Here is a 72,089-nt window from a genome sequence, read left to right as displayed (position 1 = left end):
TAACACGTGTGGTCAAAAAATTTTGTCCATATAGTTTACCTTTAAACTGCATCCAGTGTAGGCAATATCCATTCAACCAGTGACAAAATAAAGAAACTACACTTTAGTTGTCCAGGGGGTATATTTACTAAACGGAGGGTTTGAAAAAGTGGAGATGTTGCCTATAGCAACCAATCAGATTCCATCAGCTTCACATCAGAAACATGAGGATAGCATCAGTTGAGATCTCTATTTAAATGATGAATCACCAAATATATTCAGTGTTAATCATTAATCAATTTGGAAAACACATAGTGAAGAACACAAGTAGGTTTATACCTGACATATGTAAAATCATTATTAGACACACATATAAATGTACTATAGTGAAATGAATATAAAATGTAAATAAAAAACTCCACTTTATCAGGGCACATTGTAACTCCATAATGATTAAAATCAAACATACAATTTGTACAAAAAACATGTAACTTTTTGCATAGTTGAATAAGACTGAAAGTACAATAAATTCTATACAGCACTAAGGTTGCCGTCCAACAATTCTTAGATGACAAAAGGTACCTACAGGGGGTGTGGTCAGGCCACAGAGTGGGTGTGCCTAGCGTCTTAAAAGCTCTGGACTGCTGTCCAATCCCCTGGAAATACTGGTGCACATGGCTCTCCCATTGCTCTGTTCCGTGTTGCAGGGCAGCATGAACAGAGACATTATTTTCCAACTCTTTGCAGTCAGGAATGCCCAAAATGACCTATATCCATGCATATATCAATAAATCAGGCACAACTGTGCAAAATTAGACATACAATGTAACTGAGCAGGACGATACAGCTTTTGTGCTGTGCCTCCTTGTTTTTTACTGGTGCATTACTCCAATACTTGCCTACTCTCCTGGAAGAAGAGCTGGTCTCCCTCTTGGAGTGCACTCACTGCATTGTTGAAATGTGTGGGGAGGTAAAGAAACAACACTTTAGTAGTCCAGGGGGTATATTTACATAACTGCGGGTTTGAAGAAGTGGAGATGTTGCTATAGCAACCAATCAGTTTATAGCTGTCATTTTGTAGAATGTACTAACTTAATGATAATTATAATCTGATTTGTTGCTATAGGTAACATCTCCACTTCTTCAAATCCTCAGTCTAGTAAATATACCCCCAGGACAGTTGGGAGGTGCCAGGTACCCCTTCAATAGTGCTTGTACCAGCAGATGTGCGTGCCTTTGAAATAGTGTGTTTAGTGGAGGGAGAGGGGGCAGGCCAGGGCTGTAACTAGGGCTGTGCGATAGGGGCGGCCGCCCCGTTGTGCATTGTTGAAGGGGGCTGCAGTTTATGAAAATTTTAAGTTCATCTGGTTACAATTGAGGGCTAGATAAGTGGCATTTTTGTTTCTCACCCCAAACGCCAGGGCCGGACTGGCCATCTGGCACTTCTGGCAAATGCCAGAAGGGCCGATGTCAGTGTGGACCGGTCCGGCTCCCTGTGATCCCCCTATTAAATGAAATAAATGTTTTGAGCCGTGGTGGAGCTGTCATGACTGCTCTGTGGGCAGGCCCGGCTCCCACGCTTTCATAAAAAATACACTTACCTCAGCAGCCTCCAGGAATCCACTGTGCGCCCTCTACAGCCAGTCCTACGTGGCCGCGCGTGACGACCCGAAAATGTGTACAGGGGGGAGGGAGAGGACCCAAAAATGTGTGCAGGGAGGGAGGGGGAGGATCCGAAAATGTGTGCAGGAGGGGGTGGGGGGAAAGGACCCGAAAATGTATGCAGGGGTGGGGGGGAAGAGAGGACCCGAAAATGTGTGCAGGGGGGGAGAGGGGCTGAAAATGTCTGCAGGGGGGAGAGAAGAGGGACTGAAAATGTCTGCAGGTGGGGGTGAAGAGGGGCTGAAAATGTCTGCAGGTGGGGGTGAAGAGGGGCTGAAAATGTCTGCAGGTGGGGGTGAAGAGGGGCTGAAAATGTCTGCAGGTGGGGGGGAAGAGGGGCTGAAAATGTCTGCAGGGGGGGAAGAGGGGCTGAAAATGTCTGCAGGGGGGTGAGGGGGGGAGAGGGGCTGGGAATGTCTACAGGGTTAATGAAATGTCTTGCGTGGTATTTAAAAAATAGAGCAGCTTTGGGGGCATGATATCTTTTTTGTGTGGCAGTTACATGGCTGCTCTCTGGTCTCAGCTATCACTAGAATACTAAATACCAGTGAGATGGGGCTGGTGTAGAGGTAAATTTTTTATTGACCACAAATGTTCAGATATTACTTATATATGCCTGTACAATGGGGTAGTGTTATCTGTCCATAATGAAGTGGGTTTTTTTTAATTAAAAAGCCTAATCATTCAGGGTTTGTTAACATTTTGCAATATAGTAAACTTTTTGCATTTTCAAAACAGGACCCCAAATTTACAGAAGCCAGCGAGAAGGCAACAAAGCAGCAAGAGAGAAAAGCAAGAACAGGTAAGAGAGAACGGCGCAATCAATCTAAATTTGAATGCTGCAGAATATTTCTGAATATTTATATTTAGGAGTGTTCCTATACATTGGGGGGTGGGGGGGCGGGGGTAGGAAGGCGCTGTTGGTGTATTTGCCTATGGTGACCGAAACCCTTAATCAGGCCCTGGGTTTACTGTAGTCATTTTATGTTTTCGCGCACAGTCGGAACAGTATGCTTTTGTAATTCAAGCAAACTGATTTGCACAAAAAGGGAATTGATCAGGGTGGGCAGAAGACAAAGCGTGATACACAAGTTTGTGCTGCTGCTTAAAATGTTGGACTGCACCAGCAACGCCACTTCAGTGTGCAACAATATTGCGCATGGAGCGCTGTGGGCCTGTGTGTTTTAAAATGCCAGGGCTGATTTTTAGTCCCAGTCCAGCCCTGCCAAACGCTAAAATTTTAAGTTATGGTTCTGCAGGAGGTGCTGGTCGATCACTGCAGAAGCTCTAGACAAGTCCCCAGGGGCACATGACATTCTGCAACATGACTTGTGCGTTCTGTGCAAGGAAATTGTCGCATACTATTGATATCAGAGGAGCGGCATTTTCAGTAGCATTTTATCTGCTGGATTATCTCTCTGTCAGCAGCAACCTGCATATCGGTATAGGAAAATCATTATGTTCTCCAATAATATTGAATGGACAAGAGCATTTAATACTGTTTTTTCCAGTATTTACTACTCAGCACAGGTAGTTGAGATTACTAATGAACACACAGATAGATCCTGGTGTGTAATAAGCATCTTATCTAATTTCCTTGCCTCATTTACTTTAACAATAACTATGATAGAAACCTACATATGGCAGGTTTAGGTCTATCATTTGATGAAGTACTTGAAATACGAGCATGTTGGAGCACCATCTGCTGGACTAAAGTGAAACAGCATACTCTAAGACTGCTTAGCTGGACAAACAGTAATTTTGTGTATTTTGTCATACTTGGCAACTTTGTGTTGTTGGCATCTGGGAGATCCCAAGGAGGGGGGTGTGGTGGGAGGGTGGAAGGGGGCGGTGCAGGGCAAATCACATCATTTTGGGCCCACCCTGCAGCAAAATTGCCATTTTCTCGCAGAGCCAAAAAGAAGCAATTCACCGTGAATCACATAATTTTGGCTCCCGATGGGCAGGATGCTGGAGACTTGCCTGCTCTCCCAGGATACCTACCCAGAATTCGGGAGTCTCCCGGACATTCCGGGAGAGTTGGCAAGTATGATTTAGGTAATTAGCAGGACCAGCAATGGTTCCCCCTTCCCACTCTCAGACACTCCCCTGCCCAACGCTTACCTTTTGTAAAGACAGGGCCTTGCATCTTCAGCTCCTCTAAACAGCTGTGTGGTGCTTGCCTGCGACATCATAGCTCAGCGCCATACTCTCTGTCCATTACCAACATGGAGAGGCAGCACCCGATAGGTAAGAAGATGGCACCAGATTGGGTGCTCTATGGCATAAATAAGACTATTGAATAGGTGACAATATGTGTATTAGTCCATTGATATTTCTGTATTAATAGTTGTATAATTGCCACGCTCTGACATCAGAACAAGCCGATTATAAACTGAAGGCACTTCACTTACCAGTTCTGACATGGAGGATCAGTTGAAGTCCTTTCCCCGTGTTCCATTCTTGGCTGCAACAGCACCCAAGCCCAATGCTGAAACCTGTATAGAAAGAAACAGGAAGTCATAACTTTCTGTAGGCCACATCCTCAGGCTCAGTTATGGCCTTAACTGGAGAACAGAGCATGATGACAGCGGATACAGATTAGCCCCACGCAGAGCTGCAAGAAGGGTAAGAGGAGGTCGTGGGGTAGGCATCTGTCGCTGTGAGTCTGTGTCATTGTGAGTCTGTCTTTCAGTCTATTTTAGAGTGCATCTGTGTGTTAAGAAACAGATTTTTTTTTTTAAAATCAAAATTGTATTATAAGCAATAATGTACCCGTTAAATTTTTACAGATATTAAAAGTAACCTCCAATTTGTGAGACCTGCATAAAAGCATAAGTAGCTTTTTAATACCCATAGGGGGAAATTCAGTTAGCCAGGAGGTGCTATATCGTGTCCACAGAGACACATCACCTTGATTTTTTTACTCAAATCTCCACTCATTTGCTCTTGCATCCCCTAAATGAGCGGAAATTCTGCACCGTATTGGCCTGCAATACTCGCAGCCAGACAATAAGGCAATATCAGGCAGCACCTCGTGCCCAATTGAAACTCCCCCTAGAATTCACAGTTAGGAGTCTACTTAACTTTAAAATTAACAATATTTTAGCTTGTGTGGCTTTAATTGAAAGTTTAATGAAACTGTACATGGATATGGCAAACTTTTACCAAAAACTAGCTGTACTGATATTCCTGATTACTAAATTATTGACAAGAATCCCATAACCCCAACCATTATAAACCAGAAAGGCTTATAAGGTATTTAGAGTTGTGGAGGGCTGTATGGGCATGGTTTTGGATGATCAATAGACTGGGACATGGCTACTTTTGTCCTAATCGTTTTGTCTTGGAATGTTGGAAGCTGGGACAATAAAAGTGGTCGATTGCTATCCCAATATGAATATCTTGCAGCATGCTTATGGACACAAATAAACTTTAAAGGACCGCTGAACCTAAATACAAAGTTGGCTAATGCTTTATAAAAGAGCACCACAATAGCACCTCATTTATTTGCTTAAAATTTTGGCTTCAACCTTGAACTGCCTGTTTTGGGGTTATACTTACCATTTGTATATTGTACAAGGTTATTTTAGCTGATCTTTATAAAATGAAAACAAACATTTAGATTTACCTTGCAAGAAAGCCCTACATGTAATGAAATGTACTAGAAAAACTATGTGTAGCATTTAATGCTGATGTCTGCTGTCCTCATTGCATAACACCCTGTCAGTTTGTACAGCTTGGAAACTAAACACTAAATAAAAGTTTCAGAGAACATATAAGTATTTTTCTTGGGAAGTTATATCTAAGAAATCAGGGCACAGAATTGAATACTTCTTGACGTAGTGCAAGAAAAGAATCTCGTGCAAGCAAATTTCAGGACCTAAAATCTTAACAGACTGATACCGAACTAGTTTATACAAGTACCACCTGCTGTTCAGGATATAAGTGATTGTCAGCATGTATATATTATAATGTCAAACATTTCTTTGTTTTCTTTACATTACAAAGCTTCATCTCATGTCATGATTATTCATTGCTCCAATTTATTTATAATAAATTTAAAACTACTGTAGATGCATTTTAACATGTCACCAACGTGATAATTGGCTTCTGAATACATTTTCTCTGGTGAGTTTTCTGGTGCGTGTTAGTGTGTCTGTTATAGAGCTGTTACATTGTAAATTCTGCTTGGGCAGAGACTTGTACATTTGAATAAAATGTATCAGATTGCATAGCACTGATTATGTCAGCACTATATAAAAAAATAATAATTACAGGCGATAAAAAGAAAGAAAACTCGCAGTGGACACCTATAAGGTAGTAGATTTCATAGGTGAGGTCTTGTAGACGTGTGTTGATGTCACCACAGTAAAGGACTGTATATGATCTTTGAATGAGCAAAGGGAACAATTTACTGTGTAAGTTATGTTGGGGCCAGGTCAGGGATCACAGAGAGAAAGAGTGGAGGAAGATTGCTGATGAACAAAAGCAAACTTAGCTCATTATTGAACAAGATAATTGTTAAAAGGACAAATCCATGTTTGAAAAACATGAGTGAATTGACTTTGTCCTGTCCTAACTAATTTTGATAATCAAGGCACCTGCAGGTCAGATATACCTATTTTCTCCTTCATTAAATAGCTGTCACACTGTAATGAAATCCTACTTCCAGTGGTAATTATACAAAAAAAAGTCACAAAAATAAAATGTTCAGTTCATGTGCATCCGCTGGTCCACCAGGTATAAGAGCATTGAGCTCCGGGCTCATGTCACCTAGCTCAGACAACACTGTTAACTAATGATAATGCCTCTATGAGAAGTGATGTGCCATGTAGACAACGAGAAGAGCAACAGTAAAATTATGAAAACTGTGGATCTCATTTCATGAAGTGCACCTGATGTGCTCCACAAAACTCCATCATTTACATCAGTACACCTAGATGGTCTATCCGGTGCTCATCAAGGCGCATGTTTCCTCTTCCTCTCTGGAGAAATGGAAAATCTTTAGGCGATACATTGTAAATTTCACACCAAAGTCCTGACCCCTTTAGTACCTCTTATTTCAATTAAACAAAGGTATTCAATCTTGGCCTAAAATACATTAGTTTCATCTTATGTATGGCCTAAATAAATCATAACAGTGAGAGGACTTCAGGATATCATTACACTTGTCACTTTAAAGTGTGTGAAGATTATTATTACATTGCTCTAACTTCTCTCTCTTCTGTTCCTTGAATGGGACCTGTTTGGTAGCTTTCACAACCTGGTACTGGATCCTTGTATGGAACCTGTTGAAAAATGTAACTATGCAAAACCGATCAATAAGTGAACACCGTACATAACAGATCACACAGTATATCATATAGCAGTTTATAACATTATTTGATAGAATACATTATAGCAGGGCTGTAACTAGGTCTGTGCGAGAGGGGCGACCGCCCTGGGCACAACGCTGAAGGGGGGCAAAGTTTATTAATATTTTAGGTTTATTCGTTTAATATTGAGGGCTAGTAGGGCGGCAGTCTTCCTTCTCGCCCCATTTTAAGTTCCAACTCTGCTTAAAGTATAACATTACATTACTTTTATCACCCAACCCAAAGTTACATCACTGCCCCCCACCCCCAAGACACATCACGATGCAAGAAAGTCCGACACTGTTATGAGCAACTTGAAGAATCCAAAGCTGACATGTCCGATGAAAGTCTAAGTTTGGTAACCGTGACTATGCGACATCCCGGTGCTAGTGAATTACGTCAGTGGAAAACACGACGCTACTGTTAAGGGGGTATATAACAAAGCAGCGCCTGTACAATGTTCTTTTTTTAACAACTTATACATTGTACGGGCACTGCTTCGTTGTATACATTTTCCACTGACGTAATTCACTAGAAAAGGGATGTCGCATAGTCGCGGTTACCAGATGTCATTTTTTTAAACAATCGCAATTACACGTCATCTTCGGATTCTTCAAGTCGCCCATACCAGTGTCGGACTTTCTTGCATCGTAAAATCGCACCCAAACCATCACGACATCCCCAGCCCATTGTCTGTACTTACCTATGCTGTGCTGGTGCTGCTGACGTCCCTCTTATAAGATTAGGTAATCTCGTGAGATTTACAGCTCCTCGGCTCACTGTGCGGCCAGTAGTTCAGCAAGGCTGTGTTTGACACGTGGTCCGAGGACTGAGTTCAGCTATACATAACGGGCTTGTTTCATTGATTTACGTTCGGCGATAAGTCTGTTTGTGTGCCGTACCTTGTGTGAAATAGCTCTGCACATGCTCAGAAACAGACCAGTGATCGTAAGTGCATGAAATTCATATCAGAGCGCAAAGAACGCTTACAACTGCCTACGACTGAGTTTCTAGTAAGTACACTTGGCTTCAGTCATATCATTTGCATCAGCTACAGGGCAGGTGTAAGTGCCCACTGATAGTGATGACAGTCATGGCATAGTCTTTGTTTGGACAAGTATATGTATGTGTGCCACTAGCTAGCACAGAATATGCGCAAGCAACTAAGATAGACCATAAAAAATGCATTCTAGGTATTAGGAACATCTTGATTTATCGATTTATTTAACTTTTGACCTCCTGAGTCTTTTTCTGTAAAAGGTTATTCACAGAAAAATATGAACTCTTCTAAAAGTTATTTTTAAATTTACACTTAAATCATTCACAGCTTTGATGATAGTGTCCTAGTTAGTTTTGCACTAAGTGCAATAATACCTTGCTCACTTATAAACTTGTTTTAGGGACATTATAACTACATATCTTCACTGCTTACCGCCACAAAATGTAAATGAGCTAAAAGAGAACGCAACCAACCAAGTCAAATAGGATATCTAGGTAAATAAGTTTATTCTTCATTCACCCTCCCTCATCTAGATTACAGTAGACAGAAGTCAGACAGAGGTGTCAGTGATTCACAATGACCTTCTCCTAACCTCCTGTTCTCTTGTTATGTCACAAACGGCACCTCGTAATTATGGTTGTGGAGTAGCTGTGTTGTTTGTGATGCTACTGAATCCAGTAAAACGTTTGAGTAACACTTAACAAGAACAGTACATTACCCCCTGATGACTCATTATAGGCCTGTCCCATTACTGAATTAGTCTGCAAGATGACAACTAAAGAAAACAATATACACACCAATATAGTAATACACAAATTCCAGATTACAGGCCTGCTTCATCCTTTTGGGTAGAATGTTTTTACACTATGTTTATTTTGATCCCAATTATCTACACACCTAGAGGAACAGGATGGTGTCTGCCTTTGATGTTAAAAAATAAGTGTAGGTTGAGGAAAATTTGAAAGCCTTTGCTATGTGTTACAGTGTGGGCAACATAGAAGCTTGGTTTATGTAGCATTCAATGTTAAACGTTCATGAGCCAAGGTAATAAAAGGCACTTTATAATTGGAGACAAACACAGTATTTTATTAGTATTATTATTATTAATTTTTATTTATAGGGCGCCACAAGGTGTCCTCAGCGCCGTACAGGGACAAACGAGTTACAATACAAGGTGAGACAGCACAGTACAGTAAACAGTAAGCACAGTAACTCAGTAATAAACAATACTGGGTAATACAGACAAAGAGGTAAGAAGGACCAGCTCACAAGCAAACAATCTATGGGACCTAGCAGTATTATCTCAAACATGACTGAAAATGTGGTGGTTATGTTGATAATAAATTAATTTCCAAATAAACCTTTGGAACAAAGTGAGGCTGGTCCAATTTCATTGTGAATTGATGCATAAACATGCTGGTAAGTCATGTGATCTTTATGTGCCCACAGAGCATTGAATGGACAATGGAGAGATCAGGACATGTTATAACACCACATGAACAAATTGATGGTGTTACACGCTTATTATTTAGGTGATCAGGGCAGAGAGTGGTGCGGGGGGATAAACTTGGAGGAGTACAAAGCATTTTTGAGGGTCTGCAAAGCTTTTGTTTCAGAACACAAGCAAGTTGGTCTACTCAGAGGAAACACACTCAGAAAATGCAATAATACAAGCTAGAAATTGACACCTATGGCACCCTTTCCTCCATATTAATTATAACATGTAACTAAAATGAGCAGATGCCATAAAGGGACTGGAATACTGGATTGAGATTTGATGCTTGAGGAGCCAATGAATGATGCCAATCTTATGGTCCAAGTCCTAGAAACATTCCAGAGATCCCTAGACTTGTGCTAAAGAGCCTTTTACAGATGTATACTCAGCTGCTATGAAAGGACGCATCTGATTGACAATGATGTTTAGCTATCACTGAACATGCAAACATTGATCTGTTCAGATCAACGGACCAAATGTGTATCACAAAAACACACTCATTACCATCTGGCAACATTCATGTAGGATGGAGACATAGACTCCTTCAAGTTCCCATATAACCTAGTTATTTCATCACTGTGAAACAGAAAGAACTGGTAGTTGGATCAGGTGAGGTTTTTGTCCATTAAAGTTACTTAGCCCATCGCTCCATTGTTTTTCACTAAAATGTATAGAGTAAGGTTAGTTCACTGCCATACAGCATCTTTGTCAGGAGTTGTGTATTCTGATACGCTCCTTTAAGCAACATGGAGGCTGCTATGAGATTATCAATGCCCATTCAATTATTTCAATGCTCTCTTTCTACAGAGCCTAGGTAAATAAATCTTATTTTGCTCTATATTTAATTAGTTGACTCTACTTACGTTTCTTCTTCTTTTACCATATTAGCACACTGGCACAAAAAAAAAAAAAAAAAAGATGACTTGTGAAGGTCATTAATATTATTACTGACAAATCATTTTCTACCGTTTTAGATTTTTTGACTGGCAGCTTTTATAAGAATCTTATTGTGCATGATACTATGTTGTATTATACATTAGAGAAACCTTTAATTATTATTTTTTCTTTATAAGTCACCACAAAGGGTCCGCAGCACCATACATAACACATACAGAGAGCAGAGATCCATAACTCACAAGAATACATGAATACATGAAGAACAAAATACAAAGACCACACATACTGAATGAATAATAATACAGGTAATATGGTAATGCAGGAGAGTGAGCGAGAGTGATGGTAGTAGCCTGCAGGAAGAAAAAGAGAAAAAGAAAACAAGACTGGGGAAGCAGGCCAAGAGGTACAGAGGGTGATGGAATATTAGAAGGAGAACAGAAGGACAGAGGGCTCTGCTTGCGAGAGCTTAGATTTTAAAAGGAAAGGAGAAGACACAACTAGGGTGGCATGGACTGGGGAAGTGGGAGTGAAAGCCAGGACAAGGGAGTTAGAAGGAAGGTTGAGAGGCTTGAATAAAGAAATGAGTCTTAAGGGCACGCTTGACGCCTTTGAGAGTAGAGGCTAAGCTGATGGAGTGTGGGAGATCATTCCACAACTGGGGAGCAGCTCGGGCAAAGTCCTGAAGGCGGGAGTGGGAAGAGGTGATTAGTGAGGAGGCTGTGATTGGCAGAGCGGAGGGGGCGGTGAGCAGTGTAGTTAGAAAGGAGGTTGAAGATATATGGGGGGAGGTTGATTGAGAGCTTTGAAGGTGAGGGTAAAGAGTTTTTAATTTAATTTTGTAGGCCATGGAGAGCTAATGTAGGAATTGCTGGAGGGACACAGCAGAGAGAGCGGTGGGAGAGAAAAATAAGTCAGGCAGCAGCATTGAGGATAGAATTAAGAGGGGCAAGGTGATAGTCAGGTAGGCCAAAGAGAAGGAGGTTACAGTAGTCAAGATGAGAGATTACAAGAGAGTGAATAAGAGTCTTGGTGGTCTCCGTGGTGAGAAAGGGCCACATCTTGAATATATTCCAGAGGTGGAAGTAGCAGGATTTTGAAAGGGACAGAATGTGAGGTTTGGAGGAAAGGAAGAAGTTGAGGATGACCCCAAGGAATCGGACTTGAGGGACAGAAAGGAGGATAGTATTAACGGAAATAGAGGGGGGAATATCGGAGAGCCCTGGAAGGGGGAGGAGATGATTAATTAGTTCAGTCTTGGAAATACTGAGTTTAAGAAAACGTTGGGATATCCAAGATGAGATGGCCAAGAGACAGCAGGAGCCACGAAACATACTGGAAGGGGAGAGGTCAGAGGATGAAAGATAGATTTGGGTATTGTCAGTATAGAGGTGATACTGGAGGCCAAAGGAGCAAATGAGGGCACCAAGGGAGGAGGTGCAGAGGGAGAAGAGCAGGGGGCCAAGAATGGAGCCTTGGGGAACTCCAACAGGTAAGGGAAGAGGGGGGATGTGGAGTCATGTGTAGAGACTGAAAAGGAGAGGTTGGTGAGGTAAGAGGTAAATCATGAGAGGAAAGTGTTACAGAGGCCTATAGATTTGAGAGTTTGCAAAAGTATGTGGTGGTCAATTGTATCAAAGGCAATAGAGAGGTGGAGAAGGATAAGAAGGGAGAAGTGTCCTTTAGATGTAGCGAAGAGAAGGTCATTAGTGACCTTAGTGAGGGCCGTTTCGGTGAAGTGGAGGGTGGCGAAAACCGGATTGTAGAGGGTCAAGGAGTGAGTGATAAAAGAGAAAAGAGATGAGATGGTTGTAGACAACCCATTCGAGAAGTTTGAAGGCATAAGGAAAGAGGTAAATAGGGCGGTTATTAGAGGAATAGGCAAGGTCAAGTGATGTTTTCTTGAGTATGGGGGAGACGAGAGCGTATTTAAAGGAAGAGGAGGGGAAGATTCCAGAGGAGAGGGATATGTTGAGGAGGTGGGCAATGTGGGAGCAGACCTCGAGAGAGATGGAGTGGAGGAGGCGGGAGGGGATGGGGTTCTGTGGACAGGTGGAGAGGTGTGAGGAGGAGAAAAGGGTGCAAACTTCATTTGCAGACACTGGAGTGAAGGAAGAGAAGGAGGGTGGGCTAGCAAGAGGGGAGGAGGGGAAGGAGAAAGCTTCCACAGAGGAGGGTGAAAAGGGGGACAAAATGGGTAGGGAGGGAAAGGTGTGGCAAGAAGGGATAGTTTGGAAATGTCATAATGTATTGACTCAATTTTGGAGATGAAGTGGGTAGCAAAGTCGATAGCAGAGAGAGAGGAGGGGAGTGGGGGAGGGGAGAGGAGGGAGTTGAAGTGCTAAAAAGGCGACAGGGGTTGGAGGACTGGGAGGAAATGAGAGGCTAGAGAGTGATAGGGCTGAACTGTAAGGGACAAGTATGATCTGCAAGTGAAGGAAGTCAAGAGTGCGTGACTTTCTCCAGAGCAGTTCTGCACGGCAGGAACCATTTTGAAGATAGAGGGAAATTTTTGAGTGCCACGGTTGATGTGGGAGCCAAAGAAGCTTGATGGTGTCCTCCAGGGCGACAGAGCAAAGTGCGGTGGTAGGGATTTGATCATAGGAGAAAACCATCGGGGCAAGAAAGAGTGGTGATGGGAAAGCGGAGTGAGACCAGGAATAAGGAGGATGTGGTAGGACCAATGGTGTCGAAATTATGCCTAGTGAGAGTAACCTTAGGGGATGGGGAAGGAGGGATGGGTGGAGAGATGCTAACAGGAGAGGAGATGGTAGTCAGAGAGGAAAAGGTGAACTGATGAGGTCAGAGACAGTACAGAAGAGTGAAAAGACCAGATCAAGGGAGTGACCACTGTGGTGAGGAAGGGGGGGGGTGGCATTGAGAGAGACCAAGGAAGGAGGAGAGGGAGAGAAGTTTGGAAGCAGCAAGGTCTGAGATTGTCTGTAGGGATATTAAAGTCCACCCAAAGATGAGGAAGGGAAGGTCAGAGGAGAGAAAGTGAGGGAGCCAGGGGGCAAAGTGATAAAGGAATTGAGAGACAGGAACAGGAGGATGGTAGATAGTAGCAACGCAGAGGTGGGTGGGCTGGGAGGAAGAGGCGGATGGAATGTACCTCAAAGGAGGAGAAAGAGAGGGAGGATTCAGGGGGAAGAACCTGGATAGAGCATGAGGGGGAGAGAAGTATGCCAATGCCACCACTTGCTGGTGCCCAGGTATGGGTGTGTAGGAGAAGGACAAGCCCCCAAAAGAGAGAGCAGCAAGAAAGGCTGTGTCCTCAGGGGATAGCCTTAATACAGTGATGGCAAGAAGGTTGAAAGATCAGTTTGTTACAGACTGACCTTGTATTCCAGAGACCAGATGAAGAGAGGGAAGAGGAGAGATGTGGATGAGGTTGTTGGGGTTGCTGGACTGCAACAGTGTTTGTGATATTGAGAGGGGACATGACAGGGAGAGAGGATTGTAATTGGATAACAAATATAACTAGGAGGGGACATGTCAACGGGCAGGGGATTTGGGGGGGCAAGAGGTGGGGGAGGAGTGGAGATGGGGCTGATATGGGGAGTTATGAACAAGAGAGGGAGAGACAGGAGAAGAAAGGAGTGATGCGGGGGCATAGATTTCCACCAGTGAAGAAAATGGAGGGGGTATTTAGGAACAGAATGGAACAATGGATTTACAGGTTAAATTAGTGGATTTTACGAAGAGCAAAACCAACTTTGACTGTAAATGCTTGCTAAGGTGCATGGGTTTATGAAACAAGATGGCAGAGGAGGTGATGTTTGCACAGGAAGATGGGGCATTTGGGTCGAGGGTGGGCATTCCTTGCCAGTTACATAACAGGTACACTGGTGCATAAAGAGTTCAAAAACAAGATTTCCTGAGTGAGATTATTGAGAGTATATGAGGAAGGGGCCCCATTCCTACATTTTGCACTCTCTCTAAGAATGCAGGTGTTTGAGTTTCATTCTAAACGGTTTTCTACCTTCGCGTTTCACTTTGATGAAGAAACACATTATCAGGTGCCCTTTGAGCATTAATGATGCTAAAATAAGGAGTTACAATATGTAAATGTTTATTTTTTCTTTGAGAGGAGTGGTACTAAAAAGACATGATGTTGGACTTTCATGTGACATTTATACTTTTATACAGTGTCCCTCTGGAGATTGTTCCACCTCTAAGCACACCTTGATATGAGCAGAGCCATCTATAATGAAGCGGGTAGATAAATTTACAGAGCTGCAGTGGAGAACACCAAGTCAGGTGGCAGCTCAGTGTTTGGAATACTGGGACACATCAGGCCATGCGTATGAATGGCCCAGGCCATGCCCATATTGTGCACACAACCTTTCTGCCCTGGTTGGATACCCACCATAGAGATTGTTGGCAGGTATGGTACTTATTTACTTCTTCACTAATCTCTCTGCTGCTACCAATCTATTGGCCTTAAATTCTGGTAACTGATGGTTGGCAAGTGTGATGTGTGTTTGTGTGGTCACCTCCAAACTGTCCTAACTTAGACAAGACAATGCTGATTCTAATGGACTGTCCCATCAGTTTGGACTTTTGTTATGAGGCATGTCTCCCTTACTGCCACGCTGCACAGCAGAGCAGGGGTAAGTTAGGTTGAAGAGAAAGAGGTCGGGAGCAGCATAGCACTTTAGAAGCCCTAGACACCCTCTTGGGGGAGATGGTGCACCATCCATGCAATGTAACCAGGCCCCCAATGAGGTGTCATGCACCCTTTTTGGAGGGGGTGTAGCTGTGTCCCAATTTGCTTGGGGTACTGATTCATAGACTCCAGGGTGATTAGCATGAGAAGACTTATCCAGTCATCCCACATGATCAGGACTTTTGTTCCAATTCCAGAATAGTTGGGCCCTGCTAATGAGTGCCCCTGCAATGCTGCGCAGTTCAGGGGCAAGTGCATGGCAATGTAAGGGTGTTTTAGGGGAGAGAAAGGGGGCTGGAGATGGCCCTTGGTGATGTAGTATGACCCAATGTGACATGGACACAGCTCCGTGTAGTGTGACAATGCCCCTTCTCACACGCACGTCGTTTAGGGAAATTTTAAGGTTGGGAGGTATGATACAGTATATCTACTGTTTGTAAGGACATTATCTTTTGTTTCCTTTGGAAGCGGAGGTCCAAATATATTATATAACACCAGGTAGACGGAAGAACCATTTAGCATCCCCCTCTACAGAATCCTTTTCAAACTGCTCACCCTCACCTATAAGGCCCTCTCCCACTCCACTGCCCCATATATCTCCAACCTCCTCCCCAATAACATTCCATCCTGTTCCCTACGATCAGCCAATGACCGTCACCTCTCCTCCACTCTGATCACCTCATCCCACTCCAGAATCCAAGATTTCTCCCAGGATGCTTCCCTCCAGTGGAATGACCTCCCACACTCTAGTCATCTGTGCTCCTTCAAACGGACACTTAAAACTCACCTGTTCCTCATAGCCTACCAGCCATCCACCTAACAATCTACATGATTGATCTCCTCACCACTCTCCCTACAGGCACTCCTCTTCCACATGTCCCCCCCGGCCCCCCCCTTAATTTATAAGCTCTTTCAAGCCGGGCCCTCTTCCCTCTTGTCTTTATACCTTTTCTTCTCCTCCAACTTCATTGTACTAGCTATGCTTGGAGCTACTGGAGTAGTTTTACTTGAATGAAACAAAACGTTTATACGATTCCCTCTGAGCGCTATCTATGGATTGCTTTCTCAATATACAACTAAGTGCCACTTCACTATATGATCAACATACAATACTAATTTGTGCATATCTCAGGTGCATACCATATATACTAGATATTAAAAATAGGTTATAGATGTATTTATATATATTTTAAGGGATGTCATTATGAACGATAAATCCGTCCTCTGATTGACTGACAGGTATATAAATGAGGATCAGATGTAACTCTGTTACACCTTGACAAAGACACCCAGAGGTTGGGTCAAAACGCGCTGGTGAAAGAACGGCGCAACCAGCAGAACAATCTGTCCGGGGATAAATTGGATGCCCAACTGTTTTAACCCGGGCATCATTACATCTGAACGCTGATTTCATCACACTGAACTGGTCGGAGGGAACTAGCTGCTGCCTGTTAGAGCATTGCACCTATGTATGACTTTTTGCTGATCCCACCACATTGTTTTGGAAGGAGTGAACTCATTGTTCAATGAGAGGATTGTTAGATAACTGTGACAATGTGTGATATGTGGGATTTATTTGTTTTTAACAATTTTCATTTTGCATGAGAAAAGTAAACCAGTGTTGCCTACAGGTATTATGCCAGATCTCTATGTGCTTTTTTTTTTTTACTATGTATGTGACACACGGAAAAGCAAGAGATCGGAGGAAGTGGTTTGAAAAAGGAGATCATTGCACCAGAAGATTTAAACCTTTTTGGAGGTATATGACTTCATGTGCACAAAGTTCGTGCATTGGAAAGGGAGAAAGAGCCCCAGTTATTAACACTCATTTCTATAGGTGGTGAAATTAGATTGTGTAGATTTTGATCACAATTGAGTAGAGATTCCTTTTGGGAATTAGATCTCATTTGCTATGTGTTGATCTACTAAATTATAATATTACCCATATCTCTATCTCTTGTATGTATTGTCATATCATTTTGGTGACAACCAATGGGGCAATTAACAAAACTGCTGGATACGAAGAAGAGAAGAGACATTGTGAGATTTGTCATTTGAATGTTGGAGTAAAGACTCATATGAGAAAGACTTAAATTATTGTTACTCAAATTCAAGTGATCTTTTCTACACTAAGGGCTAGATTTACTAAGCTGCGGATTTGAAAAAGTGGGGATGTTGCCTATAGCAACCAATCAGATTCTAGCTTTCATTTATTTAGTACCTTCTACAAAATGATAGCTAGAATCTGATTGGTTGCTATAGGCAACATCCCCACTTTTTCAAACCCACAGCTTAGTAAATCTAGCCCTAAATGATACTTATGCTAAAACATATAACCTATATGTATAACCTATATGTAATATCTGTAATATATATGGTATGCGCCTGAGATATACACAAATCAATATTGTATCTTGGTGTTACTTGTTTATTATTCTGTACTGTTTTACCCTGTATGGTCAATTATTTGTATTCTATACAGCGCTGCAGAAGCCTTGTGGCGCCTTATAAATAAAGGATAATAATAATAGCATCACACCATGGCTGCATACAATAACCTTGAGTGCTTTAATTTGATGCTTCAACTATCTGGTTATCTTTTCACTCACTAGAAAATTTACAAGTTAATGCACTATATGGAAGGTATCTGTGAAAGTCTATGGACTATGTGTCAACTGATGTTAAAAAATCATACTGAAAAGGTGATTTAACCAACTCTTTACATGCAAGTTTAAGATTATCATTATTGTTGAGTGCCATCTTGTGGTAAAAGTCTAGAGCTGCTTTTTGTTTCAAACTCGAGGGACTGAACTCTCCCAGCTCCAGTCCCGTGGTAATCATTTTTGCAAATGAATTAATTCCGACAGGAGACTGAGCGACATGAAGATAGCGAATGTTGTAATTACGACGTGCAGCAAATACAGACTTCATAAAAGACCGCCAGGCAACAATCCAGGCCAGTATACATACCGACACTGACATTGATGTCAATTCAAAGGCTAACAGTTACATTGATGCTGTTAAGGATGCGGCTGTATGATGTTGGATATAATTCATTTACAAACTCATACCCCCCACCCCTCCAGTCGTAAGTACAGTCAGGTTTTTGTTTTTTTGCTATAAACTGTATATACTCGTAGTTCTCCATTTGTAGAATATGAACACACACAGGGGTTAAATTCAGATTGCAATAACAGATTTTGTTAACAGCTCAAGAAGATAAGTGGCAGAAAAAACTAAAGAATAAAAATACATAGACAGTAAATTAAATTACAATATATGTTATTTATTGAACAATATTTTGTTATTATAAAACAAGTTCTTACTGTATTAATTTAAATAAGTCTATAGATTGCTTAGCAGTTATCCCACAGTTATCTATAGAAAAATTTCTTAAGCTGTATTTCTAGGTGTTAGATCAATATGGCTCAAGATAAGCTTCACACTTTTGGAATAACTAGTGCTCACGCTGTACATTCACTTGTGTGCAAGAGTTGTATTTGGAGCCCAAGACATGTGATCATCATCAGACTCAAGCAGTGATGCAAGTAGATTGTATTTCTTTTAAGTACTGAATATTGTGGCCAAAGACTTCGACCATACGTATTATGGTAGTTCTTGGTTTGTACAAATAATTCACAGATGACAGGTTTACTCACATCTCTGGATATGTCCAGAGCTTTGTCTTATTTTAACTATACCTTAATTTAAACATACATATACAAAATATACTTCAGACCATCTCATAATTATACCAAATACCAGGATGTATTATGCCTCATTATCTGAACATGTTTGTCATTTGTCAGTGTCATTCAAGAGCTGTTTGATAAATCATTTAACTTTGTGGACCAGATGCTTATGATTTGTACATTTGGTTAACAGACTCCTTTTTATAGGGGGGAAAAAAGAGGAGGGTCTGGAGACAGGAGACCAGCAATGCCAGGTTTTCAGCACTGTTATGGTTCCTGCCAATGCTTCATCTTAAGAGTAATTTCACCGCCATACCTCCCAACTATCCTGATTTACTAGACAGTCCCAAATTGAGGGGATCTTCCCACCCTCTCAAAGGTTGGAAATGTTGGGAAGTATATACGGCTTACTAATGCAAGGATCTTTTTAAAGGAAAAGCAAGTGGTTGGGAGAGGCCTAGCACTTCAGAAGAGCCTGGCATGCCCCATAACCATGCCCTGCAGTAGCTTGTGAGAGATGCCGCATTACATACCTCTCCAAGCAGACAAAATACCAGGTACTCAAATTGCAGTGATGCATATTTAAGCACCGCTGGAATGCATCATGTCGGGGATACTCTGGGAAGTGACCCCTCTGCTGTAATCTCATTTTCCGGCAGCCTAGCGCTGCCGGTGAAAGGAGGAAGTGCTGCGCGCATGCGTTCTCCACTGCTCGCCTTGCTCTTGATAATTGTTAATTGTCTGTTAACCAGCACTTCCACTGTAATGGATTCTGCAAAGCCGGAGAGGCTTCAGCAAGATCCCATAGGAAAAGAAAGGTAACGCCATCCTGAGATGGCGTTATCTATCTGCACAATGCAAAGCTTTTCAATGCTCAATGCATTGCAGAACTTTGCAGTCCCCATATTAATCACAGTCCCCATTTTAGACAAACATAGTAGCAGGAGAAATCAAAGACTTCTCCTGCAGTAAGCCCTTGATGCATACTGCGATGGACATTTAACCGAGAAAACGACTGTTTTCTCCGTTTTAATGGCTCATCTTAGTTTGATGCATAGACCGCTTAGAGTTTTGAGTTAACAGCCTTTTCTTTAAATCGGGTTCATAGACCCTCAGTTCTAACGGTTGTTTTGGGTCCATTTATTGATAAGACATCTGCCTTAATAGACATTAAACAAGTGCTAAGCCTCAAAATAACACAAAAAAGAAGTATCACTGTGCCCACCATATGAAAAAAAACCAAAACAATTTGTTATAGTTATATTGTTAAGATTCCATAGTTCATGTGCTTCACTAGGTGAAAAATAGATATATCGTATATCTCTCCACCTTATATTTTATATATATCTGCTAAACTTTTTGTATCCTTCTACAGAAACTGTTATTCCTACACATTACAGTTTCATGGATATCACTTCAAATAAAAAATTTCATATAGCTGAACTACCGAGCCAATTATATAAAAAACACAACAGTAAAGAGAGTACCCTTTCTAATAATAAAATATACTTTACATGACGTTACAGTGCTCATTTTCAGGTTCAGGTTACGTTAACGACAAAGTCTGTATATCAGACAATGGTTTCTGTTAAGTTTAATCAGGAATTCTCAGTTTGTGTACTTTTCTAAAAAAAAAACAAAAAAAACAAAACAAACAATCACTGTTGACATGAAAGGTTTCTTCAATGTTTCCATGACTTCCTCCATACACTTGTTCTCCAGATACTCCTGATCTCTCTCATTCTGACAGTGAAGACTCCATATCAAAACCCACATTTATCTTAGGTTTTCCTAAATATACAAATGGAAGACATGATAACTAAATAAGAATATCTGTTTGTCACAACTTTCATAACATGTATTTTATAGTAACTTTTTTTTTCACATAATTACTTTAGTAATAAGGAAATCTAAAGCTGGTTTTAGAAGTTTTTGCTTGGATAATAAAAGTATTTGAAGAGGTTTTAGTTCTGTGTACAATTTTACATGAGGTAGTAACCAGTGCACATAGATGTATACAGTTCCCTATTATTTTGTGTTCCATAAGGAAAACATGGAAAGTTGATGTCTGACACAACATGTTCAGGAACTCATAAATAAAAGGGGGAGCTCTGATAATACAACAAAGCAGAATCTTTTGGTAATTTAAAAGAATATTAAACACAACTGCAACTGTTTTTTCCATATATGCCTGCAAGTCATGTAGGGGTAGAATCATCAAACACTCTAAAAAGGAAAAGTGGAGGTGTTACCCATAGCAACTGATCTCAGTCTAAGTAACATTTCCTAGAATGTACTAGATAAATGAAAGCTAGAATCTGATTGGTTGCTATGTGCAGCACTTTAAGTTTTCCTTTTTATATTTGATAAATGTACCCCATTGGTTTTCACCTTCTGAATTTTAACAAATATAACTGCCTGACAAACCTTAGTACATTGGCTATCTAATTATATTCTGTCTAATTTAAAGGCACACACACACTAAATTGTTTGTGAGTAGTACTCTTGAGTTGACATCAATATGGTTTATGTAGCTTTCAATTTAAATAGAAAACATAAGACAATTTCCAAATGCAAATCACCTGTTGTTGGAGGGCTGGTAGTTGTTGAGACACTACAATGGTCTTCATTGTTTGGAAAGAATTCTTGTTCAGTTTTTCTCAACTCCTGGAGTATCTCATCAATGCAGCTGTTTAGGTCAAATACCGGTTCTTGTTCAGGTCTCTGAGAAATGTTAGACTGCTCTCCAATTTCATTACTTTGCAAGGTTACTGTTGGAGACTCTGCTACCATAAGATCCCATACAGTCACTTCTTCTCTACTTTGTCCATTTACTCCACCAACATCAGTATCTTCAGAAGAATATATTGTTTCTACTTCCTTTCCAGCATCACACAATATTACTGTGACTTCAGAGTCTGATGTGTCTGAGCTGCATGAAGTCCCACATTCGTCTGGTACCGATTCTTCATCCTTTATTGCGTCAAGAATAGGCTTCTCTATATCCTCATCCGTGTCGGAATCTGGGGCAGTGTGGCGTCTAATACGTGACACAGCTTCTCTTAGATCTTTGGCGTAGTAATTAGGCCTCCTTGTATACACTTTCACCGGGGGTCTAGGGGATGATATTTGATCTGTTTGAGAATTGAAGCAAAAATCACGCTCTCTTTTCTTGCTTAGTATCAAACATGGCTGATCTGGTTCAACGCATTCAGAAAGATCTGCAGAACTTGGACCATCATTTGCACATTTGGTACTTTTTACTTGCCATTGATTTTCGGAGTATTTTTGTTCATTTGTTCTCATGGGTATTACAAGTTTTCTTTCTTTGTCATTTTCCTTAGCAATACATTGTTTCTCCTTAGCTTCTACTAACATACACTCAAATTGCTCTTGCTTTTCAGGGACATGGAATTCTAATGTTTTGGTTGATGTATTACAGGCTTGTGCTGCAAGCTTAGGCTCCGCTTCCTCCAGTAGCAGCTCATTCATGGATGTTTCAGTTTTTATATAATCAGGAACTCTACTAGGGGATTTAGTTAGATCAAAGCTTTCCTCCGTCAAACATGAGTCCACCTCCACCAGAGAGAAGCTCTGATGATTTAGCAGGGGTTCTTGTACATAATCATCATTTTCCTCAGATACTATCGTTGCTGGATTTTGTACATTGTCTGTCTTGAAGTAAGATGGCTCAGGAATGTTTTTATTCTGTATGTCAGAAATTAGTATATTTTGTTCTGACCTCAATTCATCAGTGTCTACAGTGGCATCATCATACCGTGGCCTTTGGCTGTTCATTTGAACACTAAGATCTTCTGTCTCTGAAGAAATTGCCTCTAAAATGCAAGGCAGTTCTTTACAATTCCTGATCTTAGATTCTTTCCTGTTATTATTTCCATTAAGTTTCTCATTCAGTATATCAAAATCTTGCTCATGGGCTCCAGGCTCTTGATCCGCATTAACAGCTCCTGTCTTAGACCTAATTGTTTTGCATTGATCTCGAGCTTCATTAAGAGAGTCTAATTCTCCCATAGAAAGCCCCAGAATACGAATTGCTCTTTCCCTAAGGCTTGGAGCCAATCTCTCCTTGGACAGCTCATTACGATGTTGAGCTGTGGAATCAGTCTTCTGTGAACAGGATTTTAGTGTTAAATTTGAAAAATGCTGTGGATGAGAAGACAGATGAGGTGTTCTCTCATTTTTAACAAAACCTGTAGAGTTAACGTTATTGGATAGGATATCTCCTTTTGAAGTACCATTATGTAAAAATGTAACTTGCTCCATCACTGGTGGAAAAATATACTCTGCTCTAACAACAACACAAGTTGCATCTATGACAAACAAACCATCACTTTCCTTGGTTGATGAAGGCTGACTAATCTCTGGCGCAACTTCCTTAGGTTGACTCCGTCGCCCTACCTCATTAGTAAGTGTATCAGGAGGCACAGACCTCACTGCTCTAGAAGGCTCAGAATCCATACCTATTTTAAGACCATCTTCATACCTCCACCAATTTTGGTTACGGCCCCTACCTGGTAAAGTGCTGATTTTTTCAGGTTCTCTCCTCTTACGAATGTCTGTATCCTGATTAGATATTATACGGTTTCTAGAATCAACATGAGTCCTTTCTTCCTGCATATATGTTTTCATATAGTCTTTTTTCAAGGGAAGAGTATGACTATGCCAACTGTACTCCCCTTTATTTAAGGAGGTATATGAGGGACCTGTTGTTTTTGATTCTTTACTTGACATAACTCTCAGTGGTCTTCCCCAATCACTCCCTGGTTCATTATTGTCTGATTCCTTGATACTTCTGTCTCCTCCAATCTTTTTATCCATACTTTTCAATTTTCCACTTGTATAGCTAAAACCCAATTCTCTTGGCAATTTTACTCCATGCAATGGAATTGGTGGCCTTGCATCAAAGGGTGGCATTTGTTTACTTTTATTTTTCCTTCTGATTGTTTCATTTTCATTATTGATTCCTTTATTACTTGTCCTTGGCAATGTGTATGGCATTGATGGCTCCCTTTGCAGAGGTATGGAAACTCTCCCATAGATCATTTCACCAGCAGGTAAACCAACATCAGGCCTATCTTTGTGGAAGGTAGGTGTAGAAAGCTGAATGTTCCCACCTTCCACAATTTCATATATGTGATCAATGAAGTCATCAGATTTAGATCCTGTCCATGTGCTATAGGTTTGAGGAAGTTTTCTAGCCTGCATTATGTTCTGATAACTTTGGTCAATTTTTTGCTTCTCCTCTCCTCTATTCCCCACATTTGGGACAGGAGACAAGTTTGCCTTAGAAGCACTAACGCGCTCCACACTGTACCTTGGCATTTTTTCCCTACTCACTTGCCAGTTCTCACTGTCGTTCAGCAATATTATTTGATTAACGGCACTTTGGTTAGAGCCTCTAGTATGAGTAAGTTTTTCTTTATTAATAGAGAAGGTACGATGTGGGTAATCATAAGAAGGTGGTGGGACATAAGGTGGGGGTCTTTTTCTTTTTCTTATTTGGGGACAATTTTCTTTGAAGCCTTCCTGTTTGTGAATTCCATGATTCATTAATGAGCATTGTTCCATATTTATCTTACTTGTTTTTTCCTGTGGGGCCTCCAAAGTGATGTCATTGGCCAATCCTGTTTTAGATTGTTTTACTAGCTTAGACCACCACCTTTTCTTTTCTTGAATGGTTTCAGTTTTTGTGACAGGCGATTTTGCTTTTTCTGACTGAGGCAGTTCCACCTTGATTGTTCGTGACAGTAACTGATTCTGCAAAGCCTTAGGAGGGTGAGTCAAAGGTTCCCACTCATCATGCTTTGCTACTTTCACCTTATTCTCCAATGTATAATGAGGCTCCCATCCTCCATAGAAAGAATCCATTTGTATGAGCTTCCCTCTTTGTCTGTGCTTAGTAGAAGAGGAAGAGTTCACTATTTCTGAATGTGTGTTTCTGGGCAACTTCTGTCTTTTCATTTCATGATCTAAAGCATTATTCCTGGATATATTCTTGTCCCAGTCAGAATGGAATCTGTCTCTTATTCTTGAATCATATTGGAAATTGTCTCTTATTCGTACATCACTTGTATCCGCATTTCTCCCCATTGTGGAACTTCTAGTTTGTGGTTGGAGAAAGGGATCCCAGTTTGTAGAATCTTGCAGAATCACACTCTGCGGCAGTCTGGAAGTAGAACGTAGTCTGTAAGGAGACTGATTCCTGACCGGTTCTCTGCTGAAAAACCTGAGAAATAAAACAATACATACAGTGTATTTTACAACTGTGATGATTTTAAAAACCACAAATATAAAAAAAAACAAAAAAACAAACACAAGGATTTTGCAGCAAAACCTTCAAATAATGAGACTTCTACTTTACCCTCTTTCACCAAATGTAATTTGAATCTGGTTAATATGGTGTATGTGTTTTTTGAGTCTTTTACTTCTATATAAGTCTTATAAACAACAGGACTCATGTTTTAGTTTTAGTCATTATTAGAGTCAAGCAGTACCTGTGATCTACATGGCTACCTATTCTATTTCATTTCCCTTCACAATGGGCCACTGAGATTTGACTGCAGTGCCAACAAAGTACACCAGCACCTCAATCTTTCTGTCAAAATGAAGCATATGTCTATATATGAAATCGTACTACGGTATCTCCCCAGGGGCCTATAGACAGCACATCACACTACAAACCATGGTCACCATACAGAATAATCCAAGGACTCGCTAGGGTCCTAGGCACCATAATGAAAGAAGAGGATGAGAAGTCAAATGCAGGCAAGGAAGGGTAGTCTGCACAGTTAATGAACGCATTAAACCATAAAGCATCATGACCATGCTCAGACCGGATTCTATACAGTGTACTCCTATAGTTAATCCTGTATTGACAGGGGGTACTTTGTAGTTGTGTGACGAGGACAATTTTAACATTTTTGCAATGTGCTGGTTTAACGAGCATATATTTTTTTTTTTCTATTTGTTATGGTGTCTAAGTTAATTTTAAAGAGATGTTTTTCTGACAGATATTGGTAACATTTTAAATAAATTACTATTATTAATAAGTGTCCCATTCATTTAAATATATATGTGTTAAGAGCTAGGAGTGAATCCAGCTAGAAGGTGCAATTTTACAGCTTGGCAAAATGTTGTGCTGCAGGGGACAAATTTGGATTTGGGAGGGGGCACATCCTAGCAAAACTCTAAATTACAGTGTAAAAATAAAGCTTCTAGTATTTGTGTGCTACATGCACAAGCAGCCAATATATTCCCTGCAGCGCAATATGGTTTGGCAAGGTGCACAAATGCTCGTTCTAGCTAAATTTACTCCTAAACTCTGAATAAGACCATAACGTGCAGTTCATAAAAGCTCATAGTGTTTTAGTATAGAAATTCATTGATCAGTATCCAGTTTAGTTTGTTATTGACTGTTAACTGTGACTTCCCAATGAGATTTTACAAGTTTGACCAGAGTTTTACCTGAGTGATGACAGAATCTATCATACAATAAACTGATAAACACCATTATGAACATTCTGCCTTCCTGGTCACAGCCCCAAAAAACATTTAGGAGAGAATAGTACTCCTAAAGGGGACTCAGTCTTTTTCATGGACTTAACCTCTCCTGGGCCCACAACACATATTCCCAGCTTTGAGATATGGTCCAACAATAACCAGGAGTGCAACACCTACAATACCACATAACTCCACTTTGCAGTCAGGTAGGACAGAGCTCTCAAATTGGGACTAAATCGGGGGAAGTTGGGAAGCTTGCATACTTTTATCTACAGTAACTGGTGAATGTCATCCGACAGTCTGATTAAATGAATGAGCAGCCAGAATGTGGATGCTCTTACAAGGGCATTACAGCGCATTATTTTCCTCTAGATCCTGAACACCCTAAGCTTAATTAGGAGTCACATGAGCTGCTATAGCTATAGTTACACCCTTGATAGTTACATTCTGATTCTAGAACCATAGGTTCACAAAAGCACTGTTTTTTTCTCTCTTAAAGAATATGCACCACCTGGACACTTTGGAAGCAGCCATTCTGTAGGCTGAACAATTATGCTAATCATTTCAACTTAATACAGCACCATTACAAAGGCATATTTTGAAACCGCTGGATGCAACGTTCTCTCTAATTATTTCCCAAGAACCCTCATCGGGGGGCAGGAGTGCTTTGGTCGAGGTCCCTTTCCAATTCTAACTCATGCCTGTCCAGAGGAACTAGGATACCATAAACTGAAAAGATTGTTCCTTTCCTTAGTGGGGAGTTGAGACAGAGGCCCTCCAAAGTCCATAATGTCTTGGAGGAGCCCGTCTGATGAGGAGTCCAGGAAATGCCTAAGTTGGACATAATTAAAGAAAGATTGGGGTGTTTGGCTTCGAAATTGAGCCAGGGGCCTTTGACAGTAAAGTCAAATGTAAAGCGGATGCTCGAGATCCTCCAGGGCTGGGAATAAGAGTGAGAAAAACCAAGAGGGTCAAGGTTGTCCCTCAGTGGAAAGATTGGGAGAGTCGATGAACGTGAGGTGACCCAAATCTTACATCTGTCCCAGGTCCTGGCTGAGAAAAGTAGAATGGAGAGCAGCTTGATAGTCAAGCTTTGCGGTTCAGTGAGGCCCCAAACATTAGGCAACGAGCCAAGTCAGAGACAAACGGCCTCCATGTCAAGCCAGAATTGAGTGTGTGCGGGGATGGTAGTAAAGGAGGCAACAATCTGGTGAGCCGATCAATATTAAGGCTTAACATAAGAAAAGCCGCTGCCTCCTCAGGTTGTTGGTTTTTTACGTAAGGCAGCCCGGTTCTCAGGGGCTTATTGTTCCAAAAGAATCTGAAAAAGCATTTCTGACGTGTTGCCAATTCAGAGAAGGTAACTTTAATTGGAAGAGTGAAAAAATTGGGAGAAAATCTTTTGGGGGTCATACATTGGAGTTCCATTGGGGTCTTTATTAGCGAGTACACCCTTGCTTGATGTTTGGAAGCTAGTAGTCTTTCCCCCCTTCTCATAGAAGGTTTTCCACATACAACATAGTGTGTTGACCGCTTAAGCAGACAAGATGAGGTGGAGTCCGGAGAGCTTTGTTAGGATTCCAATGTTTGGAGGGTGTCCATCAGCCGAGTAGTTTTGGACAGTCTCTCTCTCTTCACTCTAGAAGCCATGGAGATCAAATGGCCTCTTAGGACAACTTTATGGGCATCTCATATAGTCATAGGGGGTAGTGTTTTGCTCAAAGTAATCTGAGAGCATGGTTTGCAGTTGGGTGACAATGCAGGAATCCTGGAACAGCGAGTCATTAAGCCTCCAAGAAGACCATGTGCGTCTAAGGGCTAGGTTAGAGATGTCAGCCATTACAGGGGAGAGGTCTATCCAGATCACAGGGAAAATGTGGGTGCCATGCAGTTTCACAGTGAAGTCGTGGCTGAGCAGGATCTTGTCTATCCTGGTATAGGAAACGTGGGGTGGGGAGTAGAAGGTGTAGTCCCTGGAAAGAGTATCAATCACACCAGGAGTCAGAGAAAATGGAGTTTCACAAAGGCCTGGAGAGACAAAAAGCAAACAAATATAACAGTATAAAAGGGATAAGGATTAATTTTGAAATGCGAACAAGATTGAGCTCTATCGAGAAACAGTTTAAAGCAAACATTAGTAAAAATGTAAAATGGCATAATTCACAATAAAAGTTAGGCATCAATAAACTATTAAAACATTAGAACACACAACAGCTAGAAAAAACATTGAAGCAGGGGTGGATCCATGGAGGGGGGGGGTGGATCCATAGAAGGGGGGGTGGATCCATGGAGGGGGGGGGGTGGATCCCCCCCCCCTCCACCAAGCACACTGGTGCCAAAGTGATGCACTGTCCAGCTCCCTCCTCCTTTAGCAGAAAGTGAAGACTGTGCACACCGGAAGTGTTAGTACTCTAGTTCCAGGGTTAATGTAGTCACTCCCATATCAAACACAATATGTAAGGAACTGCCCTATAGCAGCGCATGGGATAAGGGTTCTGATTGGGCCGTGATGTTTAAGAGACTTTTTAGAAGGGATTATATATTGTACAGTATAAACCACGGAGGATGTCTTCAGTTGCTGTGCGTTTCTAGAGTCAGATTTAATCAGCAAGCTGGCATGGCTGTGGGGCATATAGGGAGTTGTAGACCCACATGATACCTTTCTCTGGAGCTAACCTGTAGGCTACTAAGCATACATCATCTTGTAATTTGACAAACAGGTTGCTTATCTGTAGTCTACTTTGCAGCATTGGAAAAAGATGGGTGTGGAATAGGGTTGAAAGATTGTCCTCAGTTTATTGGAGATTTCACTGTTAGGAAGATAACAATTGTATTTTTTTAAACCAGTAGGGATGCGGGGTTTAAAATAATTTTCTCGAAGTTGGTCATTGTGCTCTTGATAAATAATCTGTAAATTATAAGGATTTAAACCCACAATGCTTACCACAAACCTGACCAATTTGTATCCTAAAATACATTAATTTGTGAGACACATTAGTCTACGCATCATTACAATGCGGTGCCACTATATACAAGTTGCAGCGATGCATATTTAAGCACGCTGAAATGCATAATGCCGGTGCTACTCTGGGAGACCCGGCAAAGTGACCCCTGTGCTGCAATCTCATTTTCCTATTTACTCTCAGCCTAGCGCTGCCGGTGAAAGGAGGAAGTGATCTGCGCATATGCACAATACTTCCACTGTAACGGAGAGGCTTCAGCAGAATCCTGTGGGAAAAGAAAGGTAACTCCATCCTGAGATAGCCATTATCTTTCTGCACAATGCAAAGCTTTTCAAAGCCTCATGTATTGCTGAACATCACAGTCCCCATATTAATCTATGGGGACTGTGAAGACAAAGTGGGTTATGGCAGGAGAAATCCTTGATGCATTCTGTGATGGCCATTTAACGGAGAAAACTGCTGTTTTCTCCATTGTAATTGCTCATCGTAGTTTTATGCCTAAACCCCATTAGTGCTGTAGGGCACAGGGTCTGCAGGAGTCAGGACTGGAAAGGGGGGGAGATGGGACTGGAGAGGGAAGGAGTCAGGCCTAATCGATCTACCACCCCCCCCCCCTGCCCTAAAAGAAAAGTATAGATCCACCCTTGCATTAAAGGGCTTGCAATCAAGTCCAAACAATGAATCAGAAGAGGTCGGCCCGGTAACACTGTGCCTTTATCTGCACTGTGCCACTGTGCAGATAAAGTAACAACACAGCAAGTATTCCGACATAGCACCAAGTAAAAGCCTGAAACACTAATAGGCCTGATCATCAGGAGCATCATAACAAAACATATAATGTACAAAACTGCAAGGAGAACAGGACTGCCACCATTAAACAACAATGTAGGTCGGTATTCCGACAGTTAAACTGTGACTTTGCAGTTGAAATCAAGTGTGCATTTCAAGGACATGTAAGCAAGAAACCAATTCAATGCTATCACAGTCTTTCCCAAAAGGGATTCAGGAACATTAAACTAGAATCTAAAAGAAGACAGAGAAAGGAGAGGGGGAGAAGAGGCAGAATACAGCAGTAGCAAACAGTGAATATTCAAACAAGATAATGAGGGTTCCGGAAAAGAAGACCACAGGCCAACGCCTTGAATGGGGGGTAGAGACCTCCTTTGAGGCATGAATCTCATATGGGGAACCAAAGGCAAAATCAGAGATGAACGCATCCAAGGGGGATTCAGCACCTCAGTGAAAAGTCATATAAGGTCTAGGGGTGTCCACAAGGCATGAAACAGGCAAGTGTGGAAAGATGCACATATCATAGAAGGTCAACAGGAGCAATCCTAGTGAGTCAGATCCCAAGAGTACATTGAGTGGAAGACTGAACTGTAGACCAGTTCCGCTTGGGGGGGAAGGGGGCATGTCTGCATCCTAGATGCCATTTGGGCATTGCCCTATGCTTGCGGTGAGATGATAGGAGCAAGAGGAGATAGGCCAGCTGTTGAATCAGAGACTGGGTCTCCATGAGAATTCTGGACAAAAGTTGAAGTTCCTGGTGCCAGACAAGGCGGCGAAATGGGAATCCCCAGCAGTACTGATGTTATGGTCTCTCAGGATGGCAGTAGCAGGTTTGAGGTTCCTTCTCTTAGCCAATGTAGTCAGGGAAAGGTCCTGAACGATGTGTAGGACGTGCCCTTCATATTGAAGACTGAAGTTTTATCACCTCCCGCAATATTGCCTCCTTAGCAGTAAAATAATGGAGCCGAAATATGACATCCCTAGCCATGGCTAGGTCTTGATACTTTATGGGCCCTGTTGAGGAGGTGATCTTCCGAGACCTCTGGTGCCAACTGGGCAAGGAGTTTTGAAGTAGGAAGATGAAAGGGCTCTATAGAGTCAGGAATCTGAAGACTGTTCCTTCTAGCATGGTTGTCCATAGCTTCTTGGTTGTCCTGAATGGCTATCAGATCTTGTTTGACCTGTGCTAGATCAGCCTTTATAGAATTCTGATATGTTACTACCGCCTCAACTTTCCGTTCAATCTAATCAGTGTGATTGCCCAGTGTAGTAACATCAAGTGTTTGAAAGACTGATTGCACATCCAGGGGAACTGACAATATAATTTATTTCATATCTATAATAAGGGACAAGAAGTACTTCCAGGATATGAGAGATAAGCAGTCGTCCGAGTTAGAGTCTCCCAGCCTCTGTGGGGAGCCCAGTCATGTTGACCTGAAACCCACACCTGAGGTCAGGTGTCGATTTCCCTGAGACATAGTGGGGGAAGCCTTTAGAGGGAATCTGCTAGTCTTTCTGCATTGTTGAGGAATGGTGGTTTCGATGGGGAGAAATATAGGTCGAAGGTCACTGGGATAAGGCAAAATAGCAGGCTAAAAGACCAGGCACTGCAGCAGGGCAGCAAAAAGAAGGATAAAAACAAAAATAAAAAGGCGGTAAGGGAAACAGTATACAAGAGTCAAAGACACACTTCCCTTTATATAGACAGGTAACCCTCCACCCCTCGGAGGGGAGGAAATTAGTTAAAGTATAGGTAGATCAATCATTGTATGCTCTGAATTGGCAGGCTAATGAGGCCTCTAGTGGTAGAGATGGAAGATTGCAAGTAGTGGATTTGGGGGGGGAGGTACAGCCTCCAGTTGAAAAACAAAATACAGTAGTTCTACCCGTGTGGAGTCAGGGAGATTAAACTTGTCAAGCCCACGTGGAAGGGGCACAGGAATAATGTGAATGAAACCAGACATAGGTTATCCCCAGTATCATTCAGTCTTTGTCTCAATGGCAAAAATGTCCAGGACTTGAGAAGGGGTGGTGAGTGCAGGAGGGGTGTCCGGCAGGTACAACTGCCATGTTGGTGATGAGAAAACCGCCTTCAGGACATGAGGTGCGGAGGGTGAAGCAGGCCGCACAGTACTCAGAGTGCGGCGGTATTGAGCTGTGCTGAGGGCGCAAAGAAACCACAGTGATCCGAGGGTAGATGAGGGGTCCTGTCAGGTGAGGAGAGCATCCCAAACAAGCTTGCAAGGCGAAGGGGGAGATGGAGCTCACATACCACAAGTCTGATCCAGGCCACAACCCCATTGAAACTGTTTTAAATGTGAACTTAATTTCTCAATTGCTACATATTTTGCAGCTGTGTGCTTGAAGATACAGTGGCCTTTGGACCAGCAGTGTTAGACTAAAGTGTATCAGACCTCCAGAGTAAACAGAGTTACAAGTGGCTACTTTAGAGTCAGCTATGTATAACAAATGTTATGGTGTATACATTCTATGATATAAATCAGTGTTGAGTGGAATGTCACAATTTTACAAACAATGCAGTAAAAGTGAAGATATGACAAACAGTTTAGATATTTTATGATGAGAGAACAATAACAACAAAAAGTGATGTGTGCCTAGGGCAGAAAACTACAGGCAATAGTTGTCCAAGACATAGGCTTCATTGGGGCTGCCTCAATGGAGGAACCATATGCAAAAAAAATAGATTTTAAATTACATTTGAGGGATGAAGCAGGCACATTTATGGGACATTCCCTGGTTGGTGGGTATTGTAAGATCAATTTGAGCAATATATCTCAACTGATTAGATGGAGCACACTAATCCATCTATGGCTGCCCTGCGTTGATCGCAGCATTCTGTCTCAGCAGATAGGCAACCTCATACACTTCAAGGGCTGCATATGTGACCCTCTAACATGCAGAAGGACTGCACATTACGTTTACTCTCAATAATAAATTACAAAACACAAAATCAAAGCCGTACACCACATAGTACTCAACCAAAATACCCCTTAGACATCTAACATTGCTCACTCGTCAAAAACACCCCCACATAACCTTTAGAACCCCACAACCTCTTATTTAATAAGAGCTAAGAACATGGGTGACACTCAGAATAAGAACTGTGGTCTCTGGAGAATAAAGCAGAAGAAAGGACAGAATAATAAAGCAGAAAGAAACTGGGGGCCACAAGTGATGACTCGGTGAGCTATCTGTTGCCCATCACTGAAATCATGAGGTACAGAAAGACAATAGAGATAAAAAGGAACTAAGCGAAGTAGACAAAGTGTACAAAGAAGAAATAGAAAAGGGGAAATGAGACACAGAATACAGAAGGAGAACGAAGACAGTCATATTATTACAGAAGAATGAATAAATGAGAGCACTGTATGCAGGTAAAGAGTTAAATTTACTGTCCATGCGTGACGAAACATTGGCAAGTCAACTGTCAGTTCAATGGAGCCTGACCTTAACGCAATGAAATAAGAATTTTATGTCAGAGAGGATTTTCACTGAGGATTCTTAAATAGCGGCACTATAACTTTCTGCGATTGAGGCAAACTTTGCCTATTCGCAAGCCAGCATCCAAAAAGAGGGGCCAAAGTTATTTCACTAGAAATCTCAGGATGGCGTTAACAGAAATAATGGACTGAAAAACAATATCTGTCTGGCAAAATTGTCTTCATAAATCAAACTTGAGATGCCGTTTACCAGGTTTGTTTTTTTTCCGCTATGGAAAGGGTAAGAAATGGTATAAAGATTGAATGGGAACCCAGGGATGAAAGCTAAAGATGGAGGAGGATAAAGTACAGTACAGCCATTGCGTTATAAAACTACTCAATGCCCACTTAAATGTAAGGGCTAACCACACACAGGGAACCCATGTTTCTCAAAAGAATTTCATAGAATGGTGAAAAATATAGGTAATGTTTTCCATTCAGAATTTGTGGCAAGTATTTTTGAGCGTCTCCTCGATCCTTGGAACAATTTGTTATTTCTGGTGAGCTGATAGCTTACAGCTGGTGGAAGTGATAATGTGACAAATCAGTTTGTTCTGATGTCAAGAGAGCAGGAGTGTTAGGAACCCCTCTAGCCGGTACAGCACAACCCGGAGTCTGCTCTGCCAGTCAGGTGTTCACTGGAGCCCCTAGTGGTGGGGACAGACTTGGCCGCAGACTAGCAGAGGGTCTTTTTTTCCAGATGACCTTAAGATCAGCGGCTGTGGAGCGAATCCCCGGGATACCAACAGATTTGAGGGAATATAGAGAATTGGACCTGGGATGAAAACCAAAATTACAGTAGAAGGGAGAAGTTTGAGTAGATGAATGGGATGAGTTATTGTAGGCAAACTCTGCCCAGGGTAACAAGGAGGACCAGTTGTCATGAAATTCTGAAGTGTAACAGCATAGGAACTGTTCTAATGACTGATGAACTCTTTCAGTTTGCCCATTAGACTGGGGGTGGTATGCTGAGGAGAGACTAATCCTGATTCCGAAAAGGGTACAAAAAGATTTCCAGAACTGTGCTATGAACTGGGAACCACAATCAGAAACTATATCAGTAGGGAGTCCATGGAGACGGAAAACGTGTTGTATGAACAAGACCGCCAAATCTCGGACGGTGGGGAGCCTGGTTAGCAGTATAAAGTGTGACATCTTGCTGAACCGGTCTACCACGACCAAAATGGTATTGTGTCCCGCAGAGGGTGGCAGATCCACTATAAAGTCCATGGACAAGTGTGTCCAAGGTTTTGCAGGAACAGCCAAGGGAACCAACTGGCCTACCGGACGAGTCCTGGAGATCTTATTCCTGACGCAAACCTCACAAGAGCGGACATGACTCCTGACATCAGCAGACAACGATGGCCACCACACAGTGCGGGAGAGGATTTCCAAAGTTTTATAAATTCCAGGATGTCCAACAGTTTGGCTATCATGTGCCTCAGACAGGACTGCTTTCCTTAAATGAAAGGGGAACAAATAAGCATCCTACCAGAGTTTTATCAGGAGCTAACCTTTGGAACCTTTACAGCAGGGGTAGGGAACCTGTGGCTCTCCAGGTGTTGTGAAACTACAAATCCCAGCATGCCTTGCCACCTATCTGCTGGTTATCTACTGGCAAAGCATGCTGGGACTTGTAGTTTCACAACACCTGGAGAGCCGCAGGTTGCCTACCCCTGCTTTACAGGGTGCAGCTCAGGTCTTGGGTTAACCCAGCATGGATCATGGACGAGAGAATAATAGGCTCCGGACTAGTAACTGGAGCATGATGTGCAAGGAAGCTTCTGGACAGAGCATCTGCTCAGACATTTTTAGAACCTGGACGGTAGGTAATCACAAAGTTAAAACGGGTGAAGAACAGCGACCAACGAGCCTGTCTGGTGTTTAGGCGTTTGGCTGACTGTATGTATTGCAGATTCTTGTGATCTGTTATAACGGAGATCTCATGTGTAGCGCCTTCCAGCCAATGTCGCCACTCCTCAAATGCCCATTTGATTGCCAATAGTTCTTGGTTACCCACATCATAGTTGGCTTCAGCTGAGGAAAACTGACGGGAGAAGTAGGCACATGGGTGTAGGCGACGAGTATGGGGATCTTTCTGTGATAAGATGGCACCAACACCAACGTCGGAGGCATCAACTTCAAGAACAAACGGTACTTTAGGGTCTGGATGTCTAAGGACCTGAGCAGAAACAAAGGCTTTCTTCAAGGTCTCAAACGCGGTTATTGCCTAGGGTGAACAATCAGTTGGATCCATTCTTTTGCGAGTCAAGATGACAATAGGAGACACAATATCAGCAAAGCCGCAAATGAATCTTCTATAGTAGTTGGCGAAGCCCAGGAATCTCTGTACCGCCTTGAGGTTATTCGGTTGTACCCAGTCCAGGATAGCCTGGACCTTGGTTGGGTCCATGGAGAACCCCTCAGAGGAGATTACATAACCAAGAAAGGATACTTTCTGCACCTCAAATTCACATTTTTCTAATTTAGCGTAGAGATGGTGCTCTCCCAATTTCTGTAGAACTAGTCTGACATGATCGCGATGTACAGACAATGACTTAGAATATATGAGGATGTCGTCCAAATAGATGACCACGAAATGTCCAAGGAACTCCCGTAGCACTTCATTAATCAGATCTTGGAATACTGCAGGCGCGTTACTAAGACCAAACGGCATGACCAGATACTCGTAGTGGCCAGAAAGCGTATTGAATGGCGTCTTCCACTCATCTCCTTCTCTAATACAGATGAGGTTGTATGCACCACGAAGATCGATTTTGGTGAAGACTGTTGCACCTCTTAATTGATCAAATAGATGAGATGAGAGTAAGGGGATAGGTGTTTTTGACTGTGATAAGGTTCAATCCTCTGTAATCAATACAGGGTCTTAGTCCTCCATCATTTTTAGACACAAAAAAACATCCAGCTCCTACTGGAGATTTAGAGGGCCTGATGAACCCCTTTTTCAAATTCTCCTCTATATAATCCTGCATGGATTTGGTCTCAGGACCAGAGAGAGAATACAAGCGTCCCTTGGGTAACTTGGAACCAGGTATAAGTTCATCAATAGCACAGTCGAAGTCATGATGAGGTGGTAGAGTATCAGCAGCGTTCTTGGAGAACACATCCCAGAACTCGTGGTATTGTGAGGGAAGTCGTTCCGGAATAGGCTGGATCATCCGCAGAGGCAGAGTCAAGCAAGACTGTGAACAAGATGAGCTCCACTGAACAATCTCTCCTTTCTTCCAATCCACAACAGGGTTGTGATGGGAAAGCCAGGGATGGCCCAGGACCAATGGAACTGATGAACAGTCAATAAGGAGGAATGTTATGGACTCTGAATGAAGCGCTCCAATGTTCAAGTGTAATAGCGGAGTCTCCCATTCAATCTTGCCTCCAGGCAATGGATTCCCATCTAAGCCACAAACTGTAATAGCGGATTTGAGCTTAACAGATGGAATCCCAGCGGAGCGGGCGAACCCAATATCAAGGAAGTTGCCTGCATCTCCGCTGTCGATGAAGGCCGACAGGGTCACAGATCCGAAACCGAAAGTGACTTGAGCAGGAATTAGTACAGCATTCTTTGGGGAAATGAATTGCAGACCTAGGTGAACCCTCCCCTCATTCCCTAGGCATGCTCTTTTCCCGGTTTACAAGGACAGGAGCGGGAAAAGTGGCCCTTAGTACCACAGTACAAGCAAAGGCCCTGTGACCGTCTTCTATTTTTTTCCTCAGGAGAGGGACGGTACGCTCCTAACTGCATAGGCTCCTCACCGTCCGTAGAAACAGGAATCAAAGCAGATGGAAAGGAAGACACCTCCTTCTCAGACCTCCTTTCCCTAAATCTCCTGTCAATTTTAATGGTGAGCTGCATAAGACTCTCCAATGAGGTAGGAGGCGGGTATTGCACCAAAGAATCTTTGATCTGTTCCAACAGACCTAGGCGAAATTGACTGCGTAAGGCAGGGTCCTTCCATCCACTGTTAGGTGACCATCTACGGAATTCGGCGCAGTACTCCTCTGCCGACCTTGTTTCAAGGCCCGTAGATGAGCCTCAGCGGAGGCCATTCGATCCGGGTCATCATATAGTAGACCTAATGCCTCGAAGAAAGCGTCTACTGACTGCATGGCAGGACTGGTCTGCGGCAAGGAGAAGGCCCAGGACTGGGGGTCACCCTGAAGGAGGGAAATGATAATCCCGACTTTCTGTTGTTCTAACCCAGAAGAGCGGATTCTCAACCGAAAATAGAGCTTGCAGCTCTCCCTGAAATTCCGGAACAGGGATCTATCTCCGGAGAACCGGTCTGGCAGATTCATTTTAGGTTCACAGGTGGAATCTGGAGTGGATTGTGAAGGTTTTTCAGCCTCTTCCTGAACGGACAAACGCTCAGACAATCCCTGGACCATTTGGTATAGGGTCTCGACATGACCCGCTAGGGCTTGCGCTGGAGACGGTGTGGTTCCGCTTCCATCCATTCCAACCTCGTCCACGGTACGTGTTGTTATTATTAAGGCCAGTTATAATGTTAGGAACCCCTCTAGCTGGTACAGCACAACTCGGAGTCTGCTCTGCCAGTCAGGTGTTCACTGGAGCCCCTAGTGGTGGGGACAGACTTGGCCGCAGACTAGCAGAGGGTCGTGAAGTGCGTACCGACTTGGGAGAACCCAGGAAAGCGGAGTAAAGTCCAGGCAAGGGTCGAGGGCCGGCAGCAGACACGGAATCCAATACACAAGCCGGGGTCAAGGGTCACAGGCACGGTAGCTAGGTCCAGATACAGGCAAGAAGGTCAGGGTCACGAGAAACACGAGCAAGGGCCAAATCCAGGCAAGGGGTCATACACGAGCAATCCAACACGATATCCAAAGGACAGAACAAGGCAGGGAGCAGGTCAGCACACTGGCAATAACAGAAGCTATAACCGGCAGTGAGGCTGCAGACCTCACTGCCTTAAATATACACATGGACCAATCAGCGCCTAGCTTGCAAGCACACCCAGGGGCTGGCTAATTAACATAACCAGCTTAATAGCCACCAGGCTATTAAAGACCTCCGCGTACATGCCCGGCTGTCACCTTGTTGCCGGGACGCGGCGCTGCCTTGGCAACGGCCGGGGGTTAGAAGGAAGTGACGGGGCACACAGGAAGCGAGCCGCGGTGGCCAGGAGTACCGCCACGGCTCGTGACAAGGAGTAAATAAAATTTGGTCGTGAGTGGGACATCCACCTGAAGTATTGTAGATATTAATTGTGTCATGCCATTCCAGGAGAGTTGAGTATTTTCTCCAGTATCAATTTGAGATGTCAGAGAAGATGCAGTGCAATCAAACTGGGGCATAATACCCTCTGTATTCGAGTTTGTATGTGTTTTTCTTACATTTAACAGAAATAGAGCTGGAGAAGGTCCCAGATCTCTGCCCATTCCTCACCATCTAAAGCTACACTGATGTTGGTCTTCCAAGTCATCATTCGCTGGAGCTTTCATGACAGAGTTCAACACAGAGACAACATCTTTAGTAAAGTCCTACCTAAGGCACATGAATTAAAATGTTGTAAAATCCTACTTTTAGACATGCTATGTTTTGAAATGGATAAAAGCTCCTGGGAGGGATATTAACCTGGATCTAAAGGTGCGAAAACCACAAGAAGGATCACGAGAGAGATCCGAGACTGTAATGTACTGGTAGACAGAGGCGGGAGGAAAGCTTTGTAACACTTGTAGAAGGAAAAATTCTTATTCAACTCCCCTAAGTATCTGAAACTTCCATTTTTAGAGAGTTAAAAGTTTAAAGCTTGCTAGTGTGCCCTAGAGTTCAATTCCTTGCTAGCTTTATTTAAGGAAGATGGAGGAAGAGTAATTGTCAGAAGAAAGTCATCAATATTGGAAGCTAAGAAGATATATTACTTACCTATAAGATTTTACTTGTTGGTAGCCTAATGCTCAGGTTGTTAATGTCATGGAATGATGGAAATGACTGTTGAGGTATGTAAACATCTGTACGACACAGGCAATACTATGATATACTTACAGTTTTTAATAGGCACATATGGCACTGCCCACAAGAGTGCTGTGCTTTTCTCTTTTGTCTGACACATGGTAAAGCATTTATTAAATAAGCCTTACAGACTACAGAATCTTACTAATGTTTTCTTGCACTGATTGACTCTGTATGGAACAAGTCCTTAGGTGAGGGAGTTTTATATGGAGTTAAACCTGTAGTGTGTACCCAGCTTATCACCTTATTATTGTGCCAACCACATGATAAACTGTTGGGTCCAATATTGCATAGTGTGTACACTCCCACGATCATGTTTTACTGTACCAAAGCACATCATATTTCATTTGATTTTATAGCCAGACTAAAAGTCTCTAAAAACAATGGAACAATGTCGGGCAAATTCTGAAGTGTGTATGTACTCACGACCAGCAGTGTAGACAGATCTCTATAGACTGTACAGAGTCTCGATCTTTTCAGCAGATGCTTATGACAGATTAAGAATACAGACCTGTAAAATTGTGCATGAATCGGCATGCTGATTGGGGCTTTCAGTTGTTGGTAAAATCGTTACAGATATCACATAGGGAGACATTTCCTGTAGTGTGTACCCAGGTAAGGATAGAAGTTAGGTCCTATAAATGAGAACGTGGCAGGGGAGGGTTGGCCCATCGTAAAAGTTTACCATCCACATATACACAGGGACACATATATTATGAAGAGACATACAGGTAGGAACCGATAATGCTTAACAGCTAATTGTTCCTTATTTGCAGGAATGCGGCCATGATTTGTAGATTTGTCACTGGGTTGTTTTATTTTGACCAGTTGTCCAGGTTTAACTCATTTGCTTTGGTTGCTGTATACATTTGTCAGTATGAGCTTGTAGGCTGTTAAAACATCCTAAATGTTGGTGCCGTAAGAAATTCAATAATAAAATCCATAGCTTCAACCATTTCATGTACTGGGGGTAAATTTATCAAGCTGCTGGTTTGAAAAAGTAGAGATGTTGCCTATAGCAACCATGTTCTAGTTATTTAGTACATTCTACAAAATGACAGCTAGAATCTGATTGGTAGCTATAGGCAACATCTCCACTTTTTCAATCCAGCAGCTTGATAAATTTGCCACCTGAAATCTTGTCAGGAATCTGCTGCATGGCTCACTGTATGTATCATATATTTCATGCTATCTGTAGAGACTGTCCTGCTAAATGAAATAATGACTTAAAAGAAATTCTGGTGAACATTTGTAAAAAAATAAATAAAATAAGAGCAACCTGGGTTGTCTGCCCTGCTAAACCACTCCAGACAGCCCTTCATGTGTGACCTGCACAGTGTCCCTGGATAGCCCTGGCCATTCTGCTGCAGCAGCTTTCATCTCTTACATACATCTACATAAACTTTTGAGGTAGTGTACATTATAAAAGACACATTTTCACACATCATAATTAGATTTACAAACAAGTTAGAAAACACACATTTAATCATCTGCACCAATTAGATCTGCTGCCTTAGTATAGACCCCCTCTGAACAGGGATTTGCAAATACAACTATCACTTCTAGACTAGAAATGTACTTAACAGGTTGTTTAAGTAAATATTAGTTTCAGTGCATGACAAACATAAATGAGCTTTTAGATGTTTTAACTTACGGAAGATGTAGAAACAAAATAAGATGCTAGTGAAAATCAATTGTTCTGGAGTTTTAGGGAATAGAACCCAGAGTTTCATACGGAGTGGCAGTTTGTCATACTACAATTTCAGTAACCCAAACTATCCTTAAAAATCTCACCTGGTCTGTAGGTCTGTCTCTTATCCCGAGGAATACACTTTCAGGCTTACTTGCATATCACTTCTCCACCAAGGAGGAAATACATTTAGGTTTGATCTTCACTTCAAAGAGTACAAACAAATTAAACCTTACAAAGTCCAATTTAATATGATCTAGTGAAAAGGCAATAAAACAAAACTACTCACCCAAGTTTTAATCATAACATAATAATGCATTCCTGCCCATGAGCATAATGCAGTAATTGAAAGACATGATAAGGGGTGATTAAAGTATACTTTGTCTATATAAGCAACAAGTATATAGCTTTACAAAAAAAAAACATTGTGGCATAGTGGTTAGCATTGCTGCCTCACAGTGGTTGAGCTAGAGAAAGGGTGGTATCTGAGTGGAGTTTGTTCTCCCCACCTTTGCAGGGGTTTCTTTTGGCTGCTCTTGCTTCCTCCCACAGGCCAAAAATATACTGGTCATATCTGCTTCTGACTAAATTATTTCTGACGTGTGTCTGTAAATTACATGGTAAGCTCCACTGTGTCAGGAACTAATGTGAATATGTAAATATTCAATATACAGCTCTGTATAATATGTTGGTGCTATATAAAAAAAGAATAGAAAAACAGGGCACACGGGATCTCTATGGAAAGCACATGTTTTCCAATCTGTTACAGGAACATGCATAGCTGTACAATCTGCTAGCACATGCAATGTTTTCTTCATTTTATAATTGTGCTAGTGTACTTTTTTTTCTTTTGAAAAAAATCACTGGAATGACAGTGAGCAGCAGTGTATTCACCAAATAAAATACAAAACAGTGAGTGTTGGGTGTTTACTATATTTTATTACATAGGCAGCCATTCAAATAAAGCATATATATTTTACATAGCATCTTAGAAGTAGAACAGTGCAGCATATAATGCTCAGAAATCAGTAACGTTAACCTAAAAATGACCAGCATATAATGACCAGCAGGGGGGGTTTCTGGTTCTCCAGAAACCCCTCCCCTCTGCGAACGAACGGGCGCTAAACCCTGCCTCTACCAGCAGCACTGTACAGCAGCCGCGGCGCTGTCAAAGAAGCATCCACGGCAGTGCTGTATTGTAGTACGATACATCACTGCCGCGGACACTTTGACAGCGCTGCGCTGCACTTTTATGTACCACTTGAATGCATCATGTTGGGGCTACTCTGGGAACCCCGGCAAAGTGTCCCCTCTCCTGCAATCTAATTCTCCTATTTACCGGCACAGATAGGAGGAAGTCACACAACACTTCCACTGTAACGGATTCTGCAAAGTCAGAGAGGCTTCAGCAGAATCCCATAGGAAATGACAGATAACGCCATCCTGAGATGGCGTTACCTGTCTGCGCAATGCAATGCTTATCAAAGCTTCATTCATTGCAGAACATCACAGTCCCTATAGAAGTCTATGGGGACTGCAATGCTAAACAGTATTAGCCTTAACGGAGGAGATTTCTGTGAAACCTCGTTCCTTTGGGCAGTTAAAGCATAGCAGACATACTTAAAAGATGCGGCAAAAATAGCCCTAGTGCTGGTATTGGGGTGTAATTCCCAAAACCAGCTCTAGGCTTTGGCAACCAGGGCTGGCGGCAGTATAGCAGGAAAACCTGCAGCATGGGTTAAGTATGGTTAAGTATATTAAATCCACATTTTGTCCGTGATGCACTACAGGTTCCAGCTTCTTGGTGCTTGTTGTACTAACAAGCTCCAGCATACCCATGGCAGCCAGAGCATGCTAGCACTTGAGGAACAAGTGCACCAGAGAAAATGTAAATAAAAACACACACTGAATTTAAAATAAATATAAAATAATTATGAAATAAAAACCAACCATCTTGTAACAATCCAGGACTTGGCAAAATAAAAACCCTCGTAGAAGACACATGACTAACTCGATCACAAATGAACACACAATAAGAGGGGGTGATCTTTAGAACATAAATACAGTGCCTGGGGTTTAGCTGCAGCTCTTTAACAGGCTCTGGAACTTGTAGTATAAAGCAGCAATGAAAAAACACAGAAGAGAGCACGAAGCTTAAAAACCAAATGATAGCACTTGTGCTCTTGGAACCGTCTATCATTTACACCCTCGGTTTGACACGCCGCTATGATAACTGCGTGGTACAGCTCAGGAGTGTTCTGAATTGGATGTCCGACAATAGTGGTAATTATAGGAACTTTGCCCATGGATGGTGATGATGCTATTTGAGTATTTTTCCTTACCTAATTTACATCTGGGTTCTGTGTGTTACAATGTTTAATGTACCTAAGGTTTGACTATTAGTCTCCACCATTAATGCACAATTGCTTTTTGCATATTATTTGATAATTTTATTAAAGTGTTATCATTTGGTTTTTAAGCTTAGTGCTCTCTTCTGTGTTTTTTCAGTATTACAAATGAGCCCTTAGCAGTAGTGCAGTAATATTTATAACCAGTGAATTTCCAACTCCTGGCCTGAAAATAAGGAAAACAGAAGGGAAGGAGTGGGAAGAAGGTACCACCTGGTATATACTTCTATTTCTCTCCACGTCTTCATCCATGGGAGGTCCCAAGCCCCTTTCCCAATCAAGTTTGTGTTTCAGCGATATTTCAGGGTAAGATGTGAGGAGCATATTATGAAAGATAGAGATTATACCTTTTGTCATGGGTTTATAACACAGCAAAATGGGGTAAGCTGTCAAAACATTTGTACCCTTGGCAACTAAACAGTAGAAAAGACGGCTATTGCACATATGCAAACACATTAGTTCAGGGAATGCTGCAACTATCCTAAAAGGAGTCTAAGGATCTCCAGTTTAAAGTAATTAATTTAGAACCTCTACTAATTTTCCTCCATGGTTGACAGTGTAGAGGAGGGTTTAGGTTTAAAGGCAGAGTTTGATCCCTATTGGAAATATTGGTGAAGGTATTGATAATTTAAATTTCCTAACATAATATAACTCGAGAGATATAGAGGAAATAATAATAGGATAATTTTCTGCAATTAACATGGAGCATTTGGGAGTAGATAATATTGAAGCTAAAGAAAATGTAGCTAAATAAATTAGTCAAGTGTTTCAATTTGGAGCCAGTAATACAAGGATGGGGGGGGGAGGGGAAGGGGGGGACGGACACCAGATCACTAGTAGACTTCAATGAGATCTCATACCTCCAACTGCGGGGTGAGACCGCACACCCAGAGGGCTGCCTAGCGCTGTAAGATGCTAGACTACCCCATTAGACACCTCCCCCTCATATTCCCACCTGCGGGACAAACGTGTCCCCGGGCAGAACAGAGCCCTAAAATAGGGACAGTTGGGAGGTATGATACCAGGAACCCCATGCCACGTTCATGAGACAACCGAATCAGGGTGGAGAATTTGAGCCTGGGAGACATATAAATAAACCTGTTTATAGAGCTCTATATTTGGTTAAGAATGCCCCAAGGGACTTGAACTGGAATAGTCTGAAACACATACAAAATCCTGGGGAGAATGCTCCTTTGAACAGAAACAATATAACCAAACCATGATGTACCCGCTCCATGTGTACATATTCTTTTGAACTTCAGAAAAGAGTGTAGAGAAATTTTTCTTGTATTGAGAGAAATAATTAGTAGTAATATATAACACCAAATAATGATTTTGTCATACACCTATTCAAGATTTGTGATAATTGCTTATCTTTATCTAGAATATTTAATGAGTTTCTGATTTAGAGAAATCTATCTTTTAGCCAGACATAGCTGAATATGAATTTAACACTTTATATGTTTGTGAGAGAAGCTTGATGAGACAAGAGTAATAGGTATGTCAGTTTACAGACATCGCCCCCACATTCATCCTCCCAATGTTCGGATTACATCTAATAAGATCTGAAAAAGCCTCTATGGCAACAGAGGGCAACACTGTCTAGTGCCATGTCCTATTTGGACAAGATCAGAGGTGGTACCTTTTATGGGCCATCTGGCTTAAGGGGTTCATGTACAAGACCTTAATACCCTTTAAGAAATCTCCTATTTCAAGTTTACCTAAGATAAAGAACATAAAGGACCACACAATGCGGTCGTAAGCCTCTTCGACATTCAGGAAAGGATGTAAAGATGGTGTATTTTTTCTTTGCATGAGATCTATAGTGTACTCCCAGTATTATCCCTAGCTTGTTTTCCCGAGACAAATCCTACTTAGTCCTTATGAATTAATGATGGTAGTACTAGCGGTAAGAATGCTAGAGAATAAATTAACATCATTGTTTATTAGGGGCAATATCTACTTGGAATGCTTGGATTCTTACCAAGTTTGTGTATAACAGAAATGTTTGTTTCAATCACCTGTGAAAAGATGATTTTCCTATTAAAACTTCATTAAAGATGGCGACTACATAGGAGACTAAACTTGCTGCAATGTTTTATAATCAGCAGCAGCAAAACTGTTCCTGTGCACTCTCAGATTTCTGGCCCTTTATGGCTTGAATAAATTCTTCTGTAGCAATGTCCTTTGGTAAGTGGCAAGACAACGGAAAGGTCATTATGTAATTTGTATAATATTATATATTTTTGCTAAAAGATTGATCTCATTATTTCCAAGAGGTTTACAAATAATGTCGAGTTTTGAGCAACACCACTGGAAATGTACCAGCCTCTTACCAATACAGTAACAAAAAATACAAATAAATAAAAAAATACACAAGTATCTAAAATACGAAGTCTGCATATCAAGGAAAGCTTATTAATGTAATACTAAAAGCACATAATAAACATAATTGTCAAACACTCATTAAAATAAATGGCAAAATACTAATATTCCCAAAATTTCTTTTCAGTGTGCACTGATTAAATATTACAAAGCATTGGTTGACATTAAGATAATCTCTCTCCCTATATCGGAGAAAACCGGGAGCGATTTTAATGAATCGCTTCTGATTTAAAACAATCACCATGCCTGTAGTAACTGATAATGTGATTTCAGCTACCAAAGTTCACAAAATATATTCAACCAATTTAAATTAAACCCAAGTGTGGCAGATATATGTTATGATAAAATAGACTGGAATGTTATTTTAAAGCAATTCATTCAGAACTTTACTATTGCTTTAAATATAATGGAAATAGTACACTGAAAGTCTCCAAACACACAGATAGCTATGACACACAGTATTGCACAAATGGATTTCTCACTTCTCTGTAGATTGAGGTAGTTCAGTATGTGGGTGAATCACTGCAGCTCTATACAAACGCACACAGCTTAATGTGTATGGCCAAGGATGTTTCTGTTTGTACGCTGTATTAATGAGGGTCCTGTGTGGACACAGACTAGGGTGCACATTTATCAATATTCACATAAAGTGAAAAGTAGTTTTCAATCCTTATCGCAATGATAAGGATTGAACTATTTCTCACATTTATGTACAGCCCTGCACAGAAACAGCCGTTCCGAAAAACGGCTGTTTCTGTGATCAAAAAAATCATACTTACGCGCCTGTTAGGAACGCAATGTCCCTGGATCACCTCCTCGTCCTCTTCACACTGCAATTGCGCATGTGCAGTTGGAAGAACTGCACATGCGCACAAACATCTCGCTCTCTCTCTGCAACTATCGTTGCAGAGAGCGAGCGGTGATTGACAGGGAGGGATCATGTGATCCCTCCACACATGCGCTGTCCAGCTCTGCTATTCGGAGCAGAGCTAACAGTACTGAGATTTTTCATTTCTGATAATGTATGCCAGCTGCAGCTGGCGTACATTATCAAGACAAGTTTCCGAAAAAAATGTTTTTTTCGGAACTTGTTAGATTGCGGTTGGGAGCAGTCACCATACTGTTGAATGGTGACTGCTCCCAAAAACAAAGAGGAGTGCAAAGCAGCAGATATCCATGATATCTGCTGCGATGCACCCTTAATAAATATCCGGAGAACACTGTGGGACCTTAATTTCACGGTAAGTGCACGATAGTGCACTACCGTGCTTTCTTAAATATGCCCTTAGATGTTAAAGCTGGTAAGTAGGTTGCTCAATGAAGTTATTGCTACCAGAAGAACATCAGAACTTTAGATAACTTCTCTTGGGAGGATAAAAACGACGAAGGAACAGGGTTCGATACCTATACCTCTGTTCTTTTGCCTAGGGTCACACATGAAAGGTAGTATTGTACATCTTGGGTCTCAAATCAGGAGGTTTCTTTCCCAAAAAGTGGGTCTTCTAGAGAAACACAACATCCCCTGACATCTGCTTCAAAGAGAAAAATAGATTGAATGTTTCTGGGCACTTTTTAAACCTTTCATATTAAATGTAATTATTTCAGTAGTCATTTATATTTAAAGAGGTCAGTCCTAGAAATTCCAAACAAGTTTGGGTTTGAAACTCTACTAGGTGTGTAGAGAAAGGCAGTATTTGGGGAAAAGGATGGGGAAATGACAAGTCACGCTTAAAAGGTTCCAATCATACTTGTTGAACAGGAATAGGAGGAGTATGCTAAGGGTTAGCCTATGTATGGCACAGCTATAATTATATGAATGCGGGGAAGCGGTGCACAGACTAGTACCAAGTAGTTAAGATAAGGTCACCCCTAAAAGGCACAATTGTTCTGCAGTACAGTAGGTTAAGACCCAGATTTTAAATCTGAAGGGGAAACCATTATATTTTATTTCCTTGTCTCTGAGAATTTGGTAATATCTCAGTTTGTATGTTTTCTTTAGAGTGCAATCAGCCAAGTTCTGAAATATAACGAGTTGTAAACCTTTGAAGAGACATTTGTAGCGTGACGCGAAAACGATATTTTCCTTGGATTTGTAGTAACAGAGTCTCAGAATAACATGACGGGATTAGAATCTCCTTGAAGATTGGGACATAAGAATTTATCAATAAGGAGCTGGAACCAGGTGTTAGAAGATTTTCACCAGGAATGGTTTTAGTTGAGAGAATCAACTGACTGGAACATTTTTGATAGAGGTTGTTTTTCATATGTTCTTGCTGCTCTTTAAAAGGTATTGGAGGACATCAAAGAGGAGCGTTTGCAAATTCGCCTCTATATTTTGCTGGAAGTCATCTTGCTGGTTTTATTTTTGTTTTTTAAAAAACCTTGCCAGTTTAGTTAGGCATTTCAGTATTTGTAAACATGATCCCACAAAGACATGCAGATTTTATTATGGGAGACTAAATCTCTGATGACACTTATATGGTCTATGCCCCAAGGAGGCTAAAATTCTTCTTAAATTGACATTACTGTTATTTTTAGATGGCTAAACATTAGGACGCACTTGTTAAAGAGATGTCTGATTCAGGAAACCCCTTTTACATGGTCAAAGAGACGTTCAGGCCTTTTACAATAAGTATAGTACACTGAGGACCTCTAGTGGTTCAAAGCAAGAATACGCTTTCCTTTGTTTGAGATTAATATATTCCTAGTTCATCTACTATGTTTGTTTGAAAATGAAAATAGTAATTCTCACAATAAGAAATAATTTGAATCCAACTTCTGAATTTTCATATATTTGAACCTAAAACCTAAAGATAAACTGCAGTCTTGTGTGTTTAACACAAGTAAATGCTAAAAGCCACATTTTACATATAAAAGTATTGTTTTGATACTGGTCAGTTATAAGACTGATAAAGACCCAAGATGCAGGGAGATTACATTAAACAGTCCTTGCACACTGTAGCACTTATGAATCCTCCAGAAGGTGATAATATTGGTGGTGTGGAGCTGATGGCTCCAGATATTAGATTTGTATGGCCCAGAACTCTAAGGCGTGTCATCTCAGCTGTTAAGCCACGCCACCCTCTGACATTTTTCACATTTTATACACCATTAAATCAAAATTTATTTAATATGGAATTCTTATTACTGAACAACACACAATACTCTGTCAAATAAACACACTCTAAAGGCTTTTAAATTACAAATAAAAAACAATTAAACAATAATTTATCACACTACACCTCCCTGTTTAATAACTGGTAACAGCACCTTTAGCTGCAATTACAGCTGTGAGTCTATTTGGTTAACACTTTACCAGTTGTATAGTTGTTGAGGCAATGCAGGAATAGAACATTCTGTGTGGCAATGCAAGTAGATAACAGTCTTTATTGCGAATGTCCCACAGAGTGAGCATTCATATTACCTCAGTCCGTGCCTGAGGATACGAAGTATAGCAATATGAATAGCGTGCAGCTGCACAGTCAGATATCAACAATAAACAGACAATTTGGAAAGCCAGGAAACTCTTTAATGCATAGCAATCACATGCTTGGTGCAAGGTCAGAATCACAGAGAAGACAGATACAGGAACCATGAAGCTAGTGTGTAACACGGTCACTGGCAATAAGTGCAGGACAGGGGAGAGCTTATAAAGTGCAGCCTTACAATCAGCAGTCAGAGGGAGGCGCACCTAAACGGCATTGTAGATCTGGGCTGGGCACGTTACCGCGACTACAACTCCAACAGTTTACTCGACTTGGTAAATGCAAAGTTGTCAATCAAGACACACTGCCAAGCCCGAAAGTTTCAAATCACCACCAGCCACAATCGCAAAGAATGAAGATGCCGGCAACAGAAAGTCACGCGACTTTCCAGGACAATACCATTATTAGTGGTGTTAAGGGAGTAATGCAAGCAAACGCCGGCTGTACAATGGTTTTTTTTTTTAAACCAAGGCTTGTACATCTGCCGCCTTCTTGCATTACCCCCTTAACACTAATAATGGTATCATCCCGGAATGTCATGTGACTTTCTGCTGCCGGCATCTTCATTCCCCGCGAATGTGAATGGTGGCGATTTGAAACCTTCAGGCTTAGCAGTGTTTCGTGATTGACAGGTACTTCTGAAGTCGGGTAAACTGTTGTCAGTGTTGTGGCAGTCGTGGTAAGGACTACCACCGAGTAGATCTTAGTTACATGCAGAACACAGGGGAGATAAAAACTAGGGATGTGCACCGGCGACTTTTGAGGTCTCGTGTTTTGTGTTTTGGATTCGGATTTTCGTTATTTTTGGGGTTCGGATTTGTCTCGCAAAACACTTGACGAAAGGTCTCGGTTCGGATTTAAGGTTTTGGATTCGGATTTTTTTTGAAAAAAACATAAAAAGTTTAAAAATCAAGTTTTTGGGCTTATTTTCACTCCTAGGCTATTATTAACCTCAATAACATTCAATAACAAGCATTTCCACTAATTTACAGTGTATTCTGAACACCTCACAATATAGTTATTAGTCCAAAACGTTGCAACAAGGTATCTTTCTGGACTGCGTAGAGGAGTGGGTCACCACAATATATATTAAAAACCCTGAACTTTTATGAATCGCACCAATAAATGTACCTGGACTGCGTAGAGGAGTGGGTCACCACAATATATTAAAAACCCTGAACTTTTATGAATCGCACCAATAAATGTACCTGGACTGCGTAGAGGAGTGGGTCACCACAATATATTAAAAACCCTGAACTTTTATGATTCGCACCAATAAATGTATCTGGACTGCGTAGAGGAGTGGGCACTGGGCACCACAATAAAATATATAAAAAACCTTCAACAGGTCTGCATTACACTACACATACGGCTGCTCCTCCATCCTCTCCATCATATACATGTTGGAGTTTTAGCGTGTGACAACCTCTTGTTTTTGATAATGTCAGTGCATTTTGAATATTTTTCAATTTGCCCCACACCACTGAATGTACTTTATCTATGATACGCATCTATCTATCTTGACTGCGTAGTGTGGTGGCCCCGGTACACAATTTGGTACCGAGGCCACAATATAATTAAAAAACCCTCCACGTGTCAGAATTCCACCAAACAAGTATCTGGACTGCGTAGTGGGGTGGCCCCGGTACCCAATTTGATACCGGGGCCACAATACCTCCTCCAAACATGGTACAGACAATTCGTCATTGAGATCCCATCAAGTATGTTAAAGACAGACAGGGTCCAAGTGTTATTGGTTGACTTTGTAAACCAAAAAACTGTCCCTGTTGCACATAGTCGTGCAATGAAGACTGACTTTTTCATTTAAAGGCACCATCTTTCAAGTGTAGTGTTTGTAAGTCTAAGTCATATTATACTTTTGGTAAAATTGATTTATTTTGTTCCTCTTTATGGTAATTAGTAATAGAATTAAAGTATTAAATAGAATTAAAGTATGAAATAGAATTAAAGTATTAAATAGAATTAAAGTATGAAATAGAATTAAAGTATTAAATAGAATTAAAGTATGAAATAGAGTGGTATAGAGTTGTAGTGTGGTATAGATAGAGTGGTCCCCACAATATAATAATAAAACCCTCAACTGGTCTGAATTCCACCAAACAAGTATCTGGACTGCGTAGTGTGGTGGCCCCGGTACACAATTTGGTACCGAGGCCACAATATAATTAAAAAATTGGGCATCAACTGTCACCGTTGTTTAATATCTGATACACCTAAATATGGACTGCACAGTGGAGTGGCCCCGGTAGTAAATTTGGTGCCGGGGCCACAATACCTCCTCCAACTTCCAAGTGTAGTGTTTATAAAGACAGACAGCGTCGAAGTGTTATCAGTTGGCTTTCTTAACCCTAAAATTGTCCCTGTTGCAAATATTCGTGCAATGGACAGTTACTTTTTTATTGAAAGACTCAAGCTTTCAAGTGTAGTGTTTATAAAATATAAACAACAATACAGTAGTTTTAGAGCACGTCAAAAACTCTTGTTTTAAATTATGACACGGCATTTTACTTTTGGTTTAATTTCTTGAATTTTTTAAAATTTGGTTTTACTTTTTGAACATGGCAAACGACTGTTGATTGGTCATATAATGCCAAAAAAAAAGTTCCAAGATGGAATTGTCCTTGGGCCCTCACACCCACCCTTATGTTGTTGAAAAAGGACATGCACACTTTAACAAACCAATCATTTCAGCGACAGGGCCTACCAAACAACTTTGGCTGAAATGATTGGTTTGTTTGGGCCCCCACACCAAAAAAGCTATTCATCTCTCCCTGTACAGACTAAACAGGCTCTACTGAGGCAAGATGTCGTCCTCATCCTCAACCTCTGATTCCTCTCCCCCTACAGTGTGTACTTCCTCCTCATCACACATTATCAATTCGTCCCCGCTGGACTCCACAACCACAGGTCCCTCTGTAGTATCTGGAGGGCAGTGCTGTACTTCATTGAGGAATTGATTATTCATTTTTATAAACATCATTTTTTCAACGTTGTGAGGAAGCAACCTCCTTCGCCGCTCACTGACCAGGTTCCCCGCTGCACTAAAAACTCTTTCCGAGTACACACTGGAGGGGGGACAACTCAGGTAAAATAGAGCCAGTTTGTACAGGGGCTTCCAAACTGCCTTTTTTTCCTGCCAGTAACAATATGGACTGTCTGACATGTCTACTTGGATGGTGTCAGCAAAGTAATCATCCACAATTTTTTCTATTGTGACAGCATCCAATGCAGCGAGAGTAGACATGTCTGCAATGGTTGGCAGGTCCTTCAGTCCGGACCAGATGTTATCAGCATCCCCGCCAGTGCCTCTTTTGGGAAAACTGAGCTTTTTCCTCGCAGCCATAGATGTGGAAGAAAATGAGGGTGGAGCTGTTGGCATGTCACGGTCCTCTTCAGAGGACAATCTCCTGACCAGCAGGTCTTTGCACCGCTGTAGACTTGTGTCCGCCGGAAACAGAGACACAACATACGCTTTAAACCGAGGATCGAGCACGGTGGCCAGAATGTATTCCTCTGACTTTAAAAGAGTGACCACCCTCGGATCCTGGCAAAGCGTACGAAGGGCTACATCCACAAGAGCTACATGCTTGGTGTAATCGCAATGGCTTACCAGCTCCTCCCTCACTTTCTCCAGCTGCTTCTGCAACAGCCTGATCAGGGGAATGACCTGACTCAAGCTGGCAGTGTCGGAACTGACTTCTCGTGTGGCAAGTTCAAATGGCTGCAGAACCTTGCACAACACGGAAATCAGTCTCCACTGCGCTTGACTGAGGCGCATCCCCACTCCTTTGCCTATGTCGTAGGTGGCTGTGTAGGCCTGAATGGCCTTTTGCTGCTCCTCCATCCTCTGCAGCATATAGAGGGTGGAGTTCCAGCACGTCACAACCTCTTGTTTGAGGTGATGGCAGGGCAGGTTCATGCTTTTTTGATGTGCCTCTAGTCTGCGGTAGGCACTGGCTGAATGCCGAAAGTGTCCAGCAATTTTGCGCGCCACCGCAAGCATCTCCTGCACACCCCTGTCACTCTTGAGGTAATGCTGCACCACCAAATTAATGGTGTGGGCAAAACATGGGACGTGCTGGAAATTGCCCATATTTAATGCCCGCACAATGTTACTGGCATTGTCTGACACCACAAATCCCCATGAGAGTCTAAGTGGGGTAAGCCACTGGGAGATAATTTCCCTCATTTTCTCTAATATGTTGTCAGCGTTGTGCCTCTTATTAAAGCCTGTAATACACAATGTTGCCTGCCTTTGCATGAGCAGCCATTTTGTAGATGCTGCTACTGATGCAGCTGTTGCTGCGGAAGGGGATGCATCTACCCAGTGGGCTGTCACAGTCATATAGTCCTTCGTTTGCCCAGAACCACTTGTCCACATGTCCGTGGTTAAGTGGACAGTGGGTACAACCGCATTTTTAAGAGCACTGAGGACACTTGATCGTACTTCTCTGTACATTTTTGGTATCGCCTGCCTAGTGAAGTGGAATCTCGACGGGATTTGGTACCGGGGACACAATACCTCCATCAACCCTCTAAATCCCACTCCACTGATGGCGGACACCGGGCGCACGTTTAACACCAACATTGCAGTTACAGCCGCAGTTATACGCTTTGCAATAGGGTGACTACTATGGTATTTTGTGGTCATGGCAAACGACTGTTGGACGGTCAATTGTTTTGTGAAAGACTTAGCGGTCTTACGACTTCCCCTCTGGGAAGATGACCGACTAACAGCAGCAACAGCAGCAGTGGCAGTAGTAGGCGTACCGCTGCAGGATTCCTCGGATGAATCCCGTATTGAGGAGGACTCAGTCTGGCTGCTGACTTGGGCTGCAGGACTGAATCTGATGGAGATTGTGGAGGAAGTTGACGAGGAGGGTGTTGCTGGTGTGTATCCAACTGGACCACGGGATTTAGGTGTCCCTGTACCGATGAGGGTCCTAGCCCCAGTTCCTGAACTAACCACTGAACTATGAAGGTTATTCAGGTGACGTATAAGGGAGGATGTTCCTAGGTGGGCAAGATCCTTACCCCTGCTTATTTGAGCTTTACATAAGCTACATATGGCCATACATTGGTTGTCTGGATTTGGATAAAAATAACTCCAGACCGAAGAGGTGCATTTTTTGGTCTTCTGACCAGGCATGACGATGGGCTTTTTCATCCCATGGACATCAGCTGTTTCCCCCCCTGGTGCCTCATTTACAATAACCACATCACCATCCTCATCATCAAGTTCCTCCACAGCGCCAGCTACATCATCAATAGCCTCCTCCCGAGCCACCTCTTCCCGTACAGTGATGGGAAGGTCAGGCTTGACAACCACCAACATCCTTGGACTCGCCTTGTGGATTTGTGATAATTTCTCTTTAGAAGGCAGAGTTGTTTGCTGTTTTGTTGCTGACAGCATAACTCTCTTCAATTTTTTGTAGGGGGGGGAGGAGGAGGAGGGCTAAGATCCGTGGGTGAAGCTGAACCACTAGTCATGAACACGGGCCAGGGCCTAAGCCGTTCCTTGCCACTCCGTGTCGTAAATGGCATATTGGCAACTTTACGTTTCTCCTCAGATGATTTTAAGTTTCTCTTTTTGCTACTTTTTCTTAACTTGGGCTTTTTGGATTTTACATGCCCGGTACTACGAGATTGGGCATCGTGCTTGCCAGACGACGTTGATGGCATTTCATCGTCTATGTCATGACTAGTGGCAGCAGCTTCAGCATTAGGAGGAAGTGGGTCTTGATCTTTCCCTACTTTATCCTCCAAATTTTTGGTCTCCATTATATGTAGCACAAGATACTGCAGAATGTGTGAACTTGGTAATATTGCAGTACCAATGGACTTATACTGCTGGATTGGTTTTGCAAATTTGGTTATAATTATTATATATTTTTTTTTTTTAAAATTTTTTATTTTTTTTTACTTTTTTTTTTATTTTTAAAAAACTTGGGAATAGTGGGGAAATAACTATGCCCTTAGAAGCACAGAGCACAGGACACAGCACCACTGGACTGAACAGGACACGGCACAGGACCCAGCAGCACTACGGACCTCAGCAGGACAGAGCACAGGACACAGCACCACTGGACTGATACTGCAGAATGTGTGAACTTTGTAATATTGCAGTACCACTGGACTTTTACTGCTGAATGTGTGAACTTGGTAATATTGCAGTACCAATGGGCTTATACTGCAGGATTGGTTGTGCAAATTTTGTGGTAATTAAAAAAAATTAAAGTAGTTTTTGGTATTTTTTAAAAAAACTTTTTTTTTATTTTTTTAAACACAGGGGAATATTGGGGAAATAACTATGCCCTTAGAAGCACAGAGCACAGGACACAGCACCACTGGACTGAACAGGACACAGCACAGGACCCAGCAGCACCACTGACCTCAGAAGGACACAGCACAGGACCCAGCAGCACCACTGACCTCAGAAGGACAGAGCACAGCACACAGCACCACTGGACTGATACAGCACAGCACAGCACAGCACAGCACAGCACAGCACAGCACAGCACAGCACAGCACAGCACAGCACAGCACAGCACAGCACAGCACAGCACAGCACGAGATCTACCAGGACAGAGGACCACCTAACACACCCTCCCTCTACCCTGATCAATGCCCGAGTGAAGATGGCGGCGACTAGCGGGGAATTTATAGGATCCGAGTATCGCGAGATCCGACAACGGGATTATGAGTCAGAGCCTCAGTTTCACATTTGAATTTGGCGCCAATACCCGGATCTGTCTCGGATCCGACTCGGATCCGCAACGTTCGGGTGGGCTCGGATTTCATAAATCCGAGTGCGCTCATCCCTAATAAAAACCCAACAGGGAAGCTCTGTCTCACCTGTCAAAATCCCCAGGACATGTGTGTGTGTGGAGGGAGAGGGGTGGGGGGTTACCCTTGGGAGCCCTTAAATTTTTTTGCCATGCTATCCATAAATATCCGATTATGCCCCTGATCAGGGTTCCCTCTAAGCTGAGCAATCTGGAAATAATAGAGTTAAATCCGTATCTTACTAGGAAACATCCTGCAGATTGTGAATGCAAACCTTTCGGGTGGAGCCCACATTAGAGTCACCTTTTAACTCTTTCCTTTCCAGATTGCTCAGTTTAGAGGGAACACTGCCCCTGATCTGGATAGATTGCTTGAGCTCCAGGAGGTTGGATAAGGATTATTGGTGAGCAGCAATAGTCAAGCCATTCCACAGATTTCCAATAAGATTGAACCCTGGGCTTTGACTAGGCCACTTCAGGGCATCATAATAAAGTAATTTCAATGCGTTTTTTGTTGTATGCTTTGGGTTATTGTCCTGCTGGACTATAAATCCACCACAAGTCTTAGGTCTCCTGCAGACCTCAGCAGGTTTTCCTCCACGATTTTTCTATATTTTGCTTAATCCGTTTTATCAACTATTTTGACAAATTTTAGTACCAAAGAAAAAAAGAAATATCATAACCCAGAGGTGCTCAAAGTCAATTCTCAAAGCTACCGACAGGTCATGTTTTCAGGATTTTTGTCTGTAGAAACAAGTGGGATCATTACTGACACAGAAAAATAGCTTACCTCCCCTATGCATGAAATTCTGCTGGTAGCTCTTGACGACGTGTTTGAGCATCTCTGTCCTAACTATCCTAATCATACCACTATGCTCCAACCATCAGACTTTATGGTAGGTATACTTTCCTTAGATGATGCGCATTTTATGCTTGTACAAAACAAAGCACCAAGCATTGAGGACACAAAATTCAATCTTGGTCCCCGACCATAGAATATTCCTCCACTTGGAATTCTGGGGTCTTCCATATGCTGTCTGTAAAAATTTAGGCGAGAGATCTTGTGAGATTTTTTTTCTTCTTTAAACAATGGTTTTCTTATTGCCACTATCCTATAAAGTGTAGAAGTGTGAAGTGCTGTAACTCCATTAGGGTTGCCTTAGGACTTTATTATATTTACTAAGCGGTGGTTCCGATGAACCGCTGATGTTCGATGCTCTGACGTCATTTTTTATATAATGGCAATATTATTAACGATAAAGCCCATCGATTTTTGTCGTTAATAAACTTGCAGTCTATATAAAAAGAAAAAGTGATGGCAAAGCGCCTTCATGATGAAACTCATTTGGAATGTACCAACTATGCAATTTTTCAGGCGTAATTATTTTGAAATACTTTAACTGTACAAGGGTGGACTCCAATCAGTTATTTTTGTGACTCAAACGGATTCCACCATGGTTTATCTAGGTGCAATTTCAAACAAACAAAATGATACGATCAATTATTGCTTGTATTTATTTTTTCATTTCATTAAGAAAATTTAGAGCTGCTTTTATTTATTTTTTTACATTTGAGATGACACAAGACATGAGTATTTTGTGTTGATCAGTGGTAAGAATTCACAAGTCCATACTAATTCCATGATGTAAAAAAATAAAATGTGAAAAACGCCAGAGGAAAATACTCTTTATGGCCACTATAGATAATATAAGTGCCATTTTGGAGCTTTCTTGGTGCTGTTCAAATGGCTCTCCTCGTAAAGCAATAAGTACAAACATTAGTGTACATACTAATATTAATTACTGCAAAAATACCTGCTATTATAAATCTTGAACCAAATAAAGGATATTGATTGCTGAGGCTTACACTGTAAATCCATTTTATGAGAGCAGATAGATAAAACATACTGTATGTATAGAACTACACATTATATTCCAACAATGTAACTGCACTTTTTAAACTTCTTGCCCAAAGATGCAAGTTACAATATACGTGGTCTATAAGTAGACCATTTAGAAATATTAGGGGACCGGTGTCCTAGAAGATGAGTGACCGGAAAAGAGCAGCTACTAGCAGTAGGGTACCACTGAATGCAGCCTTTGATTGCACAAAAACAGAAGTTCTCGGGATGCCTGAGGTTAGGGACTGGCTGGCAAATTATAGCCTGCTGGGGATGAGACTCATCTCAAGAGCCTATTAGGAACATTTCAAAGAAATAAAAAAATGCATGTAGTCCAGTGACCCAGCCCAAGGTAGCCCACTATGGGACTGGCCTCAGCCCATCAAGCCCCTACCAGAGTTGCCCAAAACACAGGAAAATGTGTTAGAGGTCACAAAGAAAACGGATGTTGGTAGGGAAGAAAGAGCAGAAATGCAGGTGTGTAGCCATTGTGGGGTGCAGCGCCATACCGTGAGCCACAGAAGTGTAGTATCCAGAACAAGTGCATCCAGAGTGTCTGCCTAGGAAGAACAACAGTGAGAGCGAGTACTGTTTTCAGAAGTGCTGTGAAGCCAGACAGGAACTGGAGGGAGCAGCCTGCACATAGAGACTTTAGGAGTTGAGAAGCCCCCCCCCCCCCCCCATTCTTTAGACAGAGCTGCAAGTCTAACAGTGCAAGCTGCACTTTTAACAGATAAAAGTTGCCAACCTTAATGACAAAGCTGCCAGTCTAGTCCAAAGACCTGCTAGATGGCTAGAGTTAGCTGCCAGACAATGAAACTACCAAACCAAGAAAGAAGTCTGTCACTGCCAGAGAATAAGCTGCTAAGAGTCTTATACAAGATGTTAGAGAAAGAGGAGTTTAGGTCCAGTCTAGCGGAACAGACCGAGACGAAGCCCTGTCTCTTTGCCATTGTTACAGGTTCCTGCTGCTATTACCCCAACTATATTGCCATTCAGAGAAGAGAATCACAGTAGATTATTTCAGCCCTTCATGTGTTTGGAGAGTCCTCTAGGTTATCAGAACTGGACAGTGTCTACTGCATGTGTGAGTAACCTACCTAATTCTGCACTGCACCACACGCAGAGCCATTTTCCCATGTCACAGCCTGCTTTGCACAGTCTTGCATTGCCTTACACTGTTGGGACTACTCTTCCCCTCATCCTCTACATTTAATGGTGCTTAGTACCCAAGGGACTACTACTTTGTTTCATTGCACCCATCTGTGCTCATATGCGCCCATTCAAGTGACAGCATTTCTTGGTGTGCAATACATGTCCAGTTGCTCCTAGAATATCACCTGTCACATTACCTTCTTCATATTACTAGTGTTGAGATTACAACTTCCATTATCATAGCATTCTTCATACTGCATTAAACTTTCTTCAGTATTGATATTCTTCAGTGTTGCTAGCATTTTCATTTTAGATACTAAGATTGTAATACTACCGATTGCTACCACATTGTCCAGGTCCCCTAACGGGCCTGCACTGCCTTTGGAATCTACCCTGATCCTGCACTCCTTTATCTTTGTTCAATCAGTTACCACATCACCCCTGCCAAACCTTTTATCCCCTCCCATGTTGCCTTCTGCCTTATCTGATCATGCTCTAGAACCTGGACCCTTGTTTTTGTTATGGAGCAACAAAAGTAATAGCTTGTAAAATAAAGAGAGCACAGATGACAATGTAAAATTCGTTTAAAGAAAATTGGTCATGTAAAAAATTTCACACACTAAAACTGTAGTATCAATGTACATTGTTAAACATAACAAAATGCTACAAACCTTTGTAGGTATATTTGTAGTGTTAATTTTGTTAATAATATTGCTTGACGTATATGGTCTTATTTATGGAGGAAAATTGGTTATTTCTGGTGGCAATATGTATTGTGATGACTTGTACACATAATTTCACCATAATAAGCAGATCCTATAACCTGTATCAGAAGTCAAGAGATACCTGCCCGGGATTGTGCCATATTTCCCTCCGTCATCTGCTGGTCTCCTGGAAATGTCAGTGACTCTTCTGTACGTATTGTGGTTTCCACTAGGTAAAGTGCTGTATTTCAGAGGATTGTCTGGGTGTCTTCTGGGGTTTGTGCTGTACACCCATGAGCCATCCAAATCCATCCACCTTCGACTGTCCATCCTAACCAGTGTAAACAAGACAAACTAGAAAATAAACACATTGCCAAAACAGAAGTCGCAACTTAAGTTTTAGGGGTCGTACACATAACCGTTGAAAAACAATGTTAGTTTAAAGCGTAGGAAAAACTTGTACTCTTTACTCATTTTTAATTTAGTTAGAAGCAAGTTATCCAATGTACTGTGCTGCAATATGTACTTGAACACCAGCTTCAGAAAACATGTTCTAGACTGTTCTGTATGATAAACACTCTTATAGCGCTTGATTTCAACATCTGTGTATACGAGGCCTAACAGTGTAATCTCAAATCTAAGGCTAGAAATAGGACCAACGCAACCTTACCTTTGCTTTGTCATCAGGAAATTTTTGGATGTTAGTTGTCAACTGATGTACCCGATTCAGGTTTTGGTTTAAGGATTCTGTAAAATAAGCATTTTTTTTTTTTTTTATCAGAATTCAACTAAGTGAATCTGGATCCTCATAATAAATATACAATTTAATACATGCCCGAATCTTTTGTAAAAGATTTGGCAATCCGTTCAATCTAAAAATATGGATTCAATGTATTTCCATTTCTTCCCCCACTCACTGCATGTTGTCCGGGGCTCTTTCAAACAGTCACTGACCAAAAGCAGTGCCTGCCCAAAAGTCTGTAACAGCTCTGACTACTTAGCATGTAGTGACCTCTATGCCTAATAACTGAAGAGTGTAGGGTCTTCTGTGCCAAAGTCTGTTTGTATGATGCTTTGGGTCAGGCAAGTGTAGGGGTAAACCAGACAGTACACAGCGCCATGGCACAACTTGTAATGGGGTTCGTTGGACAATTCTGTTCATACATCTTGGCCACAACGCATATAGTAAATCCTCTCAACCCCCCCCCCCCCCCCCCTGCTTGAAACTGGAATGCCAATCACACCCTTTGCTGGAGAGCTCAATTCATACAGGAGGTGAAGAGGATTGGATGGATTGCAAAACCCTGTTGTGAAGAGCGGCATTGCCTCCATCTTCAGGGAATGGGATGGATACATGGAGAATACGGTAGTATAAAAGGTGGTTTTGTCCAAAAGTGGATCACCACTTTATGATGTATGAACTTGGTTTTACATAGAGATGCATTTGACACCAGCCTTCCTGCACCAGAACGACAGAAGCCTACTCCTTGTCGTTTAATGTTTATATCTATTAAATAGGCTACAACCGTAGACAGGAGTTGGCTTAGGTAAAATAAAATGTGCTGCTGTTAATATTGTAATGCTCTGACAACTGATTGCTCAAGGAGGAGGAAAATATAAACATCCCACTAAAGGCATCATAGTATAAAAATATATAGTTTAGCTGTATTTACTGAACTGCATTCGATCAGACAAATTTTCAGTAATTAAGACTTAGTAAGCACTGTGCATTACTCATCAACTATTCCATACGACCGCACTGTTTTAGGACCAACACATTTGTATTTTGTAGCCATATTTCTAGCAGCAACATAGCACCAGGGTATTTTGTTACTGTTACAAAGCACATCTACAAGTTCTAAACACATGGAGATTATATATATATATATATATATATATATATATATATATATATATATATATATATATATATATATATATATATATATATATATATATATATATACATACACACACACACAACTCTGCAACAGATGCCTGTGTACCTTGGATCCAAAGTTTCCCACTGCACTGAAGGACATTAGAACACTTTTTTTTGTTTTTATCAGAGCAGTTAATCACTAGAAAAAACAAAAACTATCACTGCTACGATCGCCTGTGACCGTGTAAAAAAAAAATTCTAGCTGCTTACAATTGATAGAATAAAATAAAAAACAATTCTCACCACAATTTAAATTTGTTCTTTCATTTGAAACATTTTATGAACAATGCTAAAGTTTGCAGTTGCTCACTGTGAGGATCAATGATCTGCATTTCCTAGCTGTTAAAGATACGATGACTGCAGCCTGAACGTACCATGCAGAATAAGCACCCAATACCAATTCATGCTTGTTACAATAAATGTATATAGCTAAAGGGATAAACTTTCTGTAGAGAATAACCCATTACATTACAATGTGGGCAGCATGGTGGCTAAGTGGTTAGCACTTCTGCCTTACAGCACTGGGGTTCAATTCACGACCATTGCCTTATCTTTGAGGAGTTTGTATGTTCTCCCCATGTTTGCGTGGGTTTCCTCCGGGTGCTCCCCCCAAAAAATCAAAAACATACTGGTAGGTTAATTGGCTGCAAACAAATTGACCCTAGTGTGTGTGTGTGTGTGTGTGTGTGTGTGTGTGTGTGTGTGTGTTAGGGAATTTAGACTGTAAGCCCCATTGGGGCAGGGACTGATGTGAGTTCTTTGTACAGCGCTGTAGAATTAGCTGCGCTATATAAATAAATGGTAATAATAATACATTAAACGAAGTTAAAGTTTAATAAAGAAAACAGTGCTTATAGAAAGGATGAATTCTCACTTTAACCTTGTTTTTGACAGTGTTTATCCATGTGCAAAAGCAATGAAGCAGTAGTTTTGTTTTTCCTGTTCTCCCAAAGGTTGTGAATAAACATATTGAATTTTACCACAAGGAGATGTCAGACTATGAAGAGAATCACACAACATCTCTCCCAGAGACACTAATAGAAGCACTATTTAACAGAAGACAAATGTTCGAGGATAAACATTCCGAACATCTACATGATATTTAATTAATGGGAGAGGCCAGACTTTCTGGTGTGAAAAGTCAACACTTATTTTTATGCAGATGTCAGATTTATCCTCTATCACATCATGCTATAAGCTGCCTTTTCATATTGAATGAACTTGTTGGTGTAGTTGGACTTTAAAGTCATGTAAGTGGTTTATTGCATAAACCATATTATATCCTTAGCAGCAACAAATGATAAATGTATCTAAAGTAGACAAACTTACATTATATGCATACACGAATACACCCACTATCACTCCTGAACATCTCATCCAACTGCAGATACTGATCCTGATCTATAACACGGGCATGCTAATCCACTATTTATTCCCAAAGGGAATTATGTACATAATACATTCGACACACACACAGCTCAGCACTCACCTCAGTCCAGGAAGACTATGCAGGATGACAATACACTTCTGCACAACCAGGCACTATGCTTACAGTAGTAAGCACATTCTGGTTGTATTAATATTGCTATATCCTCCTACAAGCCGAGGAATCCTAATTATTGCCTGTAATATGTGTAAGGCAAACAATGTAAAGTCTTCATTACCTAGGTCAGCATGAAACAAAACTCCTCCACATACACTAATAACATGAAAGTGAATTGAACTGTATTTTTTTGCCAATGTTCGCATTAGATGTGAGATGATAAAAATAAGGCACATGCACAAGGATATTAACATATTTAACACACTTCAGTAAATATTGACACTGAAACCCCACAAAATAATGTACTTTCACACATTCTGGCGAGCTCCAAGATAATGCTGCTTCAATTTTAACATTGCCTGCACCATTCACAATCATATATGTAATACGTCCTGTAAAATATAATGGAGTTCTATGCAAATGTTCATTTAGTCCCGTGCAAACACTATAGTACACTATGCTGAAATGCAGCTTTGAGATGCCAAATAGACTACTAATAATTTCAAAGGTCCCCTAGAGCGATATTACATAAACTTTTGGAAGTGTTTATCAACATGAGTATGTAGCCTAAAAGATTGCATATATAATACTACAAAAAGTAGATAACATTTCACAACAATAAAACATTCTTTTTTATTTATTTTTTTAAAACAAATAGCAAAGCAACTAAAATATTAGTATAATAATGTCTATAAAAGTGGAAACTCCTATTAGAAAATCCTATATAAGAAAGGAGAATGCCATGACTAGAGGCACCTGGGCGTCAATGTAAATGTTTTGCTTTAAACCCTGATCACTAGTATCAAACAAACCCCTTCGTTCCCAGCATTTTTACTCCATTAAGTCCCCTACTATTGCTGCCTGGGAATGGCATTCAGCTCTCCTCTGGTAACAAGATGAAGCATCACATAAAAGATAAAACATGAATATATTAAAGCAAAAATATATTTTTACTTTATGCCAGTCATTACTTTTTAATAGGGCAATGCCAAGACCCGCCGCCTAACCATAATCTTAACCCTAAGCCTTAGATTAGATTATACAGATGGCAGATCCTGGCATTGCCCCTTAAAACCGGCAATCTGACTGACGCCATTTTAAGCGATGTCAGTTCCCACTACAGGCATTTTCTGTAGGCCTGTCGGAAATGTTCGCTGGGTGTTTTATAGTAAGTCTGTATTTCTATCATGTCTGCCTTATAGCAATCAAAATTTTTGTGTCGCTACAGTAGCTGTTGCAATTATCACAATAGGCATAATGCAGTGGTTCCCAAACTTTCTCCATTTGAGGTACCCTTACGGTCTCCAAAATTTTTCCAGGGCACCTCTAAGCCAAAATAGTTACCGGGTAGTCACGGTTTTTTTTAAGTATTTGGGTCAAAATCATGTAGGACACATTTAGGCCCCTTCACCATATCACAATATACCATGTGCCCCTTCACCATATCGCAATATACCATGTGCCCCTTCACCATATCGCAATATATCATGTGCCCCTTTACCATATCACAATATACCATGTGCCCCTTCACCATATCACAATATACCATGTGCCCCTTCACCATATCACAATATACCATGTGCCCCTTCACCATATCGCAATATACCATGTGTCCCTTCACCATATCGCAATATACCATGTGCCCCTTCACCATATCGCAATATACCATGTGCCCCTTCACCATATCGCAATATACCATGTGCCCCTTCACCATATCGCAATATACCATGTGTCCCTTCACCATATGCCATGTGTCCCTTCACCATATCACAATATGCCATGTGTCCCTTCATGCTGTGTTCCCCTACACCATCTCACACTGTGTCCTCTTCATCAAATCACTGTGTCCCCCTTCACTAGATCACTGTGACCCCACATTGCTTTTTCCTCTCCGTTCCTTTACTTACCTTCTTTCCTCTTCATTTTATTCTGTCTTTCTTTAATGTTCCTCTCTGCTGCTGCTCCTTACTGACACTGTCGGACATGAGGACGTCACACCCGACAGTGAGAAGGATTATTCGGCACTGGATTGGCAAGTTTATTTTTTTATTTTGCAAGGGCAGCCGCGACACCCCTGTGACAGCTCCGCAGCACCCCAGGGAGCCACGGCACACACTTTGGGAACCGCTGCCATGATTACCACCGAACAAAATAAATATGTTTCAAGATTTCAATGTGATTAGTTTTAGGAATTTCAAGAGGATTCATGGGGGTAAATGTATGAAGCTGCAGGTTTCCAGCAGTTTTGAAAAGTGGAGATGTTGCCTATATCAACCAGATTCTAGCTGTCATTTTGTAGAATGTACTAAATAAATTTTAACTAGAATCTGATTGGTTGCTATAGGCAACATCTCCACTTTCAAACCTGCTGGAAACTTGCAACTTGATACATTCACCCCCTGGAGTATTGGCAAAAAGTCGCAAATCACAACCTCAGATTTCAATAACTATTCTGTCCCTAACCAACATTTACCATTTATGTGTACACTGCTACTGTTTTTAATAGAACAAGTGCTGCTCACAAGGGGCCTTCCTAACCAAACATGTTTTATATGCTTTAGAGGCAGCAAGAGCAAGGTAAGGAGCATGTGACGAAGCCAAGAGGGAGGAAGGTGTGAATCCCTGTGTGCACCCAACTCCAGAGATGGTGACTTGCGACACACAGGATGTCTAGCGATTGTATGAAAGATTTTCTCTTTCATATAAATCACTAGCAGGTCTTATAGTTACTTTGCAGGGGGTGTCCTTTAAGATCATTTAAATCACACACATTTTCCAGCTATAGTCCACTGGAGAGAAAAGTTTACACAGGTCTAACTTCACAGTGTGTCAGTGCTTCTAGCTATTTTTTTCCTGTGTGTCTTTGCAGAAAAGATTTGTCTAGTGTTAAGGCAAATCTGGCAAATAAAGACTGACTAGCACATAAAAAAAAAATTAGCTTGTGCCTCAAAATAACAAAAACTCTAAACTTTTCTTTTTACACCTTATTTTGAGGATATGCGCTTCTAACTGCCAGAGGTCCCTTTCCTCCCTGTATAGTGAACTGGTTTATATGTTTGTCAGACTCCCTTCTTTTCTAGGGTTTACAGTCAATTAATTACACCCAGTAAGCAACATGTTTTAATCTTTGACTGGGTATAATGAGGTTTATTAACCAAAATGTATTAAAATGTACAAATCTGAAACCATAGCAACAAGACATTTGTTTTAATTGTCTAACTTGCATGAACATAGACAAAAGATAATTGATTGGTGTATGCTTTAAATGCACATTAGCACAATGTTAGAAGAAAGTGCCTGTTATCACATCCCAGAGGTTTCCTGTCAATTAAAAAAAACTAACATGCAAAAGAATGTTTCACCTATGATCATTCCTACTTCATTTTTCACTCTATTACTGCAATTAATTTTTTAGCACTAACCACACAGGTTAATGTGCACTGAAGATCAATGTCCGCCTATTTTATTAATATGAATAGTGGTGGTAAAAGGGATTGCTGTATCCAGTTTACATGTGAAAACTAGAACGAGCAGTTTGAAAACAGTGGTTTGCTCTTCAGGGTACCACCACCCCAACTGTATTAGCACTATTTTAAATAACTGATTAGAAATCAGTAAAAGCTCTTTACTTAAAAGACAATGAAGAAAAAACATGCCTTGCATTATGTATCAATAACTTCTGCATTATAAATCACAATTGTGTTTACATTATGTATACAGTTTGCAAGAAGTACTATAAAAGTAGACATTTAAATTGTACACTTGATGTGTATTCAACTCACCTGCACGCACAATGCTGCTTTTTCCGGCACACAGCCTCTGCAGTGTCCAAGTCTGTCACAACTCTCTAACAGAACACAGATTTTTTTTTTTTCCAGTGCACTGAACTGAACAAACAGGGATTTAGCAGCACAAGAGGTGCCCATACTCAGCAGAATTCAACTGACCCGTTATCCAGCACAACAGAGAAAACAACTCCCCAACCAATATAATAAAAAAAGGAGAGGGGGAAATAAGCTGTGTGTTAGAACTTACTGCACATTTCAGCCTAATTATGTGTCAATAACATCAGCTTCGAGTAGTGCTACGACAGTATATAAACACATAATAGCCTTTACAAATACAACCAAAATTGCACGAATTTAAATACTCTATTGAAGAAAGGCATAGTTGTTACTCTGTACATTTTTACACAAAAAGATTTTTTTTTTTGTTTTTGTTTTTGTTTTTTTACACAATTCTTTATTTTATTAGGTCAACAAGAAAAGGCTTAAATACTACGGTCATTGCTGGGAATTGTTGTCTACAGTAGTTACATCGGTGTGAAGCAAACTCCAAAGCAACATTATACATCAGCATTTTCTTTTGACATATAGATTATATAAACAAAAACTACAAGTAACACTTAATAGAATCTGGGAGAAATTAACAATCCAAATACCAGCACACAGAAAACAATTATTACATAATGAACAAAAATCAATCATAAGTAGCAAAAATGGTAAATCAAATAATTATCATGTATTTGGTGTGCTGGTATTTGGATGGTTTATAAGAGAAACTGGGAGAAATTAAGTGTTCCCTTAAGTTTTTGTATTAGTGGTTTTATACACAGTTATCCATTAGTAGTTGCAGCTCCTCTATTTTCTTCCCGGATTACCTCTTTTTTATCTCTTTTCTGGTCCTTATAGTTCTAGTGTAACCTCTTTTTTGAAAAGAAAACCCAAGAACAGAAAAAACAAACAAACCATTTTCAGCTTATTTCAAGTATAACAACTTTTGTGTTTACTCTGGTTGACCGCCTCAATATTAGTTTTTTGGTTGAGTATATATAGTTGCATGCAAATGTTTAGGCACCCTTGGCCAAATCGCAGGTGTCACTAAGTGAAAAGATAAAACTACCTCTGCAAGGTACAAATTTAAACATTACATATTTCTGCACATTTATTCCCCATTTGCTGGATGTAACAGTTTAAAAAAAATAATAAAACAGTTAATGTGTCTTTTTTTTTTTTTTAAATGTATAGTATAATCTGGGATTTAGGTAAAAATCCTTTTAACTAGAATTGAAAATTTGTAATGAGGGACGGGGAGACTACGTATGAGAGTAGGGTTTGTTTAGTGGCCAAATCCCCACAGGATCCATGGCTGACCACTAACAATTACAGGTCCCCTGAAAGTACTGAGAACGATTGGCACTAGCACATGAAATACATAGGCAATGTGGGCCAGGCTGTTAAGGAATTGTTCTGGCATGGCATAAACCAATACCATTAACCAAAACAACATACAGAGGCTCCGGTGATATTTGCCAGAGGACAAGCGCCCTCCCAGGACATATCACCTCTCCAACCTATACCAGTAATTAAGGAACCCTTCCAGTGGTTGGACATTATTATAGGCATCCTGTACAAGCCCAGCTAAACAGGGAAGAGGTTTATCCTCAAGGTTGTGAATTATGCCACCTAATATCAAGGCTACTACCCTATTTGCTACTGATGCGTATCACATTCCCACAGCCCTTATGGATATATTCAGCATGGCGTGGTTCCCAAGTGACTGATCAAGGGTCCCAGTTTCGGAGAGAATTTATGCGATTTTAAAACAGTTCACTCAGAAATGCCTTTACCAACCAACAAACTCTTCAATGGTACTCTGATCAGTTGCTCTGCCGCCATATCAATTTCGATGAGAGGCTTTGAGGAATTGTTGCAGCAGCTTCTATTCACTTACCATGGGGTGCTCCAATAGCCTTCTGGGTTCTCGACCTTGGAATTTTTAGACAGGTGGTGAGTCAGTTGACTGAAGGGTAAATTTATGAAGCTGCAGGTTCCAAAAATGGAGATGTTGCCTATTGTAACCAGATTCTAGTTGTCATTTATTTAGTACATTCTACAAAATAACAGCTAGAATCTGATTGGTTGCTATAGGCAACATCAACTATTGAAACCCACCAGAAACTCGCAGCTCAATACATTTACCCCTTAAGTCTAAGAAAGTTGGAAAAAAGTTCAGGGCAGCAGAAACTTGCTCTGCTTTATATATGCCTAAACAAGCCCCAGACTGCATGAACATAATTTAGCAATTTGGTGACAGAGGACATTGATCAGGGCTGTTTGCTGTGCTCCAAGAGCAAACTCAGTTCCTAAGCACTGTGAGACCAAGAGGGCCCAGAAGGTGGAGCAAGCTTCAGGCTTTGAAAGTCAAGCAGGGTTGTTCACCTGTAAAAGCAGATAAAACAATGTGGATTCAAGAATCACTTGTCCCTTCAATCACCCATTCACCCAGTCCCCTAACAGGAGGAAGTATAGAGGTAGTGGAGAAGGGGTAAGGGTCCTAATCCCTTAGCCCAGAGGTGCTCAAACTCAGTCCTCAAGAGGTACCAACAGTTTACGATATAAGGATTTCTTTAATCATGCACAGGTGAGTTGATCTATTCTTCTTGGGCAGTAATGATCCCATCTGTTTCTACAGACAGAAATTCTGAAAACGTGACCTGTTGGTAGCTCTCAAGGACTGGTGTTGAGCATCTCTGCCTTAGCTCTTAGCCCGCAGGTGTAGTTAGACCCCAAAAATAACAGGGCTATTCAGTTGTGTTAAAATCAGTCACTGTTACAGATGTCTACTCAATGCCTTGAGAATGTTATTAGACCAACCAGGAGGGACCACTTTGCAAATACCCCTTGCTTATATACAAGGACACAGATTTCCCTGACCAAGGAAGCACAGGAACAGTTGTCATTTTTTACTGCAGCCTTGATAAAGACTCCTGAGTGGACTGAAACACGTTGGAGAACATCTTCTGGCCCAGCACATCTTACCCTCCAGCCTGACAAGTACCATATGGGGATTGCTGAGGTGCAGTACTTTACCTCGCTTAGGTAAGGTCACGCTTGACCCTATGATTGAGGATAAACCACTGACTGACCTGATGGCCAGGAACAGAGAGTGCACTTTGGTGCGACTTAAACAGTGCAAGTTTACTTCAACTTCCCTTAAAAATGTTGTAATTCCAATCACGCAGCTAGACTACCCTATATTTATGCAATAAATGCTTTGCCCAGATTGATGCATCAATGCTTGAACTAGGGGCTGTACTGAGCCAGGTTGGTGGAGGGAGTACATATATGACTTGAGTTTGAGGCTCTCCTCACTGGGTGATGACTCCTGCAGTCTTCTGGACATCCACGACGCCGCTTCCAGCCTCCGCATGCTGCGGCTCTCCTTCAAGTCCTCTGGTCGCTGATCCTTCTGCCTGCGGTCCCCAGCTGCTGCTGCTCTGTTACCGGTTCTCTTGCTGTGGATCCTCCTGTCCGGTGCCTACTGATGCCACTCTGTAACAGTCTATCTGGCTGCCGATCCTGTGGTCTCCTGTTGCTCCTTTCCAGTGGCCTCTTCCTGCCCTCCAGTCCTGACGCTGCTGTTCTCCTCCAGTCCTGCGGTTTCCCTTCCAGTGCTGTCTCCCACGACCTCCAGCTACTCCGATTCCTGAGGCGTCCCCACTGCTCCGGCTGTTCGTCCACCTGAACTCTGGTCCGTTGGCCTTGTCCCTCTGGATCTCTGATAACCCTGGACCCTTCTGCTCCTGAACGCTGGTCCCCACGAACTACTCCTGCTCCTGTGATTACCTGGAATTCTCCCAAACTCTCCTGGTACCTGCACTCTGTAGCCCTCACTGCCTTTTCTTGTGTTTCATTTGACCATACCACCAATCCATTTATTTAATTTTATCTATTTATTTTATTTTTTCCACTTTTTATTTTAGTGTTCCCCACTCTCCATTGCTTAGATTGTGTTTTCATTCATTTCACTCTCCATTGCTTAGATTGTGTTTTCATTCATTTCACCATACCACCTATCCATTTATTTTATTTATTCCACCTTTATTTTTTGTTCCCCACTGTACATTGTCTACACCGCTTAGATCGCGATTTCAATCTACTTCGTTAATCTATTTATTTTATTTATTCCACCTTTATTCTACTGTTCCCCACTGTACATTGTAGTCATTGCTTAAATCGTGATCTCATTCATTTCACCACACCGCCTATCTAAGTTAATCTATTTATTTTATTTATTCCACCTTCATTTTTTGTTCCCCACTGTACATTGTGTACACCGCTTAGATCGTGATTTCATTCTCCTCCACTTCACATTGTTTTATTGCTCTGCCACTGCTCTTCTCCTTTTACATTGTCCACATTGCTTTCACTGCTTTGTCTCCGCTTCTAATTTGATCTGTTCCACTTCGGACTCCCTATTGCTGCCCTCCTCTCTGTACTTCTCCCCTCACCTCCCCGCTTCCTCCGGCCGTTCTCTTATTCCCCTGTCTCTCATCATGCCGCCTCGCTCCTTTCCTATACCCATCCTCTCCCCCAGCCCCCGCCAAGGGCCCAAATCTCTCTATCCTATCTCTCACCCCCCCCTCGCTCCATCAACCCTGACAATCTCATCCATATCTCCACTTCTTCAACCCTCCCTTTTTCGTGTGCCCTCTGGAACTCCAGATCTGTCCGTAGTAAACTGTCCAACATTCACGAAGTCTTCATCTCTAACTC

The 72,089-nt window shown here is 41.5% G+C and overlaps 1 protein-coding gene across 1 annotated transcript; it reads right to left on the bottom strand.

Annotated features, from left to right (window-relative positions):
* Positions 1–19,721: 19,721 nt before the first annotated feature.
* Positions 19,722–67,375, bottom strand: DDN (dendrin). Its single transcript, XM_075199635.1, has 5 exons — positions 67,314–67,375; positions 60,717–60,793; positions 60,189–60,377; positions 21,331–24,995; positions 19,722–20,539 (listed from the first exon to the last, which is right to left on the bottom strand). Exons 2-5 carry the CDS (start codon positions 60,728–60,730, stop codon positions 20,487–20,489), a joined length of 3,921 nt encoding a protein of 1,306 aa, XP_075055736.1. The 5' UTR covers positions 60,731–60,793; positions 67,314–67,375; the 3' UTR covers positions 19,722–20,486.
* Positions 67,376–72,089: the final 4,714 nt, after the last annotated feature.

Source organism: Mixophyes fleayi, chromosome 2 (genome assembly GCF_038048845.1).
Source record: "Mixophyes fleayi isolate aMixFle1 chromosome 2, aMixFle1.hap1, whole genome shotgun sequence".
Taxonomy (NCBI): domain Eukaryota; kingdom Metazoa; phylum Chordata; class Amphibia; order Anura; family Limnodynastidae; genus Mixophyes; species Mixophyes fleayi.
Note: the sequence above shows the minus strand (reverse complement) of the source record. Positions and strands in the feature narration are given on the sequence as shown.

Excerpts from the sequence above, each read along its gene's own strand:
- DDN (XM_075199635.1), bottom strand. Across the intron at positions 24,996-60,188 it reads TATGGCACAATCCCGGGCAG|GTTTTTCAGCAGAGAACCGG; the intron begins GTATCTCTTGAC and ends TTTATTTCTCAG. Across the intron at positions 20,540-21,330 it reads TACCAGCCCTCCAACAACAG|GAAAACCTAAGATAAATGTG; the intron begins GTGATTTGCATT and ends TTGTATATTTAG.